This window comes from Hippichthys cyanospilos, chromosome 5 (assembly GCF_059441005.1).
Source record: "Hippichthys cyanospilos isolate Australia breed blue-spotted pipefish chromosome 5, RoL_Hcya_1.0, whole genome shotgun sequence".
Lineage (NCBI taxonomy): Eukaryota > Metazoa > Chordata > Actinopteri > Syngnathiformes > Syngnathidae > Hippichthys > Hippichthys cyanospilos.
Genome location: NC_142373.1, coordinates 9,261,228 through 9,331,869, shown reverse-complemented (window position 1 = coordinate 9,331,869; position 70,642 = coordinate 9,261,228). Strand labels below are relative to the sequence as shown.

At 40.1% G+C, this 70,642-nt stretch overlaps 4 protein-coding genes across 15 annotated transcripts in view; 3 read left to right on the top strand and 1 right to left on the bottom strand.

Moving 5' to 3' along the window:
* The window catches only part of scn1laa (sodium channel, voltage-gated, type I-like, alpha), a 20,439-nt gene extending 8,404 nt beyond the window's left edge, over nt 1–12,035 (bottom strand). The window contains exons 1-15 of the mRNA XM_088414662.1: nt 11,772–12,035; nt 11,488–11,606; nt 11,302–11,391; nt 11,092–11,220; nt 9,737–9,828; nt 9,083–9,310; nt 8,913–8,994; nt 8,673–8,814; nt 7,218–7,424; nt 6,368–6,616; nt 3,661–3,778; nt 3,335–3,573; nt 2,610–2,783; nt 2,175–2,531; nt 1,559–2,041 (exon numbers count right to left, since the gene is read on the bottom strand). Coding sequence (XP_088270788.1) covers nt 1,559–2,041; nt 2,175–2,531; nt 2,610–2,783; nt 3,335–3,573; nt 3,661–3,778; nt 6,368–6,616; nt 7,218–7,424; nt 8,673–8,814; nt 8,913–8,994; nt 9,083–9,310; nt 9,737–9,828; nt 11,092–11,220; nt 11,302–11,391; nt 11,488–11,606; nt 11,772–12,035 — 2,973 coding nt within the window. The remainder of the gene's footprint in view (nt 1–1,558; nt 2,042–2,174; nt 2,532–2,609; nt 2,784–3,334; nt 3,574–3,660; nt 3,779–6,367; nt 6,617–7,217; nt 7,425–8,672; nt 8,815–8,912; nt 8,995–9,082; nt 9,311–9,736; nt 9,829–11,091; nt 11,221–11,301; nt 11,392–11,487; nt 11,607–11,771) is intronic.
* A 6,885-nt stretch (nt 12,036–18,920) lies between these two features.
* slc38a11 (solute carrier family 38 member 11) lies at nt 18,921–26,511 on the top strand. Its single transcript, XM_088414687.1, has 11 exons — nt 18,921–20,787; nt 21,301–21,375; nt 21,462–21,596; nt 22,305–22,370; nt 22,441–22,547; nt 22,616–22,695; nt 22,758–22,828; nt 24,090–24,251; nt 24,317–24,429; nt 24,939–25,070; nt 25,164–26,511. Exons 1-11 carry the CDS (start codon nt 20,508–20,510, stop codon nt 25,401–25,403), a joined length of 1,461 nt encoding a protein of 486 aa, XP_088270813.1. The 5' UTR covers nt 18,921–20,507; the 3' UTR covers nt 25,404–26,511.
* Nucleotides 26,512–26,650: 139 nt separating this feature from the next.
* On the top strand, nt 26,651–49,326 carry cobll1b (cordon-bleu WH2 repeat protein-like 1b). 6 transcript variants are annotated; one of them, XM_088414678.1, is made up of 14 exons: nt 26,651–27,065; nt 28,232–28,312; nt 40,295–40,483; nt 41,643–41,847; nt 41,922–42,147; nt 42,274–42,318; nt 42,399–42,493; nt 43,813–44,040; nt 44,398–44,527; nt 46,060–46,222; nt 46,312–46,394; nt 46,869–48,058; nt 48,675–48,797; nt 48,873–49,326. In XM_088414678.1, exons 1-13 carry the CDS (start codon nt 27,025–27,027, stop codon nt 48,789–48,791), a joined length of 2,793 nt encoding a protein of 930 aa, XP_088270804.1. In that variant the 5' UTR covers nt 26,651–27,024; the 3' UTR covers nt 48,792–48,797; nt 48,873–49,326. The 6 variants fall into 6 exon arrangements, with proteins under 6 accessions (XP_088270804.1, XP_088270800.1, XP_088270801.1 ...); XM_088414674.1 differs by having other exon boundaries at nt 48,672–48,797; XM_088414675.1 differs by having other exon boundaries at nt 42,271–42,318.
* Nucleotides 49,327–49,396: 70 nt separating this feature from the next.
* Nucleotides 49,397–67,555, top strand: grb14 (growth factor receptor-bound protein 14). 7 transcript variants are annotated; one of them, XM_088414681.1, is made up of 15 exons: nt 49,397–49,526; nt 52,309–52,452; nt 53,314–53,425; nt 59,247–59,403; nt 60,005–60,126; nt 60,208–60,282; nt 61,454–61,591; nt 64,064–64,174; nt 64,294–64,389; nt 64,759–64,821; nt 65,345–65,494; nt 65,586–65,652; nt 65,739–65,826; nt 65,939–66,032; nt 66,648–67,554. In XM_088414681.1, the coding sequence occupies exons 2-15, from the start codon at nt 52,340–52,342 to the stop codon at nt 66,792–66,794; spliced, it is 1,533 nt and encodes a 510-aa protein (XP_088270807.1). In that variant the 5' UTR covers nt 49,397–49,526; nt 52,309–52,339; the 3' UTR covers nt 66,795–67,554. The 7 variants fall into 7 exon arrangements, with proteins under 7 accessions (XP_088270807.1, XP_088270808.1, XP_088270805.1 ...); XM_088414682.1 differs by having other exon boundaries at nt 49,477–49,578; nt 65,378–65,494; nt 66,648–67,555; XM_088414679.1 differs by having other exon boundaries at nt 49,477–49,578.
* Nucleotides 67,556–70,642: the final 3,087 nt, after the last annotated feature.

Genomic DNA, 70,642 nt, shown 5'->3' with positions numbered 1-70,642 from the left:
ATACACACTACATGTTGAGGATAATTTGTTGCGGAAAGACCGCCGACTGTTTTTACGATTTCACATTTCCTGATTTTTCAGCGAGGGTGTGGCTAAAACCGAGCACGGTGACGCCCATTCGTGAGTGGGCCCCTCCCCTCAGCTAGGGTTGTCAAACTTAAGACCCGGGGGCTAGATCTGGCCTGCCACATCATTTTATGCGGCCCATTTAAGCGTATTATGACTTTTTTGCTAAACTACCAAAATTGTAAAATGTCTTCACTTTTTAAGATAGAGATATTGCTAGTTTCATTAAATGTAGCTAATATTTGAAACGTTTTACTGGCCATTGATTCCAAAACTCATTTTTCATCAATTACATATATTTAATATGAAGTGATCATCTATTTATTTTGGTCCACAATGCGCTTATATTTTTTTTCTAGCACGATACAGATTCCTCTTACCCTGTCCGCAAAAAGATGTGCAGTAAAAACTGGCTAGCGCTTCTCCGAGGGAGAACAAATTACCCAATGACAGGACATTATTTCATCGAGGTGGGCTGGCGCCGATTGTGGGGGAGCTTCTCATGCGGCCGGGTCATACGTCTGAGCTCAACTGAAAGATCATTCATGCTAATGCTAATAGATACTAAAACCATCCTAAAATGAGAACAAAAATGAGCGCCAAACAACGACCCCTGTTGCTTTTTTGAGAGCCGGAACAAAATAGATGCTCACCTGACTACCCTCTTGGTTTTTAGTCAACCATGATCTTGTTTGCATTTGCCAGGCATTGTGTGCGGCTGTGTTAGCTGCATCTATGTAAATATTGCCAGGAGTGCACAATGTAACCTGCTAATGAATTCCAAAATGAAGCGGAATATCGTCATTATCTGGAGACAACAAACAAAAATGACTAGTAATTCTGTTGGCATGGAGACCTCCATGGTGTTTTAATTTTCTTTTCTTTTTTTTTTTGGAAGACTTGTAAACAGGCATACAAGTAGACGGCCTAGCACATTGGTTCGCAACCAAAGCATTTTGGGGTTAAAATAAGACAAACACGCCATCAGTGTCTAATTTATTACACTTTAAGACCCTTTCAAACTTAATTTGTATGATCCACAAAAAAAAATCAACCTAAAGTGTCCTTTTTTGGATCATAGAAGAAATGTGGTCTCAAAAACAAATAACTTGATTATTAATAAATATTGTTCCAATAAAAAATAATCAATGTCTGACCTGTTCTCAAAAAGAAATAAGGATGAATAAATATTTGTCCACAGAAAAATATTAAATATAAGCATGCCTGTTAAGGGGTTACTGTCGGTACATGTTCATAAGAATAAATAATTCACTTAATTATTAATTAATATTTGTCCGCAACGATTGGTCCACGTACTGCACAATGGTTGAAGTAAGAATCATTCTCAGATGTCAGTCAAAAGTCTTTTTTTTTTTATTCTGTCGCTTTTCAAAATTGAGATATCAGGAAGTGCATCTGCTCTGAACGTCTTTCTGAAAAAAAAAAAAAAAAAAAATATATATATATAGAGACAGGGAAAGAGCGTCCTTACCACACGGCATCCCGCCGCGTCAGACGAGACACTGCTGAAGTCCTCTGTGTTGAGATTTTCAAAGTCGGACTCCCCCACGGCAATGGGGACGTTGACGGTCAAACTGGGGTTGTTGATGAAAGACATTATGGAATCATCGGTCTTGCTGCATACAATGTACCTGTCCCCACTTTTATCCACTCCGGTCACATCCCCGTTTCCGTTCCTCGGTAACTCTTTGATCGTGTGGTTAGGGACACCGTTGGGTCCTGAAGCTTTGTGGAAATCCTCCAGGGATGATTTGTCCTCTCCCTGGTTTTGAGCGTTATTCCTCAGGCAAACGCTGTTACAGGAGCTCTGAAGCAGGGATTTGACAAAGGCGATGCCATTGTGGATCCGCGCGATGGCGATCTGCAAATTGTTTGTGTCGCTGTCGTCCTCGGTGGCCGCCAGGTTGTCCGCGCTGAATGAGCTCAGTAGCAAAGCCAAAAACAGGTTCAGCACCTGGCAGACGAGATCAATGTTTGAATATTGCACGACAATTTCTCGACAGTACATTCCGTTAGACCGATCGATCATCTGCGTCTTTTGAGGTGACTCGGACTCATGAATTGAGCACAAGAGATGAAAAATGTACCACGAGGTTTCCGATAACCATGACCATCATGTAGACGATGATGCACATGGTCGGGCCAGCCACCTCCATGCAGTCCCACATGGTCTCTATCCACTCTCCGCAAAGCACTCGGAACACAATGAGGAATGAATGGAAAAAGTCGCTCATGTGCCAGCGGGGCAGGGTGCAGTCTTTGGAGATTTTACACACGCAATCCTTGTAGCTTTTTCCAAAAAGCTGCATGCCCACTACAGCAAAGATGAAGACGATAATGGCCAGCACCAGTGTCAGGTTTCCCAAAGCCCCCACCGAGTTACCGATGATTTTGATAAGGGTGTTGAGGGTAGGCCACGACTTGGCCAACTTGAACACTCGCAGCTGTCAAAAGAAGGAGACCGGGATTGAAAAAGACGACGGCGTCGTCTTCCACGGGATGCTTCGCGTGTTGAGGCTTACCAATCTGAAGGATCTCAAGACAGACATTCCGACAACATTGGACAGACCCAGCTCCATTAGGCTCAAACTGACGATAATCCCATCGAAAATGTTCCATCCTTCCTGGAAGTAATAGTACGGATCCATGGCGATGAGTTTGAAAACCATTTCGGCTGTGAAGATGCCGGTGAATACCTTGAAGAAAAAGAAATAACGCTCTTTTCAGATACATAGATGCCAATTTGCGGAGGAACAAATTACTCATCGCTGAACTCTAAAAACGTTTTTGGCGCACATGCGTTAGCTGCGTTATTGCGTATTGATGTTTAAAATGGAAAATAACATTTTTATCATTTACTACGTCAATAAAATTTTATATTAAACGTTAAAGTGTTATGTTATAGGCCGATAGAAGGGGACCGCTTGGTGATATTTTAGATTTTTTTTTGGGTGTAAATAGAGGAACATGCGCCAAAAACCTGAGGTAAAAATCTTGATTTTTGTATTCTTTTTTTTATTATTTATTTGAACTCAATAACTCCAGGAAACCCCATCTTGGGTAACCAAAACAATGTTCAACTTGGCAGTCTAATATTCAGTTTTATTCTATTTCAAAACATTGAATTTTGTAGAAAATAGCATGGAAAATGAACCAACAGGCAGTCGACAAAATTATTGTACGCGTATCAACCGGTCTATGACAAAAAAAAATGGGGCACCACTTTTCTCCAGGGTCTTGAACTCACCATGTTGCCCACACTCAAGGTCCTGGAGAAATCCTTGGTCATAGGGTAATGCTCCATGGCCATGAATAAGGTGTTGAGCACAATACAAATAGTGATTGTTAAATCCGTAAATGGATCCATCACTATGAGTTTGACCACCTTTTTGATCTTCAACCAGATGGGACAACACTCCCAGATGAGGAACGTGTTTGCAAAACTGTACCAACAGGAAGGACACTTTTGTCTGGATTCCTCAAGCTCTGTTGCAAACACAAGACAGGATTGTCTCTCGGTCAACGTCTGAGAAACGAAACGCGGAGGCAGATAATGTGGCATCCGGAACCTACCTTCCATCGTGCTGGTTATGACACTGGCCACGCTAAAAGTTCTGTCCCTGGCCGCCGGGTCCACGGGAAAGTCCGCACATTCCTGGTTGGTTCCCCCGTCCGTATCTGTAGTGTCACCCTGGAGGGGGAAAAAAACTTTTGTCAATGCCGAGCGGGTCGAGAATCATCACCAGTCAGGCCGACAAGCAAAGAATTACTAGTTGCGACGAGACGGGACGACCCTTTCTTACTTTGTCTCTATTGGAGGTCATATCTACTGTCAGTTTAGGACGAAAGAGCCCCATAGGTGATAACGGGATTGAATCAACGCCCATTAAGGACACTACTCCATTGCAGTCTACAGTGCTCTGCTTCATCCTGCAGGGTGAAAGCAGCGGATGTGGAAAGAAGCTGGACTGGCTGATACTGCTGCTGTGGCGGTCACACCCCCGGGTAAAAAACAAAGAGGTTCTTCGACTGCGGTTGTCCTCAAAAATGCTGTTCTCATCATCCGCAAACTCATTTTCCGAGCCGGCGTCTCGAGATTGGCTTTGGAAACTGAAAACGCTGGTCCTGCTGTTCCGTCTGGATGAGAATGGGGGTCCGTGAATACTCAGAAAGGACTAAGAGAGAAAGATATTCTTCAGTAGCAAGGACGAATACACGGGGAATGTGAAGAAGAAAAAACTTTCGGGCGGTCGTATGAAGCCATGGCATTAAAGGGGCTTGCTTCGTTGGGGAGATGGAAGAGTGGCATGGATGATGATGATGACCAATGCGCAGCATTGAAAACAAAGCAAATTAAAAGCCATATTTGCCATGACTCAAAACCGCGATGATGAGGAGGAACAGGAAGGAAGTAACTGGTAATGATGGTGGCCGTAATGGTGGAAAGCATTTCAAGGAAAGCCAAACAAAAAAGCATCTCGGTGACATCATCAACAATTGCAAGAGTTGGAAAGAAGTTTTGGATTTTGATGATGATGTGCCACGAGCACATGGAGAAGCTTACTTTTCAACCTTGATTCGAGTCAAACTAAACAGCATGTTTTATTGACTGAAGATGGCACAATGCCAGCATGGACATGCGATGCATTGAAAAAGAAAATCTGTGAAAATTGCACCGTAGTGTTTTCATTACATTCGTACGCCTTTAGTTATTTAGAAATCAAGATGTCTCATCCAGTGTCATTCTCCGATTTTTAATGCGGTTTTTGATATAACTTGTATATTTGATCTAATGAGCGCAATGCACCTCATGAACACAGAAGCTTTGCTTCCATTTTTATTTACTTATCGTATGCCACAACTCTATTTATTTGCAAGATACAGTGGAACCACGATAACCAATGGTCCAACAAAATTTCCTACTTGAAATAATAAAAACATATTACTAAAACGATTTGAACCAATGTACATCTGTCGGAATTACTGGTCATGCTGGTTCAAACTCAACATTTCATTCAGCTATCGGGGCATATTTCACCTTGTGTCAAAATCAGTGATTGGCACAACCAGATGAGCTCCTGTTGTGGGTGCGAGGGTAAAGTCAGAAGCAAAAGAAGAAAACGTGAAAACAAAAGATCATGTGAGAGTTGTTGGTCCGAGGAATGGTAAATTTAACTTTAAAAAGCATCCTGATGGCCCTTTTGAGGAAGGTAGAGTGATAAGTACAAAACACACACTGCAGTTTAGGCTATCACATCAATGCAAAGCACCCAGTTGTGATTGTAGCCACAGGTGACGATAGCAACAATACCAGTACTGTATTTAGATTAAATTTTAGATTAAATTAACAATAAGTTAATTAGACCAATTAATTAAAACATGTAACTAATGGAAAGGCTTCAGAGGTTCCACTGTATTTGACATGGCTTGATTTCATTGAATGATGATCTTGAGCTTTTCATATTTTTTTTTTGTCTTTTACTGTTGAATGTTGTCGGCAAGAATGAACAATATGTAGCAATGTATAACCGTGGAAACTCAGATCGACCAACTGGTGTGAATTACCAGCTTTTTAAAATCCAAATATTTTGGGCCTGGTTTACTAAGATAACAAAAATTGGGCACTCAGTTGCATGTTCACGTTAACAGAGTGTGCCTGCTGTGTGTGGCTGAGTTAGCAAACGTGGTGGAGACCATATTTAACTCATTCGCTACCAATGATGGCGACATAGGTTCGTCGTAATGTTTGTCATGACCTCTTTCGATTCACGCAGAGGTTGTAAGTCAAATTAATAATGGAAGAGTTTTGAAACAATCTTTCTTGGGCTCCATATTTTAATATCACAAAAATCTTATATTTGAACAGAGGTGGGACGCAGCAGCGCTCTGGAGTACTTTGGATCCTACCCTTTGTATTAGCCTTGGTTTATCTTAGACCTCTTCTGACCTACTGTTTTACGGTGTTCCACAAGGTTCGATTTCGGGGCCCCTGCTGTTTTCCTTGTATTTGGAGTACAACATACAATACTTTCTATGAAACAATGTTTTTTTTTGTTGTTTTTTATGCTGTATAAATAGTTGGGTAATTTGGCCTGTTGGACACAATTGCGGGTGTGATTGCTCAGTTAATCAGCTTGCACATCTGTTTGCATGCGTGATCAAGTTCGCGCCCATTTTTGCATGCCCAAACCTTGAGTAAATCAGGCCCTTAGAGCGACACTACGTTGCAAGACAAGACACGGAACACCATGGACAGATCAATTTCCAAATTATACTGAACCTGGTGAGCTGAGGAGCACTTCATGTCATAGTTGAGCACATTGGGCTCCACAGTGAAGCGACATCGGGCCTTTTTCATACTCTCCTGAGACTCGGACTTTGGGACCTTCCCCTCGTCTTTTCTTTTCCTTCGCCTGTTGCATCGCTCTTTGGCGCTTTTGGAGCTCAGCTTGGAGGTTTCTGAGGAGCTCTCCATGCCATCAGGGTGGTCACTGACCTCACCGTGCTCTGCGGACGCCACTGCTGCGGCCTGGAGAGCGGAGAGGAAAATGTCAGATGTAGAAACAGGGCATTTGGCATCAATTTGGAAAAGCAATCTCATCTCTCCTAACACAATAACGCATTTCTGTTATTGGATTATACTTCATGACATTTAACATGAATAGATCGATGGCCTTGAACAAGACGACACCCAAAACGCAACACGGTACAAATGGTCGTAGATTTAAAAAGCTTGATACCTTGTTTTTTTGAATGGAGTGCGAACAAATGATTGTGACGCGCTCAAAAAATGATGCCGACGTGTTGGACCGGACGGCTCTTTATTTGAGAAGTAAATTCCAAATGGTATTTTTCGTCAAGTAGGGGCTGCCGTCTTTATAGCTTTTATGTCCTTATTTCTCTGAGTGATGCCCATTCCTAGGATTTTGATGTGCTTCCATACACAATTTTTCTCACTTAGGTGTGCATCTGAAGTGAGCTGGGAAGTCAAATGTTGACTCAAAATCAAAAAGTGTTGGCTCCAAACTTGAAAAACTCAAAGCGGGGCAATCCTCAGTAAGGCACGACTGTCATTTTCAAAGTCCTTTCTTCCAACAGTGGTGGTAGTAATGTACAATTTGCTGACCAACCTGAGAATCTTCTTGCTGTCTTTTGAGTTGGTCCATCATGGCCTGAAACTCCTCCTCCTTCTCCTGAGCCTCCTTGATGGTGGCTTGGCTTTGCTCCTCATACGCCATTGCAACCACGGCCAGGATCAGGTTGATTAAGTAAAAGGAACCGAGGAATATGACCAGCACAAAGAACACCATGTAGGGCTTTCCAGAGGCTCGTAGTGTCTGTTAGGAACAAAGAAATGACCAGATCATATTTTAAAGGCCGGAGGTGCTCAATGTGTCAATCGGGGTAGTGTTGGTCGACCGTATGATGTATGGCACTACATGGGGGGAAAAAGTCTGCTGAAAAACTAACATAATTCGAAAAACCAACATGAAAATAACAGCTGTGTTGTTGAATCGGGAGGTGCTCTGTGGGAGCAAAATATTATCAACTAAAACGTTGTTATGCCCGTTCTTCCGGGAGGAACTTCAAAATAAAAGCATGCCAAGGAGCTCATGTCATACATTCCTTGTTTTGGTACAGTTTATTTTGGAGCATGGACTGGCCTTCTCACAGTGTTTGGCTGTTTTACTATATTAGAGAAGATTGACAGGCGGCGCATTCTCACCCTTTCTATTTCATGGCACTTCTGGCCCAACAAGCTAAAAAAAACAAAACAAAAAACAGATCTCGTCCCATCCCTACTAGTTACTCCCAAAATCTATGAAACATGAAAATGAAATTGTTGTATTCATTTATTGTGGTTATTTTATTAACGACACGATTTTTAAATTATATCAGCTAATTCTTCAATTGTCCGAGTTTATTCGGCCATATATCAGAATCGGCAGTTAGGCCCTAGTATCTCCAGCACCGTCTATCAATTGCTACTTCATGATGACAGAGCGGACATGTTAAACGACGTTAACAAGGTTAAGCAGCAGCGTGTGCATGACTTATCCGGCACGCAGGACCGTGTTTGTCCGAGTCACGTTGCGACCCGTCTGTTCGTTCCGCAGAAGGCACACCTGCGCATCATGCCGAGCTTTGTTTGAGCGACATTTTCAAAATATTGTAATGCGAGACGGTTTTGACAAAGGCCAACCCGTGCTGTTCTTGTATTTAGACAAACAGACAGAACAAATACTTCTCATCCATTAACCTATGAACCACGAACATTAATAGTGAAGCAATATGTTCTTCATTGGAGCAATCAATCACTGTAAAAGGCTTTGGAATACATTGCCAACTGAAATTAAATTATTTTAGTTATAAAATCCTTCACCAAAAAGGTTAAGTGTTTGCTTGGATCACGTAAGAGCTGCACTGAAAAAGCCTAGGCATAATTTGTATGAGTATATTTTATTTATTTTCCCGATTTATTTTTTTTTCTGCAGTTGCACCAGTTAAATATTAAGTTGCATTGCTCCAACCAAAATGAGATTGAATCAAATGTTTTGGTGGCATTGTTAGACACTACGGTTTACCTGCTGGTACAGGTTTTCCCAAAAATCCTGAGTCATGAGTCTGAAGAGAGAAAGGAAGGCCCATCCAAATGAGTCAAAACTGGTGTAACCGTAGTCTGGGTTCTTTCCCACTTTGATGCAGGAAAACCCTTCTGGACACTGCCTGCATCAAAAAGACAAGAACAGTTGTCACCCTTTGCATCTTGCACCAAAATACAACAACTTAGCAAACAAAATTTCTGACTTTTGATATCAACGTACCCAGCCTCGCTACCATTTCCACAAAGCAACGGATCCCGTTTGTCCGGTAGGAAATAGTAATTTTCTGGGAAGACGGTAAAGTAGAGTGATTACAGCGCCAGAAAAGAAGTGAACGGGTAGCCTCAAATACTCACTTATATCAAGCGAGTACTCGGTCCAGTTAAAAGCCTCCTCTTGGCCACTCCGGTCCGTTCCGTTTACATACGTCCCATTGGGAAATGTGCCATTGATGGCGGAATTATTGTGCACAGGCATGAACACACACTTTTGCTTTAAATGGCCCATAAAGAGTTGTAACCCTATGAGGGCAAAGACGCTCAAGCAGAAGACAGTGAGGATCATCACATCAGAAAGCTTCTTTACTGACTGGAACAGCGCACCGACGATGGTCTTCAAACCTAGTAAACACGGTGATATTCTTAGGGCCGTGTCGTTAAAGGTAGCAATAAATGTCAACAGTGCATGAAGTCGACTTGCGTTTGGGCAAGCGAAAAAATTCGGTTTCGAGGTTGTATTATAGTTTGGTGAACCACAAAAACATGGTGCGACTGTCAAGGTAACCGGATTGTCGCAGTGAGCAAATCGGTGATGATAGAAGAAAGAATCGATCACAAGATTTTATTTTGGCGGTCTCGATGCCACTCTAAGATGAACGTTTTTCAAACGGGTCTTTGTTTCGGCCGCGTTGCTCGGTGTGCGGGAATCATAAACAAGCGGCTGGCAAAATGAGTATTTCAGGGTAAACAGTAAAAGCAAACACTTCACGCAGACTTTGTCAGGTAATCTTCTGTTAGTCATGCATGTGTATTTTGTGTACGGCTTACCTGGGATCACCGAAATAGCTTTTAAAGCTCTCAGCACTCTGAATGTGCGAAGAGCTGAGAAACTGCCAAGGTTGACAAATTCGGTGACATACCTGCAGGGAAACTTCAAATTAAAAACTGAGAAGAACACACCCCGTCATTTTTCATTCCAAATGATTTAATTGATGATGCTTTCTGTTTAAATCTATAGATATGCAAAGAATCGTATCGCTCTACTCCAGTCTACTTTGTAGGACAGAATGACAAATTGGAAACTAAAAGGGTGTCTGTTTTTTTTTTTAATTTGTTAAGTGTATTTAGATGTCCTTACATTTAGTAAGGAAAGGGACTTTTCCCCATAAAACAGGGTGTGGACCACGACTACTCTTCGTTATTTTGATTCATTGACATACCAACCACTAAAATTGAAGCCGAAGGACGTGTCATTTAGTTAAGTATTATAAACATTAGTGACTTGATGGAACATTTATTCTAATTAAATAAAGTATCAAAGTAATTTCTCCATAGTCATTCTTCTTGCTATATATCAGGATTTATAAATTGATAGGAAGCTCCGCATGATTTGTACATTTGCAATTATTAACATTTAATGCATTGACAGACTTTTTCTGTCCGAGTTTGAAATGTTCGACTGTATTAGAATGCACCACATGCATTTTTTTTTTTGTTACACCTTTTGCAGGTGTGATGTGAGGACAAAAAAAACATCTTCTATTGTATTCATCGTGGTCTTAAAACAGTCTTATGTCTTGAATTTGGCTTGTTAAAATCTGCAAAGACCCTGTTCATGGTCCATTATGAGGTCTAGCATTTTTGGAATGTAGGCTTCGCTAACTATCTTACCTGCACAGCCCATGTGAAAGTTTTGAAATGAACTCATTCAGTGCCATGGACGAGAATTCTCATCTTTTAAAATAGTAATGAGAATAATGAATAGTCAAATTCTGGTCAATTTCTTTTTTTTTCTTTTATCTAAGGTAGCTGACACCCTTGACTAATGCTTACCTAAGATGAGCTGATTGAGCACTGCATTGCTAACTGTAACCATTTGATGTCTGTGTTTTCACACTTATAACACAACTATTACCAACATCAACTCTAACTGAAGAATGGAAGTCAATCTTTCATGTGACAGCACTCATATTTACATAGACAGAGCACACAATATTCTGTTGGCCTTAAAAGGTGAGTGAAAATGCTAAATATACTGGCCCTTTAGAGGTTTCCTTTTACAATAACGCTTGGCACTGAAAGAGTTATGACAAGCAAGGTTGTTTGAATTGATAAGAGTTCCAGGAAGAAAAAAAAATCCACTTTGGCATACTGTAACTACGTTTTGGTGTGAAAATACTCACGCCATGACGATGACAGAGAAATCCAGCCAGTTCCACGGATCTCTGAGAAAAGTGAACTTGCCTATGCAGAACCCTCGGGCTAAAATTTTAACGAGGGATTCAAACGTGTAGATGGCGGTAAATGTGTATCTGTTGGAAATAAAGAAGGTTTAATCTTAAATCGGCACGCTGTGTCATTAGATTCAACGTGTGAGCAGAGAAACAACATACTCCACATTCTTTGCCCAGTCAGGCGGTCGACTCAGTGTCATAAATACACAGTTGGTGATGATAGTGCACATGATCACCAAGCTGAACAATGTGCGCACAGGTGTCAAGGAAAAACATGTCATCCAATCAACAGCGGATGTTTGGCTCCACTAAGATACAGGCAAAGAAGCGTTCCGAAAAGGATATGAATGCACCAAAATCCAAATCGATATTCTTCTAAGGGGGTTGAAGGGGCTCAGGAGGTACAAGGCGGGAGCAGCGTTGAACCGGAAGATGAAATTTCCTCTGTTTATCACTATGAAGGTCTAGATACAAAAAACAGACGACCAATCGTATCAACACTAATTTACGAGCGCGGTTCGCTGAACGGGCTCAACTAATCGCGTTTCGTAGACTGCTGAATCACGTCTCGTATTTTCTGTCTTCTTGTCAAGACGATACCAAGATATGATATATGGGATCAGACGTACTTTCTGATTACTGTAGAAGGGATCCAGGTCTTCCACCGGTGTGGAGACCAATCCTTTGGGGACCTCCCCGTACACCAGGGGGACGGACTTTCCCGCCTCCCAGTCGCTACTGGGTTTGGGTTCATCCTCTTCGCTGCGCTTTCTCTTCTCTCCCTTTGGCTTTTTGGCGTTCTCCTCGGCGATCCGCTTCTCGATGGCCGCCAGGGAATCGCGACTAAAGCGGCGGAAGCTGTCTGGTCCTGGCGGTACAAGCAGCTGCGCCATCTTTTCATCCTGCACCTTCAGGGTGCACAGCTAGCTTCCCGCATCAAAAAGGCCTGGACAGACAACATTGTAAAAGAACAATTCTACAATTCATTCCTTTTTGCCCAGCTCCATCAAGTGGATGCATACCACAACCACTACTGTAGCTTCTATTCTATGCGCCTTATCATGTGGTGTGCCCTATATATGAAAACGGTTATAAAATAGGCCATTCATTGAAGGTACGCCTAACAGTGCGGAAAATGCGGTAACATCAGTTGATCTAAACTGAAGAAAAACAAAAAAACATGCAAATTATTAACTCTTCAAGTTGCTGTATAAACAGAAATCACAGGTGCAATTATGGAATAATTATGAGATATAAATGAAATGGTGTGTCTTGCTGTGTTTAAGATGTTCAAAAATATAATGTTACAAAGATTTTTCAATCATAAATCTGAGAAAATGCTCAAAGCCTTCATGGTGCATCTTTTAAAGGCAGATGATTGTTTTTATTTGGGCTCTACACAATGCAAATACCTCACTTCTACTTGACATCATAATTTTAATAATTTGGGAACAAGGGGTGGGACTAGATATGTTTTGTCCTTCCATCTCCTCTTGAATGTTTAGAGTGTACTGAACTGATTTGTATTGATATTTTCTTTTGATGATAATTTGATGTTTATGTTCAAGAATCAATGAAAATAGAACATTTTTCTGATTGATTGGATATGGCTAAAAAGGAGCCCGCTCCCACATGACGTATAAAACGTGTGCGGCCTCGTTTGCCTCACAGCTTCTTCCCATTACTAGACCCAAGTTTGTGAGCTTCGCAAGCTAGCTTGCAGCTAGCGCCGTCACCACCAGATATGATATTTTCCAGTCACCAGACACCCTAATAAATAAATAAGATGGCCAGTTATATGGAGCCCTTCTCTCATAATAAAATCCCCAAACCTCAAATCAAGATTCCAGAAGATATAATCATTCGGCAGATGTTTTGCTTCACCCGTAAGTTCACCTGGCAGACAAACAGACGGCGGCATGGCAACTTTTTTAGGCAAAACGTTGATAACGGAAAAGCCGCCGCGCGCCGGCCGGTCTGTTGATTACGAACTGCTGGCTTCCGTCCTCTTTTTGTGACACAGACCATCGGCGAAAGCCAACACCCTACCGCATGAGTAAAAACGGAGAGCAATCAGCTAAAGTGGTCACACCTCTCACAGCCAGCCCGGCCGCCACTACTCTCATGAGTCCGCCTCACACCTCTCTCTCCCCTGTAGCCCATGGCAAATCATGCCCAACTCCAGACATTGTCATATAAATCACCAAAATATAAATCCCCATATTTAACTGCGGCTATAAAACTTGAAATCACTCTCCCGCAAGGTGGCATATATACACTAGCGTGAGCGCACACTGGCTCTCGGGAGCGCAAATTAAGAATCGTCTTGCCTTTAGGACAGTATTTTTTCTGTGCCAAAACAAAAATCCAATTGTTGCTGAGTGAGAACCGACAAGGGTGGCTCAAATTAAAGGGCAGCTGGGATGAACCATCCACGATCTTTAGTGAGCTCGCAAGCTTCCACTGGTTTGTCGTGATGCTTTTTGTGTGTTTGAATAGATCATTTTGATTGCTAGCATCATCCCTAATGCATTTCTGTGCAAGCTATTGCAAATGTAGATTTGGGAGGGACAACTATTTACCAGCATATATTGAGTAAAAGGTTTGATTCAATGAAAGAAAATCCTGTGAAAAAAATACAGATAAAAATGATGAACTCTGATTTAAAATCTGTTTGAATGTAAACAACATTAATAGCTTATGCATATTTCTTAAACGGAAAGTCCGTCTATTTTGCCCATTTTTATCAATGAGAAGTTTATTTTGTCTATGATTATATTGCTAACTTAATTTTGATCTGACTCAATTATTAGAACCATGTACAATTAATACTTTTAAAAATCTATGAAAAACGAAGTATGAATAAGTGCCTGGGTTTTAAATTCATTTCTCTTTAAAACATAAAATGACGTCTTTGAGATCGAACGAGTTAATATGAGTTGGGGTTCAGGGCGCGATAAAAATGTTTGCGTTTACACCCCAAAGCAACCAGGTGAATAAAGCAATGACCGTGGAATCCTGCTATGCTAACAGCTCACCAGCCCTGATAGACATATGCCGTTTTAGCTAAAGTACGCCGAGTCGTCAACTATTAATCACGTGAAACAATCTGTTTTATATTCCTTATCTTCGCACAGTTTGATGGTGAGAAATTGTGCGGCGTGTGGAGTTATTTTGATTGCATCCACCGTTTCCTTATATCCTGTCAGCATTATATCCCTCATTTGAGCAGATCTGAGGAGACCCCATACTTTCTAAAACAGCTGTTTTAGAAACAAATCTTCAAACTATTCCAAAAAATCTGACAGATTAGGAATGTGATTATCAAAAGAATCCGAATGAAGTCCCCCTCGAGAGTAAAAACTGCTCAAGCCATGATTCGGAGAGGGCACGTCCAAATTCCTACCAAGAGGTAAAATTAGACCTAATTATACCCCCCCCCCCCCCCTCCCCCTCGGTGGATAAAATTTAGATTTGACATGACTATGATGGATGGCAGGTGAGACTTCCCTCCCTTAGCAGCATGAAAAGATTCATCCTCCTAATAGGCTTGACTGCTGTGATGTGTGAGGGAGCCCATTGCTCTATTAAATATGAATGCACTTCAGGCTGCAGCGCTCTGCCACTGAGAGCTTTTGCCTTGGCTTTAATAGTGTAATAGTATACTTCCACACTTTGCATTGCCAAGCAAGAAATCAATCACAAACAAAGCTGGTCAATCAAGTGCCCACAGCACTGCGCTGCACATGTGTGACATAATCGCAGCGGCGGAGTGAGAGTAGGGAACTTTCAATATGTAGTTGCAGTGTTTTTCAAAATGGAGAACTCAATATCCAGATGCAACTTGTAATACTCTTATTATTTTACCTAGTCTGTCCTCGCTAACTGGAATGAATGAACTAATACTGTATTTAATAACCTGTTTTGATTGGTTGTCCCGTGCATTCTTTTATATAGTTTTTCGTGGACCCCATAAACAACCATTATAGCAACAGTGTTTTGCATTGGAGCTCTGCTCATTCTATGTATGTCATAGGTCTCCAAATATTGTCAGTTTCACCCTCTTGTTATGGTTGCTTGCTTGCAAGAAAATGCAATAATTTCCCTGGGTCAATTTGACCCAGAAGTGTGTTTAATTCGGTAGTGTTAGAAACTCTTTTTGTGTGTGTTTTTGTGTGTGGGAACCATTCGCAAAGAAAGCAAAAGCAATGCAGTACTTAATATATACCTGCGTATTAAGTTTATTTCTATGGAATAATAACATGCTGGGTCAGTTTGATCAACCTGCTAACTAACAAATCTTATGATCCCTTTCCCCCCTCGGAAACAGAAATAATATTCTTGGGTCAGTTTGACCCGTGGTCATGTGTAATTATTCAAAAGTTTCAGAATTTTCCCTTAGTTTGTGTATTGTAACTCATTTGTCAGCGTAACTAACAAATCTTGTGATTCATTTTTTCCCCTCGGAAAGAGAAATAATATTATCGGGTCATTTTGACCCGGGTTTTGCTTACTTATCAAGAAAGTCTCAAAATAAATTTTAATGAAGTACAAAAATCACTAAATGTATTCTACAAAAACACAATTTCTAATCTGTATGTTGATTATACATATTCCAAACAATCTAGTACTGAAAAACTGCATTCTAGATGTTTCAGATGGGCCGGTTTGACCCACAACATAACATGCGGGTTAAAGTTTTTTTGTTATGAAGTTTTAGAGATTTTTGTCCAACCAAAGCTGTGCTTCCAAAGTACAAAAAACAACAAAAAAAGTGAGAATACTGCTTCGGCAACTTAATAGTGAGCAAAGTGTCAACTGAATCTGCCTGATGACTTTTCCAAAGAGAAAAAGCGGGGTTAACCTTGACGGTATGTTCGACCCGGTGAGGTCGCCTCGCGCGCCGTTCGTCCGCTAGCAACTCATTACACTCCACTTGAGATACGCACTGACGCTTTGAAGCTTCAAATAGAGCCACTCCACTTTATCGGCAACCTGTCGGCATCCGCGACTTGACCGACCATCACCGTACGTGTGTGTATGTATATACAGTTCATGTATGTGTGATTGTGTGTGTGTGTGTGTGTGTATATATGTATGTATATATTGTATAGCCATGTACCCTATCTCTTTTTGTTAACAATTTCCCTTAGTCTGCTAAAATATAAAACATTTAGGCCAAGTGATGAATATTTAAAACGAATCACTCATTTTACTAGCAAATTGGCCCATAAAATAGATGAGTAGAAGTATTTTGGAGACTGTAGTGAGTAGAAGTGAGAGTAATGTGAGTTACTAGTGACCGTCATGACTGCCTGTGTCAACACTGGCAAATTATGTTGACAAGGAACACACATCTATTTAATAACATGAAATTAAAATTGATGTTAGAGCTCTTAACAGGGATTCTTATAAGCAGAATAGAATATAACCGTATTCTGATTAACAAACTCTGTGATTGTCATTGCTGGTAGAAAAAATTCTGTGCGCTAGTACAGACTAGAATATGCGCTCCATGAAAAGATGTCAGTTCTATTTACTAGTACGCTTTTTGGCCTCTTTAAAAAGACAATTTAGCGCACAACAAGAAAAATAGGGGCACAAATAAAATGAATGTGTCTTACCAGTTATGTTTTTTTTTCTCTGCACGTGTCGTTTTTTGCCTACGTGTCACTTTTTCCCTACTAGTACAAACTTCACTAAGAAACTACAATGCTGCTCTAGTACAGTTGCTCTTAAATAGAGGACTGCGAAAGTACTTCAGGGGTACGTGAAAGTTAAACAGGGTTCCAGCAATTCCAGTTAAATGCTTTTCAATGTCGTGACAGGAACTGTGTAGCTCTCTTTTCAAATGAAAAGCAAATTTATTGGAACATGAAGCAACTCATAGCTTAATTGTGCTATGTGCCTATATTCTTAAATTTGACATTTCCTTTCATTCGCATTTTCCAACAGCATTCCAGCTCAGATAGCTTTGTTGAAACAATGGAACATCTGAGTGCATTTGAATGCTCCATGCGTTTCTCATTCACGTTAGCTGCTAGCGTACAGTGACAGCTTGAGTTTGTTGGTGTTGCTAGCTATGTAATTTGATGGCCATAATTCGGGATAAAAGTGTCAAGTGGACACAAGCTAATCGCTGAATAACTTCAAAATAAAATCCCGCTGAAACTATTGTGTTGCGTCCCAAGTATTATTTTGTGTGTTCATTTTGAAGTTGAGCTACGTAGCGCGTTGTTAGCATTTCTCAGACTCATTGATCAACTTGTGCACAATTTTGCCTCACTAGTGGAATTTAGTTGTTTACTTGTATGCCATAGCTTGCCTATGACTTTATTTTATCTCCACATTAAGGTCCATGTACTAGTGCACACTTTGTTCCGAATAATAAATCACTTCAGTGCACAAGTAAAATGTTTGTCTTACTACATATAAGCAAAACACTAGTTGACACATGCATGCTATTTATACTATTTGCGATATATAATTCTACTCGTCAATATCTACTGCTTCAATAGGACTAGCATACAGTGCAGTTGTTATGCAGAAATAGATTACAGTAGTGCGAAAAAAGGGTAAAAGGAAGTCTATAGTGGACGGAATTGTCTCACTCGTCTTCGGGTGGTGGTCGAGTGAGCGTTTATCTCTAAAACTCAGATTTTTTGGTTTTATTATGACAAAGCCCGCACGGGCTGATCGCCGTATTGGATCTGTAACCTCCTGTGGGACTTCTCTTAAGTGCTCCCCACCAATGCATTGCCTCTTTGCAGACAACACGATTAAGATGTGGCTCATTTAGGGCGTTGGCGACCGCTCGGAACCGCCGACACACACTTCCCCCTACGCATAGATGTTTGACGTGCCAGCTTCCATAGGCAACGGCGCGCACGCATGTCTACAGTTTGGCAAGAAAGCAAACAGGACAGGCCGTAATTGACGGCAATCTAATAAGGCTGTTGACAGCCATGCAAACAGGAAGCGCTCCGAGCTGGAGTGTGGCCTCACAACCGCTGCCGTGCCCATTAACCACTGACTGAATGCACTATAGCTCATGCTTGACCAAGGATCCGAGAATCCGTTCGCAGGACAGACGGGATCAGCAAAGAGTAACAACAACTGCAAAAAGATCATTTCAATAATGTGGAAAGTCTTAAGACGTTTGTCGTCCCCAACTGATTTATTATGTGCTGATTATATAATGTAATAAACAAAATAATACAATGAAATACAAAGCCTAGATAGATACATCAATAGATAGACAGATGGATAAATAGCATGAAATGAATTGTACTTACCATTAGTTTTCCATCATTTCCAGTTGACCAACAGTCCAAAAAATGTCCTAGTTCTAACTTCAGAGCCACCCCTTCTAAACAAAAAGAAAAGGAAGAAAAAGTAGATTTCAAGAGAAAGCAATAGGTCCGGTCGGTGGTAGGCAGCACGTTTGCGTCCAATGATTTCCAAGAGGAAAGAGCCTATAAAAATAAATAAATAAAAATGAGAGAGCTCGCCAGAGAGAGAGCCTCTCATCCGCCCTCCGTGCGTCTGTCTGACTGCTGGTGGACCTCTCAGCTTCCTGGGTACCAAAAGAGGGCAGACACACCAGCACGGCTCCTCACGTTCGAGTCCGTTAGAGTGCTGAGTGGAACTGCTGGTTGTATTTGCCCATTTATGGATACATTACAAAAGATAAACATGAGCAAGAGAACATTTGATATCATTTTGATCTTTTTTAAAGATCGGAATTTCATGTAAACTGTAGGAGTAAGGAGTAAGTCGTATATTTTACTGAATGTTGACCAGCTGAAGGAGCAGGAGGCAAAAAAGTGTCTCAAAACAAGTTTTGACATTTGTTGCTCACCGGGCGCTTTTGCGGAGCTTTTATAATTTGAAGAGGCTCCTCTTCGGGACGTCATCGATGGTTTTGTCGCCATCTGGTGGTTGTAGCTGGTTATAATACGCCTCTAAAAAAAGAGCGCCGACATTTTCGCAAGTAACGCAAGAAAAAAAATAGGTTGCCTTCCAAGTACAACCATAATGACCAATATTAAATTGCAATTGCGGGAGACACATCTTCATAAAAAATGTCTGAAATATTATTCACTAATAGTAAGCACAGTTGGAACAATAAACTGTACGACCGTTGAAATGGATTGCATATAAGTGAAAAAAAGAAATATCTAATTGAATATTCATAAATTTCTGAAAAAATAAATGCAAATGTGAATCGCTGAACGTTAAATACAAATGTAATGTAATCCGCATTTTTTTTAAAGTTGAAATCATTACACAACATAATTATTTACTTGAAAATGGTTTATTCTCGTAATAATACATCTTAGAGATAAAGTTTTTAAGTAAATATTACCAGCTTATTTAAAGGAAGACACAGCTGTTAGGAATGACTGACTTTCAGGTTGGGAGGTGACCACTCAACCACCCGAGCAACTTTTTTTTGAATAAACATGTAAAAGAACGTACTCAAATTTTTCAGATTTGCATAGAATTTTTGAGTGGGAAAAAAACGTTACTAGTTTTTTTCAAGGAAATATTACGCCCCGATTTCCTTGTACTTTGCAGTTTGTTGTGTCATTAATTCTTTTGAAGACCACTAGAGGGAACCCACGTACTATTTCTATATGTTCAAAACGCATTACTTGTATCAATTTGCTCGAGTCTTTCCCAATCTTTGTTGAAATAAGGCATTACATTTTACATTAAAAAATAACACTGTACATCGCTAAACAAAAAAAAAATAGATTTTAGCGCATTAAACGTGCTGAGTTCCCTTTCTTTGAAATGTATACTTTAACAACTGTGATTGCTTCAAATCTTAAGAGCCACCTCCTGAAAAACACGTTAAAGAAGCTAATTATTCTGCTTGAAGCCACCACGAAACATATTTTGACTTGGGAGTCTGAAATAAATAATCCCCTGACTAATTGCTTCCTTCTAGCGAATTATTAGTAACACCATGACATCACTGTAACAGCAGTGCTCCTTATAACCATAAGCTCATGGTTATAGATCGTGAGATGGAGCAGAATTTATGTCAGCGTGCATGCTTGAGCCTCTCAGCATTCACATCATAATTCTCCCAGCGAGAAAACACTTGCCCTTTGTCCCATTAGCCCTCACATTGATCCAATTATTTCCCTTTTCTGAGCGGAAACAAGCGGTAGTCAAAATTACAATACAATTGAATTATTAATCATTTAATGCCAGATTTCCTTGCGTGCGCTAAAAGGTTATAGAATCGCGGCCTCGATCGACAGTTTGACTCCACTTGCCACCTGCTGGGGGCACTGTGGACGCATTTCGGAAATCTTGAGTGGCGTTAAAAGGGAACTTTTCCCAGCGTGAGTATGACATTTTCTCAGTGGAGGGACCCAGACAAGCAACAAAAGCAGCATCAGCAAGCAGCAGGGTCTCCCAATGGCTCAGCAGGTAAGCCCAAATACAACATCAAAACTCAAGATCGCTTCATGCCTTCTAACCACGACTTTTGTTTTCTTACTTTGCAGTTAAGCAATGAACAAGGCTTCCAATTAATTTCCTCACAAAAAGCCACGAGGGAAGCAAGATATTCCATGATATCAGCATGCTTTAATTTTGTCAATTCTATTATAGGATCTGGGGTCATAGGTAAGCTTAACTATTCCAATTCTTATCCTGTAAAATGAATTGTTTCAGCAGTCTTTAAGTTACTTCTATTTTCGTCTTCTTTTTTTTTAATTCATTATATTCATTTTGTGTGTAAATAACCTTGCACAACAGTAAGGCCGTGCAGCGGTAAAAGCTCTTGATCATATGACCGCCGCCTGTTTGGGCCCCCTTTAACTCTTTCAGCCCCCTGCAGCCAATATGTGCAGAATTAGTGCTGAGTCACGCAATCTCCGTAACCCCGGTTGAGGACGAATCGCAACAGCGCTGATATTTGCAGTGTGCGTTCAATATTGTAACATGACTTCTTCAACTTTGGAAATTGTGCAACAGAAATTGCATTTCTAAAAACAGCACACTTCAAAAGGAAATCAATCAACACTAGAAGCTACTACAGAGGCTTGTTTGTGCATTTTTAGTCACATTGAAATCCGTTACTCATCTTCCCCGTAAATACATTCATATTTGTAACGAATATATTTGAATCCGAACCAGGTTTACCGTATGCACTGAACCAAGCTGGGCTCCCGTTTGGCTTTTTACTTCTAATCTTTGTTGCGTTCATCACAGGTGAGCAATCACATCATTTGCCCCCTTAAAATCTTCATTTTTGATGCATCAGTGCAGTGACGGTTTGCTTGTGTGTATCCTGGCAGACTATACTATCATCCTACTCATTAAAGGAGGCAACCTGTCAGGGACAAACAGCTACCAGTCGCTGGTCCAAAGCACATTTGGCTTTCCGGGATTCCTCATTTTATCAGCGCTGCAGTTCCTGTATCCGTTTATTGGTGAGTCATTTCAAGATTAACGTTTTCCTCAGACTGTAACCAATGCAAATGCGTCGGAGGCAGTACTTTATCTAGGGAATTATCTAGGGAATTACAATAGTAATTCAAAGCATAAATATAGCCTGCCTGAGTTTGAAATGTCCAACTGCAATTGAATTCATCTCATGTCTCGTCTACAACGTAATAAACTTGTGGTTGGTGTTTTTTAAAACTTTTTTTGTCATACCGAAATTACCATAAGAGTCGCACGAGTATCACAAAGTGAAAAAGAGTTGACGAGATGGATTCATGTAAAGTTTTGGTCTGTTGTAGAAATTCCCGGTATGCTTAAGGCTAAAATTGAAAAGAATTGCGTAGCGACCCACTGAAAGCAGTGAATTAGGGTAAAAATGTAAAAAAAAAAAAAAAAAAGCTCAGAAACATTAAGTATGCAATTCCCAAAAGAAGAAGAGCGAAAAACAACCAAAAACGACTAAAAGCCGCAAACACTGAGTTTTTGTCAAATAAACCGCAATTTTACACCCCCAGCCACTCTTGCAGCTTCTATTCTATGCGCCTTATAATGCGGTGCGACCTTTGTATGAAAACTGTTTTAAAACAGGCCATTCATTGACGGCACGCCTTATAATCCAAAATATGGTAATAAGAGATGTTATGGCTTGATTTCCCCTTCAATACTGCAACTAACATTCTGCTTTCTTACCCCAGCTATGATCAGCTACAACATAACAACAGGGGACACACTGACCAAAGTATTTCAGAGAATTCCTGGAGGTACCCAGCCAGTATTCCTCTTTATCCGATTCAGACTCAAAAAGTGCATAAAATGAGGTTTTGCCCGCAGTTGGACCAGATCACATCATGGCCGACCGCCATTTTGTCATCGTAATGACGACCATCTTATGCACGCTGCCGCTTTCGCTTTATCGGAATATCGAGAGACTCGGCAAGGTGGGCGTCTTCATAACACAATTCGTATATGAAACGGATTCCGGTCAAACATCCGCGTCTGTCACCAGGTGTCTTTCGTATCCATGATCCTGACGGTAATCATCCTCATCATTGTAATCATCAGAGCAGCCACTTTGGGAGCGCAAATGTAAGTTTACGTTTCCCGGTGTGAGAATATGATGACTGAACTCAATTCGGCTTCTTTTCTAGTACACCGACGGAGGACGCCTGGCTTTTTGCAAAGTGGAATGCCATTCAGGCAGTCGGCGTCATGTCTTTTGGTGAGTTGCCTTGCCAATATTTTTTTCTTCATTTATTTATTTATTTGGGTCGATGTTTTGGAAAAAATAAGCACATATTCCTCACTCACAATGCTCTCCAAGTGTTGTGACATTTTCTTGAAAAATGTTAATTATATATGTTAGATACTGTGATACTGCTTGGTTGGTATTCATCGTTAGTCGATTATCAGTTAATTGCTGGAATAAGCTAAAGAATTTGAGAATAAATATTCAGTTTGCTGCAGCCCTAATTACAGCACTTTTTTTTTAATTGAGAATTTATGAGTATTGTTAATAGAATAGAATAGAATGCCTTTATTGTCATTGTCTTGCTGGTATGAAACGAAATTGTGAAGCCTGCTCTGGTTGGTGCGTACTAAATAAATTAGAACAATAATGAGAATAAATATTATACAATGAAAAACATAGGTTCAATTGTTATTTTCGGTGTGGTCATGTTTTGTTGTTATTGCCCATTTATGGATATGATTAAATGTTGTTGACAAAAAGCATTTTATTCTCTTATAGCGTGTTTACAAGAATAAGAATAAAAACATGTTCAGATTTCTTTTCCCCTGGGCATTCTTTCCCATAGGCACATTGCCCTTCTAAGGGTAAAAAAAAAAATTATAACCACTTATAAATGATTGTATACCAACGGTACATTGCAATCAATCAAATTTGAGACAAAATAAAAACGGTTTATTCCCTCACAGAGCGTTTCATTCACGATTGTTTTCCCATTGCAAATTCCGCTATCGTCACTTGAGCCTCAGGGAGAATAATCACCATGAAACAAATGCATTGATGCTCGAACATTAAGTGTGGATTTCCTAGCAGTAAGGCGAAAACAAAACAAACAAACAAAAACACATTTCCGTGAAGAGAACAGAGGCAGGGATGGTTCTCTTCGTCCTCAAGTTGACAATGGCTACCCTAGGGATGAAAAAAAAAAATCTTTGTAAGATCGCGATATAAATGTCAACAATGCAGATAAAATCAAAAACATGTGCAAAGATCCCCTGAAGGCACCACTGATTTGCAACGTGAACATAAATGACTAATTTTGGGACTTATAAAATCATGCATCCCTCCTCCTAATATTTTGTTGGGCGTGGTTGCTTTGGAGTGCCTCATTGTCTGCCACGAGTGTGTGCGCATGTGAATTTTTTTTTTCTCTTTGATAGCCAGCGTATGTTGAGCCAGAGCATTTGGTTGACCTTTATTTTTGTATTTGAATTCTCCTGATGTTTCTCCTCAGCCTTCATATGTCACCACAACAGTTTTCTGATCTACGGCTCTCTGGAACAGCCCACGCTAACCAACTGGATTCGGGTCACTCACATTTCGGTTGGCTCGGCGCTAATAATCAGCGCCGCGTTTGCCTTGGCGGGTTACGTCACCTTTACGGGATACACGCAAGGTAGGTACGAATTTAACGTGTGCATTTTTTCCACGCTGAATATCTGTTCTCCTTCGTTTGGTTAGGGGACATATTTGAAAACTACTGCAGAAATGATAACTTGGCAACGTTCGGTCGCTTCTGTTTTGGTCTCAGCATCATCACAACCTTTCCGTTGGAGTGTTTTGTGACCCGAGAGGTAAGTTCTCCAACATTTGACTTCCGACAGAGTTGCCTGCAAGTCAGATTTGTGTATTTAGCATCTTTTCTGTGATACCTTTGTTGGATCAAATTCTTGACCCGACATGTCTGGTTAATTCCAGTCCTTTTAACCAAGCGTTATCGGAAAAGGCAACCCCTCGCGCGCCAGCTGATTGTGGGCATTTTCACTCATCTTTCAAGGCCATCTTTCAATATTTTCTGCTATGTTTATGTAAAGGAGGGTGGTATCAAATGAAATATTGATTTGCGTTCCTTAATTAGAATTACAAGTATGTAGTGTATGTGTAGTATGTATGGCTTTCTTCTCCAACATGTGCAACACTGCCATCCAATGGTCACAGTTCATCACTACAGTGCGGCCCGCGGCATGAACTCAAAGTATATTTGGCACCGCCCGCAATGCTTTTTAAATAGCAAGAAAAAGGTTTGATGTAGACATCTTCAGAAAAAAATGCTAATTCACCTCATCTTCACCATTCTCCTCAGGTGATTTCAAATTCGATTTGTGGTCGAGAGCTTTCCAAAGTGGAACACATGTCCGTAACTGTGATCATAGTCACAGTTTGTACGGCGATCTCTTTGGCCTACGACTGTCTGGGGATTGTTTTGGAGTTGAATGTGAGTCCTCGCTCCCAGTTGCACGAAGAAACTCGAGTTTGCTTTTGTTAGATTTGATGGAACTTATTTTTGGTGTTCTGCTGTACCAACCAGGGCGCTCTGAGCGCCACGCCGCTGATCTTCATCATCCCCTCGGCTTGCTACCTCAAACTCTCCCCCGGACGCTGGTATCACAGTGAAAACCTGATGCCCTCCATTTTGATTGCTCTTGGAGTGTTTGTCATGATAACCGGCTTGACGATGACGGGCCTCAACCCTCAGGACTGTTCACACGGCGTGGAGATGTTCTACTGCGCCGATGCCAATGTTTCCGCCACCCTAGCGCCGGTATGACTGCAACTTATGAGGACGCTTATCACACCGAAATGTATTTTTGGACTGTGTGTCACTTTCCAAGAAAATGTTCAACGAGATGGCAGAAGGTACAATTAACCTAAAAATACAGTAATAGTTTTTTTTTGTTCAAGTCCAAATTTCAGATTTCCTCACATGTATAGTATTTTTGCTAAAATTGCTTTGGTGCTATATTTCCTGTACTGTAATGCATACAGTACTTACATACAGTATAGTTAAGGTTTTTTTTTTTTTTATTTTGGGTATAATAACAATGCTTCAGTACTTTTGCACAATTTGCTGCTCGCCAACAAGGAGCCGAACAGCAAAGTTGACATCTTTTTCTTTTTTCTGGTGCATTCTCCAAGTGTCACTAGCAATTTCCAATGTGATTTTTTTTTTTTTTTTATTGAGCTCAGTATATTTCCCAAGTACAAGTTTAGTCAGTCAGATGTAATCTTGTAAATGTTGTTTTCAAATAACATGTTTAAGCTTTGCTTTTTTTTTGTTAGACCATTTGGACCCACTGTTTTGTTTTTTTGTTTTAATTTATTTCGATCTTAAAGGTGAAGTTAATCCTCAAATTGTTTTTACAATATGTTTTATGTGCCTCCTACTAGTCCTTATATTGGATTCTTGATATGGTGTTTGTGAAAGCGAAATCCACCCTTTTTTTATCGATCTCACCTTTCAAAAATGAAAATGACATCACAGTTGCTTAGAGCTCAGGTAACAACCAATCACAGCTCAGCTTGTGAAAGTCACTTGACCAAACTCAGACTAAAGATGAGCCAAGATTGGTCATTATTTGAGCCCTTGATGTCATTTTCAGTCAACAACAAGTTACAAAAAATGCAAAGTGAGATGGGAAAAACACTTGGATTTTGCTGCTTATTTTTTTTTTCCACTAAAAAATATCAATCAAAACACTGTGTTCAGACTAGAGGGCTTGCATTTGACATGAAATGAATTAATGTGGGTTGACCTCTCTTTAGGGTGGTACTAAGGTATTTTCAAGGCGGTATTTTTTTTCCAAAGTTTCTCCACGAAATGTGAATTCTAGCTCTGTGAACTCGCACTTTTTTCAATAAAAACTGTGAAACCGTAACCTGACGTTGCCTGGTAATTTCCACTATTCCCCACAAGGGGCCGCTGTTGACTCACTAACGCGTTCATAAAAAGGACACCAGCAAAGAAGAATCCTTGTTCGTGTGTTTGTTGAGCTTTTTCCTCCCAAGTTTACTTTTTGGGGCTTTCGCGTGAACAACTCCAAGTTTGCGCGGAGCTTACCTTAAAAAATAATTGAAACGCCCTGTCAGGATGGACGCAAACCGCTAGAAGGGACGCCCCACTCCTTGTTTTACAACTTAAACATTGCGGTGTGGCAGCAGCAGGCAAGCGTTTTCTGGAGCGTGTAAGTTTCTACACAAAAAAACTCGCCAGAGTCCAGTACAGTACTGCTTGAATTTTCCAATGTAAGACTTCACTCTGAGAAAAACGAAGAGGGATGGGTTGTTTGAAAAGGCGAAAAACGCCGAATTGGGACGAATGAGGCTTAATTTCCCTCCCCAAATCGATGTTGGTGGCGGGTGACAGCAAACTCGCATCCTTGTGACGACTCATGGATGTGGAAAAACACCACGAAAAACAACTGTATTTATGGTAAGTTTTTTCAACCTATCTATCTATCTATCTATCTATCTATCTATCTATCTATCTATCTATCTATCTATCTATCTATCTATCTAAAAATGTCTCTCGAATCATCTTACTCTCTTGCTTATAATTCTCATCGCTCTCTCTATTGTCACGTTTTCTCTACCCATCTGTAAATCTCTCACGTCATCACCCCCCTTGTTACTTTTCTATATCAGTTTCCTTCTCTCTTTACCTCTATCTCTTGTTTTCTATCTCTCCGTTTATGTGATCAGTCCAGTCCAAAGTTTGAAAACGTTTTCAATTGTTTTATTTTTAGCCTATATTGTGAAATGATTTTAAAGTCGTCCTAACTATGCAGCAGCGTGTGAGGATTAATTTAAGTCGAAAATGCAATTATAATCAAACTATAGTTTAAACACAGTGTTCCCTCGCCACATTGCTTTTCGGTTATTGCGGATTCCAAGTTTTCCTTTTTAAGTCAGAGCAGTTAATAAATAGCAAGTTTCTACGACATGGATTTTAATTTATGATCATATTTATTGCATTTATATCGTGATAATGGACTTGATATTTTTCCTCACAATTAAGACTAGGAAAAAAAATAGCAATTTCATTCATTACGGGATACGTGGATTTTCATTTATGAGCATTTATGCAGGTTTACCTTCATATTTTTCTTGATATTTTTCCTCCAAGTCAGACCAGTCAAAATTGAATAAAATCAACCTCTTCTACATGGATTTGTATTTATCGTATGATCACATCAGTTGCAGGGTTACCTCGATATATCTTTTATCTTTCCTCATAAGTCAGACAAGACAAAAAAATAACTTATGTATTTTTTGAAATAAAAGAAACAAGCTTGATAAAAGTTCAATCTCATTCGCATACAGTAGCTTCATGATATGGAGACGCATTTTGACCTGCATTATTTTTAGTCAACTGCAGTGCTTTTGAAAAGTTTTAACCTTGTGTTTTGAGACCGTTTGAATTTGAAGGCGTTTCCGAACTTTAGACAGATTCTGACATCTGATATGGATATGACCATATCCATCTGTCTTTCCTACTATCCATCACTCATTATTTCTTACAATCATTTTTATCATGAAAAAAGTGTGTCTCATTGCAACATTCAAGCTTCTAATAAAGCATGACTTCTCCTTTTTCAGTCCGGTAAATTTTGTCAAGCCGATGAGCTTAGTCATGGATGATCATTTATCGGAACCTCATCTACGCAGCTCTGCTAAAAGGTAAGCAGCAACGAGCATTTGTCATTCCGCTCACGGGCTTTTTATTTATGACCAAGTGAGAACGGCATAGGTGTGTCCGAGCAAACCCCTACTGAGGCATCCTCGGCGGCGTGCGTCTTCACAATGCAACCTTTGTCTGTAAAAGGTCATTGACACGACTCGCATTCCTCCCTCGGAGCGCATCTCGGTGAAATCACAGTTGTTGTAGATGTTTTCAACAATCTTTGAACAAGCTCTTCCCTTGCGCCGCCACCACCCCCCATTTCCTGCTCTCCCAGTTTTAGTGAGAATTCGCCTTGACCATATGTTGAGGTCATGGGAAATATTTAGCAGGCACGACACTCTTGCCTCCTCTGTCACCGCCGTAAACCGGATGATCTTTTTTTTCTTCCCCTCCTCTCTGCTTGTATAAATTATATGCTTACTGATTTGTATATCCCTAAACAAAATCCTAAATTGTCACATGCAATAGTTTTAGCAGAGGACTAGATGGAATTTCCCATTAGTTCTGGTTCAGGGAGATGATGTCAGCCAGTCGCCTGTATTCCAGCGGTTGAAATCATTAAAAAAGGAGGAGTGAGTTTCCAGAGCTTGTTACTTGCTCTTTTGGCAAGTTTGAGATACAGCAACCTTTTCTTTTTTGGTGTTTAAATTGAAGGTGAGAGGAAGAGTAGGAGGTTTTGACTGATGCAAACTTTCCGTTCCTAATAATACAGGAGGATCTTGCATTCACATTCTGTATCCCTTGTATACCTCAAAGAAACCCAATCCAGGATAGTCCACAACTAATTCTTTTGGATTTAAAAGTGCGTAATTAGTTCCAGGGCAGCTGTCGCCATTACTTTGGGGCAATTTTTGAAGTATTAGTCAAGTGGCTGTCATTGAAACACCCAAAAAAAAAAACATCCGCCATGCTGAGGTTTTGCTTGACGCCATGTCAGCGATTTTTTTCTTAAAAGAGCAAAACACTCCCAGAAGAAATAATCCTTTTGGGGTGTTCCTAACAGTCTCTTGACATCAAGAGCAATCCCCCCCCAAAAAAAAGAAAATGTCATCTAAAACTTTTACAGTTTACCAAAATCATGTCTCCGTTTGATTTTCTTTTCACATTTCTGTTAGCACAGTCAGTTGAGATCAATGGCAGGGACCCAAAATCTGCGGTTTATTTAGAGAAGTTAGCCACCCTTTTCTATAAACGGGATGGCACATGTTCTGTGGTCTCCAAAGCCAATATTTTGCGGATGGCTATCAAGTTAAGACTGCGCGCATCCTTCCAAGTTGTTCTTCGTTTATTGTCCAAATAGTGATCCTGACCCGAGCCACCGGCTTGGCTCAGCTCCAGGCCGCATTCGTTGCTAGCACGTTCACGCTTGTTCATGTTATGTAAGAGGGGCAACGGCGGGACACGGATTTGATGGTTGGGCCCTCGGCGGGGACTTAATCTGACTTAATGCGCCAACTTTCAAATTGCAGTTGTAGAAACTGTCAAATAATTATTTTCGACGATTGCGTTTGCTCTCTACTTTTTCTAGTACTTATAAAAATGCTTCAATACTGCGACGCCGATGCCACATCACTAGCCTGGCAGATAGCGTGGCTTCTGGACGGGAGCCATGTTCCTTTTAGACGACTACGATTAATGCTTTACTCGGGTGGCGATAAAGGCGGTCATCCTGACATCGTCTTGAGCGCTTATCCTCACGAAGGTTGTCAAACTCATTCCGCAATTTTACATCGAAGCCCTCAGCCTCGATGCTCAATTTCGACCAAAATTCTTTTCTCTAGTTTCAAGATTTGGAAGTCTTATTTGATGCTCATGCTACTTATTAAGCGTGGTAGTATAAGTCATCGAGGGACATAATGTAACAAGTCGGTCCAAATGTCTCACTGTAGACTGCTTGGCACGGTCTAATTGGACACACCTTAAAACTAAAGCATGATCTCACATACTCGCGCCGGCTTTCCTCAGGGCAAAATGTGGGATTAGTTAAGGTATTGCGAATCCCCACAGCTGTTTCTGGACATGCGGGCGGTCCAATCACACAAGCTGCCCACATGACTTGCGGTATGCCAGAGATGGGCGAAGCTTGTGGGCATATCGAGGTAAGAGACAAGCGTCATGCTTGTTTTGGGAGATGGCAAGATTGTTCAGGCGGATTAGACCACAAACATAATCCTAGGGTAAATTTAAGTGGAAGTAGAGCCCAGGTTCCCCGTAAGTGTCATTTTGCTTGGAAGATGATTTCTTTATTTGCCACAGTCGGTAATTAGGTCTTCCTGTGTCTGTTTTGCACTCCTTGCTATGATTAGTTTCACTTGGTCTTGTCACGTGCCGATAATCAGTTCCTTACCTGCCCTCGTGTTCGACCGGCTGTGTCTTGTCTGTACTCGAACCTCTACTTATGCCACGTTTATTGCTAAGTGTCTGTTCTCACTGCATTGATTTACGTATGTGTAGGTAGAATTTTGTTTTTTCTGTGTTTCATCCTCTGTGTGCTGCCCATGGCCTTAACAATAATATTTCCACTAAACACAATAGTAACTGTCATTTCACAACTGTAATCTGAACATTTATTGTTTACTGATAATTTTCTTATTTCGTTCCATTGACTTTTTAATTTGTTCCTATTTAAAAAATCAAAAATATCATCAGGATTGATGGAAATTGAAAATCAATCCCACACTCTTAAAAACGGATTTTAAAAAAACAAAAAAGGACTGACCCAATATTTGGGTTATTTCGACCCAACTTTCTGGTTTGCTTTGCACAGAAATTCCCAAAAGTAAATCATTTTTATACAAAACAACCCCTCAATCGGGTTGTTTATACAAAACAACACAGAAAGTCAAATCAATTTGACTTGGGTAGTTTTTCAGGCTTCATATGGACCCATAGTTGGGTTATTTTTAACCCAAATTTAGAGTGCGTGGTCAAGCAATTCAAGAAACCATATTTACAATGATGCTGAGAACATTTAATGTATAAAACCAAGGCAACCAAGGTCTATTTTAATGACAAATGGAAAAGAACATGGCACATCTTATTATTTTCTAGGGCTGAGCATCAAGTATCGATGTCAGGCCGATACTTGGCCTTATTTAGCTCTTGGAGCAGTTTCATGATTATGAAACTAGAAATTTCAAATTAAAATAATAGAAAATTGCAGTAGGTAGGGCTTTCTCTGAAATTATCTTTTTTTTTTTTTTCAATTCATGTATCAAAAGTGCTGATGGTATTGATACTTTGTGTTACACACTACTCAATGTGTACTTGTACTTGTAAAACTACTATTGGATGTCCCTAGTATTTTCTGCCAGCTTCAGGATGCGGAATAACTCTCAGTGATTAAAAATGAATATCTTGATTTTCTGATCTTGACTCCTAATACATAAGAGGCCACCGGAATTTGTAGATATTTTGACCGGTACAACATACGGTACGTTGAGCACAACAGCGACTGTGTGGTTATTCTAATGCGTAGCAACGTTTGCACAAGCCTTGTACAAACAATTGAACAGTAACCTTGACGTTAGCGGTAACACGCATGAGAGCTATGCAATATTGCACACCGTTAAAAGTAGCTTACCCAAAGTTGCCATGGCAATATTGTCTTTTTTTCATATAAGGCAATCGACCGTTGAAAATATTGTTGCGGCTGTTAAAGCCATTGTTCCTAAAAGGCGCATTAAGCTTTCAGAGTACAATAAGCCAAAAGAGGGATGTTTGATCTCAGGGGTGCTTTCTGCCTCACAGGACTTAAACAGACAAAGGGGCAATGAGCCAAAGGGACTGGGAAGAATGGGTCGCCTTTGTCACCGCGCTGAAGCCAACGCATTGACCGTGAATACTACATTACACCGCCTGATGGTATTACACCATCAGGCGCTATCAAGACAGCTGTTTTTCCAATCAAAAGATGATTCTTTTTCTCCAAATACGCACAATCGTGTAGTCATCACAATTGCCCGTGATCCTTTGGACCCGCTGCGCGGATCGATGTTGAGCGCTGGCACAAGTCCTACTTCTGGAACAAATCTCTTCCAGGACACGACAGTCAAATTCCTCCCACTCTCGGCCTGTGAAAAATGCGGCATGAATTAGCCCTTTGTGTGCCGCTAATAGAAACGTTCACTTATCTGCAATAACATTCCAGCATTTTACACAACATATTTATCAGAATTTATTTGACCTTCATTATCAGTGTTTAGGCGAGCTATTTCTGCAGAGAAACGCGTCATTCATGGCAGACGCGCCTGCTTTGAGTTCCTCAACGTGTTTTACTCTCGTTGCCTTGACCTAAAGCAGGTTGCCAAAAGAGGGAAATGCACAAGTCTGCCACTGAATCCAATATCATTTTTTTTCCCCCACAGTGTTCTTTGCTTAACGGATCTGTTGGGTGCACTTGCTTTTTGTAGACACTTTTGGTAATGAAGGTTGCCTTTTGGGTTGAGGTTCAAACACTGATCCCCTGTTTATTTATTTGCAAGGCTTTCCTTTCACACAAGTCAATTTATTCAATCCCAAAGACATATCTTAATGTTTTTTTAAGAATCCAGGCAACAAATCCCAGATACCTTTTTATATACAGTATATTTTTTGAATTTGTTCATATGTTTGGTTAAATTTGTGTATAAGAACGGCTGGTACTAAATGAATCAACTGCTAAAGTAATAAATAACCTTTGGTAATTAAGAACTAAAGTTATCAATGACTTTACGCACTTTATGCATACATAAAGTAATCGCATATTTTAGCTACTTTAGTCATTAAGTAGTCATGTAATTGATTACTTTTACTCATTCAATGCCAGGGACGTATTTTCACGTTAAATCCCAGATACTTAAATATTAAATCAATACTTAAGTACATTAAGGGCATTCATTTACAGATACAATTACTGTTTATGAACCAATTACTGTTTGTTCGAGGAAAAAAAACACAGCTAAACAACAAGCAATACCACACGAGAAAGATTTTCACCAAACTTTTTGATTTGATTACTCTTTTAGTCATTGTTTTCAAAAGTAAAAGCAATACTTGCACATGTCTTATTTGTATTTATCAATTATCAATTGGTTTGATAATCGATTAATTTAAAATCCTATAGTCGTTCAACTGTCTCTCTCGTTCCAGGGGTCATTGCTCATATTGTTTGTTTGTTTGTTTTTTTTTTTTTTTCAGTTTTGTTCATTCGTCTGGGAAGAAAAAGATTGTCTGAGCAAAAAACAAAACAGTGGAATCATTAAACAATTGACGCAGGAAGTCGCAAGTTCGTCCAGAGTTCCTTGGTCCCTTTCGCCCCTGCCTCCACTATCTCCTTCCGTCCTACACAATTTACCAAGTAATGGCTTCTCCGGGCCTCTTTGGAAAGGGTTGTGTTTACTGTTTGTGACCTCTCACCAAATTAGCAGCTGCAGCTCATGGCCCCGCTGTGTTGTGTCTTTCCTCGGGGATGGACCACCCTTCTGCCACTCAGTGTTTGTGTGTTAGTGGCTTTTAAGCTCCGCCCCTTTGACCCAATCCCACACTCAAGCGTACCCTCGCAACACTTCCTTTCATTTGATGGCACTTGGTAAAAGTATTCTGAGAAGGCCCTCAACTCAAATTTGAAAATGGGTTTTTAAAAAAAAAAAATCATTGCACATGCGAGTCACAAGGAAGTCTCTAGTCATAAAAAAAAAAAAAAAAAAATCTTGCTTTCCAAGGATCAAACAAAATCTCCTCAAGTGATACTCACTCGGAATGATCCAGCCCAGGTCATCTAGCTGACTTTGATTTCCTCTTTAAAATAAGTCTGTCGCAATAAAGACCCCACAGTCCTCTTAGTACATAAAAGTTTGCATACCAATGTCCTCCTCGTGCTGTGCTCACGGACAACTTAATCCATCTTTAATCCAAATTGAATTATCTTAACCCCACTCTGTTGCGCCTCACGCGTTGCCCCCCCCCAGGCCCCGATTCCTAGAACACACATACTCGGTCATCTGTCAGAAGTCCGTCCTCAAGTCATGATTATCGAGATTAAATCCGCACTCGGCCTCATTTGGCTTTTGTAAGTAAGCATTTGGTTCAAGCAAATATCCTGTTAACGGCATAATTTTATTCAACACCGGGAAAATTGATCCATCGGCCACATAATCCGAGTTTTGATGCACAGATGAGCATTTTTACTTACAATAATTACAGTAACTGGACTATCTGGAGGCCGGATGTCAGCTGGCTGTTAGCAGCCAGTGCCTGGCGCAGCTAACAGCAGTCCGTGTTAGCTGAGGTTGTTACGGCTTTATTTTCAGTGAAAGAAGCGAGCAGACAGAACCGACGTCAGAGTCTATCCTTGTTCGCGCACAGTAATAATACTCAAACGAAGAGGATGATGTAAAGATTATGAGGGTCTCCACCTAATTCAATGAAGGGTGGTAAGAAATCGAGCTTTTGGACATTTGAAAATGGATATTAGAAAATATTGGTGCTGCTCTTATTTCTTAATGTGAAGGTATCTTTATTTGTGTTGCTGCTGCTCTTGTTTTGGTGGAATAATGTTGCTTTAAGCAGGCAGTTTTAATTTGTATCATTTTTTTACTTTTGTTAATGTTAAAAAGGTTACAGTGTTCGGTGTACCAATGAAATTTTATGTAGTAGGGGAGCGCAAAAGGTTTTCTCTTTCCCGGGGGGCTTTTCAAAAAATAATTGAGAAGGACTGGTGTATTTAGATGGTAATTTGCACCTGTGTGGTTGTTTTCCTTGCAGTCTTCGCTCAACAGACAAACCCTTGACATGATTTAGGAGTGAGTCACTGTTGGGAGGTAAGGTGTGGCTCCAAAAAAATGGTCGTTTCTCAATGAAAACAACTTCTAAAGAGAGCCTGATTTAATTATATTTGAGAGTGGGGATGTTTCCAAGTTTTTTTCGTGTGATTTTTGTTTCTTTTTCCAAAACTCCCATCCCCTTCGGTCTGTTAAAGCAATCATCTGTATCCTGATTAGGTCAGTAGTGATTAGAAAAGAGTGGTCAAATTAACATTGTATTTACCCAGGGCCACGTGCTTGGAATGTACAGCGCTCCTGTTGCTCCCGTGGCCCCGCCCACAGGTTCATGTCTGCACAAAGCTGCTTACACCTTTTCTTGTCGTGACCGCGGGGGAGTGCTATCAACATACATGCGCCGTGGCTTTTCCCAAGCCCGCAGAGCAGGATTTACCTGGAGGAGACGCGTTTGTGATACTTGCAGCTCAGGCGTGGCATTAAGGTGGGCCCTTTGAGGCTCGCGTCCGTAGAATCCAGTCCATCTGACAGCTCGCCGGAGCTAAGCGACATCATGGAGGTTATCCCAGCACAGGCGGCGTGAGGTAAGGCTGGAATGAAATGTTGGCAAAGTCAAAGGGGAAGAGGCTCTGTCACACCTGCTCTCCACATTTTTTGCGTGCTATGTCTAAAATGCTGAGGATTGGCAGTCGGGCGACTCAGAGGAGGTTGAATTTTGTTTTGGCTTCCAACTATGGAGCGTATGGACAGCGGCATGTTGGAGCCTGTGCTGTGCCGTTTAACACCTCTGGAAAACTGAATTATTCTCCTTTGGGGAAACAAACTGCTGTCTAAAGGTGTGACTGATAGGGGGTTGACAGGTTTAATTCTTGATTATATCTCAATCTTTCGTTGTTGTTTCATTTTTTTTAAATGAGGTAACTCCCGTACTGGATAAGATCCTGCCAGCTGGAACCAAATGTGTGGAATGTGAGGACTTGAGATGATGAGCCTTTTCCGCCCTCCGAAACCTCTTCATTACATAACCCCTTCACCATATGATATTTATAAACAATCTAAAATGTCAGCACTAATTAACTTCACTTAAGTGATATGAACGTAGGGTGAATATGGATGTATTGATTTATTTTTAGGCTAAAGCTGATTTTTGGTTGGAAAATAAAAAAAGAATTCCTGATAACAGGATGACTAAATTATGAGTAAAGTAGTGACATCCTGGTCACTTCTTTGCACAACTTCCTTGCGTTGCTCACCTAATCATTGCTTGTAAAAAATTTAGATTGGCTTTGTTTTGAATGACCGACCCGCAGAATGAGCTTATTAACTCATGTCATGATATATTATTTAAAACCACAATGTTATAACATGGATTTATTTGTAATCAAAACTGGCCCCAGTGTAACTGGTATTCAACTGCTGTAAATGTTTAGAGTGCATAGGTAAAAAGTTTGGCCGATTATTTTTGGCCGATGTTTGAAGGGCCATAATCTGAGAAGTGAGCAATATTTTTTCTGTAGCAGCATATTTCTTCTCCGACTTGTATTCTTTGGTGTGGTTGAGGCAAGTGTTTGTTTTTATCTTGTTTGCACTACTGAAGCGCAGCAGATCCTTGCATGATGAAAGCAGCAGGGCTGTACAATGACAGGAGGCGTGCTACTTCCTGGTCTGGAGTCAAGTACGCTCCGTGCTTGTGAGCAGACTTGCTTACGCGCTTGTCAAAGAGGCATTGGTGCAGTCAAGCTGTGACATGTCCTGTTCGCACATGAGCATGAGACTGCTCACACCCTCGTCGGCGCAGCTGTCACCTGCTTAAGGTGTCACTGAAACGTCACTATTCAATTAGCAGCCAACCAATCGCAGGGTAAAGACAATATTTAAAGTCGGGAATTAATCTAACATGCATGTTGTGGCTAAAGAACGCACAAACTTGCTGCACGTTAGCCGTTCAGAGCTTGGATTCAAACCCCCAACCGTAGAACTGAGGGGCAAAAAGTGCCAGCAACTCAATAAAGGAAAAAAAAAAAAAAGCAAAGTCAATGGCAAACAACCAGGGCCTTGAAATCGGGACTTTGCACTAGACTGATGTTTTTAGTCCAGAAATATTTGGTTTGTTTTGCTACTGTCTCCTCTTTTTTCAATTTCCTGTCATTCGTTTTGATATTTAGCGATTCCTCAGCAACAGCTTTTGACGCTCCCACAACCTCTCCTCAATTTTCTGGACATTCCGTTTTTTATTTTTATTAGCAAGTGGAAACATAACTGTTATTAATGAAGTTGAGCCACTACATCAAAATAGTTTCATACTCATTTGCTGGATGTATCCTAAAGGGACTTTTTTTTTTTTTTTGAAGACTATTCTAAGAAAGGACAACATTGATGTAAATCCTTGGTAATGGTAATTGTATGCTGTCTCAAGTGTTAAAAAAAATCAGTAGTACAGTAATACATAAACCTTATTAATTTCAATTTCATAGTTTTGACAAACTCTTCTTTCAACTACTCTTGTTTATTTCAACTGTTCGTTTGGATTAAGACAATGTCACAAAAAAGCCCAAGAATATCTATTACCCAGTGAAGTGAAACGTCGTAAAGTCTTGAGCAATAATGTCGACATTCTCGCGTGATGTGATGCATGAAAATGTCTCGGTTGCATTAGTTGAATTGACTTACACAGAAATGCTGATGCCATATATATTTTTTAAAAGCTTCTTGCGTGAGCTGTTTTTGAGCACCACAAGCTGTATATTTAGTTTTTATTGGTATACTGTAATTAAGTTGAATTCTGCACTGGCATTTTTCATCTCTTCCATTTTATCATTCATACAATGAAGAAGCTATGGGGCGCTTTGCCGTTTTGCCATTTGAAATAATTAAACTTAATCCTTTAACGACACACTCACAGAGACTATTGTACTCCAGGATATTTGCTTGACATGTCAAACTTATGATGAAGAAACCTCAAGCTACAGTGTGTATTTGCACAAAGCCCAGTTTTCCTACTTCACACCTGTTAAAATTGCTGCCAATAACTTTGTATGCTAACAGCTTGTATTGTTAATTTTGGCGCTGAGCTAGCATTGTTACTTGGTGTACTCATGACTAGCTAGCCTTTTTCATCTGTATTGTTTAGTCAGGAACACAATAAACAGCTGTGGAGCACTTTGCTGTTTTGTTATTTGAAATAATTTAAATTAATCTTTTAATTAAATGCTCAGAGACTATTGTACTCTAGGATATTTGTGCTCACTGGTGATATTTGTGCTCACTCGTGATGTTACTTCTTGTGCGAACACCAAGCTTTTGTTGTTACTCTGTGTGCAAACAGCTAGCTAGTGATCTTACGTTTTGTGCTAACACAAAGATAGTATCGTTACGTCGTGTGTTAACAGCTGGCTAGTTTTGTTCCATGTGTGCTAACAGCTAGTTTAGCGCAGGTTAGCACTAGTTTAGCTAACAGCCAGCTAGTATTGTTACATGTTGTGCTAAGAGTTAGCTAGTATTGTTACTCTGTGTGCAAACAGCAAGATAGTGTTGTTGCTTTGTGTGCTAACAGCTATTTCGTGATCTTACTTTTTGTACTAACACCAGCCTAGTATTGGTACATTGTGTGATAAAAGATAGCTAGTTATTTTACTTTGTGAGATAACAGCTTGCTAGTATTTCTACTTTGTGTGTTAACAGCGAGCTAGTATTGTTACTTTGTTTGCTCACGGCTAGCTAGTATTGTTTCTACAGTTGTGAGAGGCACATGCTTCACCCAAATCTTTCTGTCGCCCCGAAGCAACGTGAAAGACTTTCTTTCAGTGTGCTCGAAAACATTGTTTTTATTAGTGCGCCTTTGTAAATCCCCCAAAGCATCACATTATTTCCCCAGCTGCACGGGGATACCCTAGATTCATTTAATTTAGGTTAATTAAAAAAAAAAAAAAACATAGGAAGAGCAAGCTATTGAATCATACGTAATGGTCTTAAAACATTTTCAATGAAACAAAAGAGGTTGGTTCTCACACTGGCATATGCACATCCGTTAGTGATTGAGCTCACTTGGTAATTTCATGTACTAGATGATAGTGTTTAAGGACTGTTGACCCCCATAGAAAAGCTAATAATCCTTCGCTAGACATGCCTGTGACCTCACATTGCTCAGATTCCTCCATACCCCCACATGAGACTTGAGCAGACTATAATACAGGGCAAAAGGTCTCCTTCATCTGTGGCTGGACTGACCACATGCTCGGCTTGCCCACGTCTCCACCGCGTTGGCCATCAAAGCATACTGCATAATAAATATGTTTTATTAAGCCATGTCAACCATGAGAGGTTGGAACATGTTTTCAATATTTGCCTTTGGGTCTCAATTATTTTGCATCAGACCTAATTTTATTAAGTTTATGTAAATGATAGGAAAACTAAACCAGACAAAGACATTTGTGCAAAGCTATAATTTTTGTCAATTGCATCCACTAGATGGAGCTGCACTTAAGGGAATGTCAACTAAACAATCAGCTAATTCAGTCAAACATTGTGCTATCTGAAGAACGGGGAAAAATACCTCTTGATTACATTAAAAGACTGTTTTGATCAATACCACATGAATCAAGAGTTTAAAAGAGAAAACTGCAAGCCTTTTAGGTGTGCCTTATAATGTGGAAACACAGTACTTGAGTAAAAATTTAAATGAGTACCTGGGATTTAATGTCTGCACACTGATAAATGTAAAATATTGATACTTTCAATATTTTCCATAATATTTTTTACATGAATCAAACTTTTTGAATAAATGTTTGTTAGTTTTGTTTCTTCTATTAAAATTGTAAAACTGTAATGGTCCAGAATGATCAAAGAAAATCAAGATTTCATTTTTCGCCCTTATCGCCCAGGTCGAGGTGTCTAATATGTCTCTATTATCAGTCGCGTGCAGCCATTTGCAGACATGTCTTGGGGACTAATGTGCAAATACAAATATGTGTCTCCTCTTGATATCTTGTGACTGCTTTGCAGCGTTAACCTCAATCTTGTGATGGAGCTATGGCCTCAAGGAGAACCAATGCTATCCTGTTCAATCTGATTGGTATCTCAGATTTGGGAGAAAAAAAAGATAATTTCCCCCCCAAATATGTTGTTGTGTTATCTGCCTTGAAGCAATTACCAGAATACTTCCTAAGTTTTAGAATCAAACTGAATCACAATGCTTTTTTGTTTTGTTTTGTTCAACAACAGGGTGTCAACCAAAAGCAAAGCCCCTTCCCCGCCGGGACCAAAGAATTTGGATTCCTCTAATTTCTCGCAGCGGTATCCAGGAAACGCTCCTTTCACCATGGACCACAAGGAGAAGCTCGTCGATAAAGATCTCTCTTTAATAGTTGTTTTGCCGGATGGCGCGGAAAAGATGACCACGGTGCATGGGAGGTAAATTGCGCCCAAACACATCTACAAACATTACGAACTTAGCTCAACTAACTTCGGCCAAAGTTTCTCCTGACAATTTAAGATTGAGTATTGTTCAATACATCTTGAATCTTCCAGAGATGTCTCCACCCTGACTTTCCACCCACAGTTTGACTCCCTCACTTTGTTTAGAAACCTTTCACTTGCTTTCGGCTTCTTGGGAAACTTCACAGCTATCCCGATAGAAAGGATTACCCATCAAATTCTTTGCCTTCTTTTCTCCATCTAAGAGCTGATCTTAACAGCCTCACAGCAGTTTAGGGGATTTATTTAACGGATTACGTTCAAAGGCATTGTGTTCCGGTGCGATGCAACAGTTAAGAAAAAGCCTTGCGTAAACTGTGGACACCTGGGTGGTGGGAGGACCATCTTCAAGAATTTTAGTCAGCATTTTTGTCCATCCAGCTATAAGAAATGCACTGCTGTACGTTTTGTTGTGCTCTGCCGCAGTGTCATGTTGGAACAGGTAAAGGTCATCTGAAAGCTGTTTCGGCAAAGATGGAAGCATACGTTTGTCCAATTAAGCTGTCTTGTTAAGATTGTGGAAAAACCATGTCTCCTTTTATATGGTGCAAGCTTAACCAACAATTTTAGACCAGTGATTTATGACTGGAAAAAAAAATCACTGCAAAGGTAAAAACTCATAGAAGAATCAAGACTCTAAAGCATTTTTTGGTTTGAATGACGTTTTTACCTTTTATAAATTATTCTTCACTTAACTGCAGAGTTTGGTTGACTTCGGTTTTCATTCACAATTAAACTTGTCATAAAAATAGAACATTTCATTTGAAGGCATTTAATTCATGATGAGTACTATATCCAATGGTATTGATCAGTGACCTCATATACTGACTGTACGCTCGTGTGATTGAGACTCTCCACGCTTGGCTTTCCAGCTACAGGTAGACAGTAAAATTTGACCTCACGCTGTGTGACATTTCGATTGGGTTTTACTGCCTCACCCTATGTGTGGTTGGCCTTCGGAGTGGAAACTTTGTCACAGAACACACCGCGCATTTTATTCGGTCACGCAACTTTGCATGTTATAACTGGAACGAGAGGTTCCGCCACTTCTCTTTCTGATCCACCATGGAAATGGCGTCTTGTGTGTGTCTTTCAGCAAGCCTCTAATGGATCTGCTGGTGACTCTCTGCGCGAGGTACCACCTCAACCCGTCTAGTTACACCTTGGAATTGGTCACGGCCGGCCGCCACAACGTCAAACTCAAGCCCAGCGCTCTCATCGGAACTTTGGATGCCGAGAAGATCTTAATCAAACCTAAAGGGGACGATAAAAATAAAAAGACGTGTCCTCAAAAGCCTGAGGTACCGCACCTATTATTTATTGAATTATTTTGGTGTTGCATAAATCCATTTTTCAAATATTCTCTGTACTTCAGGCCACTGTTCGAATGGTGATAAACTACAAGAAGACCCAGAAAGCTATTTTAAGAGTTAATCCTCAGATTCCCTTGACTGAACTCCTACCCGCTATCTGTGAGAAATGTGAATTTGCAGAGGAGACGACAGTTCTGTTGAGGGATGTGCAATCACTGGCCCCTTTGGACTTGTCCTGCTCCCTAAACGATTATGCAATCAGGGAGGTTTACGCAAGAGATACAAGAGGTAAACTAGCAAAGTTTACCACATATTTTGACATGACTTTTGGGCGATTCGCCATACATTACGCCATCTTGTTTTGTGATGCCCTCTTTTTTTCTTTTTTTTTTTAATCAATCTATTCACTAGCAGGCCACATTGACTCTCCTGTGTGTCCAGCCTCGCCCACACATGCAGGTAGGGGGGAAATCTGTTTTAATAATTTTGTCAATCCCCCCGCTTTGAAGCTCCTCCTCATCACAAATGTCTTCTTCCAGTTCCAGTGACGCCGGGAAAAGATAAAAATCAGAAAGAAAAAGAAAACAAGGGCCTTTTCAGCAAGTTTAGAAAAAGCAGGAAAACATCTGAGCAGGTATGTTTTCCAATCTTGGTCAGTCTTTCCAAAAAGGGGAAGTCAACCCAGAATGTTCCTTACAATTAATAGCTTTCATGTACCTTCATTAGTCTTAAGTATACACTGTTTAAGTGGAATATGAATTAAGCAGCAAAATCTACGTTTTCTTCCATCCATTTTGTCACTTTCTGTCAATTGAAAAGCAGTTGCTCAGGGCTCAGGTCATAACCAATTACATTTGACGGGTCATGTGACTTTTGCAGGCATTTGTTTGGTTGTTATTGAGCACTAAGCAACTGCGATGTCATTTTCAGTAGATAGCAAGTAGCAAAATGACCGCTCCCTGAGATGGATTAAAAATGAGATTCTTTCATATTCCACCAACCCGCTATTGATCAAAATGATGATTTTAGACGAGTGGGGGCACAAAATATATTATTGTTAAAAAAAAAGTGTTGACTTTCCCTTTCAACTCTTTCAGTGCCAGCCATTTTCTAACCTTTTATCCTGATTTGGGGGAAAAAAAAAAAAAAATCCCTGGAATTGAATGCCTAAAGAGAGAAACGTATGTACGTGTTTGGAATTCAATGATTTATCTTATTAGTAATTTTATACGCTTAATATTTTTCCACACATAATTAATTGCTGTACCTATAAAACTGTTTTTTTTTTTATCCATTTGTTGTCCACTGAAATTGACTTCACATTCACACAACTCAGGTAACAACCTATCATGGCTCAATTTGCAGACGTCACATGACCAAACCCAGAAAACAGCTGAGCTGTGATTCTTCCTTAGCTGAGCCCTAAGCACATGCAATGGCATTTTCAGCTGACAGCAACTCACAAAATGCTTTCCTAAAGGTACTAATTGTATATGAAAAATAACACTTATCAAATTAATACATAAAGGCTTGAAAAATATCCCTTCAGAAAGCATTCTTTTCACGCTTCTCTCTTCTTAGCGACACTGAAACATTTCTATGTTCAGTACGATAGCTTTCCAATTTTAAGGGCAGTATTACGCCATCTTAATTTACCTATTCAGTACCACCGTAGTTAAACTACATCTTTGACTTGAATAGCTGTTCAAGGCATTTCATGAGTTGACCAACATGTCCCCTTTTTAGTTTTCAGTTAAGTTCGCGCTCTTTTGGGTTCGGTGTGATTGTCAAGTGCACATACATGCTAGCAGTGGCTTGCAATTCCACTGTATGAATATGTAAACATTGAGAGGGAGGTTTGTTGACTGAGCTTTTCCATTGGGTAAGCACGTGGCGTCTACTTGTGAAACAGAGGTCTTATCATGTCCCGATTTGGATATTTGCTCTTTAAAGTCCACCACGGTGAGCGCCCCGGCCTCCCCAGTGCTTGTGAGCAAGCCTCGACCGCTGAGCATGGCCTTGCCCGGCTCCTGCTCGCCACCGCTTACGTCGCCGCTCGGCGACGCGCCCAAGAAGAGACGGGCCCCACAGCCGCCCGTCGTCGTGTCTCAAAGCTGCCGCGCGGACCTCGGCACTCGACAGAGGCTCTACTCTGAACCTATTGCGACAGCGGATTGTGAGGTTGGTCAACCGAGATGAGAAATTTTAACGCCGTTAGGATTTATTTAAGCCATACCGGTCTGGTAGAATTTTGTGAGGTTGTCGTAGTAACGCTTAAAAGACAACTCAAATTGTTTGGTGTTAGGAATTCAGATTGAACCAGAAAAAAATGTCATTAATTCATAGTTTGTTTGCCCTTGTTACCGTACGTAAACAGATAATTTTTCAAAATTGCTTGATCCTTCGTAGTAGCCGCTTCCATCAAAATTGTATTTGTGAATCAGCAAAACATGGTTAGCCTGCAAGCTAAAGTTAGCATTACAAGACATTTTTAGTCGTAATGACTTTTTTTTTTTTTCTCTTCAACATGTGTTGTAGGTTTCTGGTTTAAGTCGCGGCTCATCAGCCGAGTCTTCACTGAAGAGGACCAAGCGCAAGGCTCCTCCTCCCCCGATATCCACAAGCAGTGCTTCCCTAGAAACGGTCCCTCTTCAGGAAAATGTGCAAGGTTTGTCCTTTCTTGCGTCAATGGAAGAACCAGTAACTTTCAGTTTATTTTATTGTGTACCCATCCAGTCAAGTTTCCCTCGGTCTCGGTTACTTAAGTTTCTTTTACGGAATTCTTGTGCCCTCTGGTGGACAATTTTCATCACTTCAACGTGTTAATCGTTTGACCTTTGATTTTGATTTCATGAGTGAATTAATTAAGTCTTCAATTAGGCCACTGAATGAGAATTCGATCAAAGGTTCTATTCTAAAAAGGCTGATGGAATTTCTGGAAAACAGTTTTTGTCCTTGAATTTCAAAGGACAGTGTGTTTTCAAACGCTGCATTTTTTTTCTGCGTTGATACGGAATGAGCCGCCTTTGGAGTTTCTTTCCGGTAATTGTCCGCGCACATTTTACCATTATTGTATAGTCCTGTGAGGGAAGTCCCACCCGGGACTCAACACAAAGCATTTTAAGAAAACAATAAGACTATTTAACGTTTCAACCCAAGTTTTTAAAAACAAACTTGGTGTGTTTACATCAAGAGAAATAGAAATGTGTCGCTATCTCGAATTTACCGTGAGGAAGTTTGACCTGAGTACTGAATTTAACATTCCTCACCTTGTCCTCATGTCTCCTCCTCTGATGCTTATGAGCTACTTAAGTCTTGCGCTGCATAGCAACATCACATGCGAGTTTTCCTGAAAACATTTCTTTATCTGTGATTTTATCACTTTCATCATGAGATTATTTCAGAGCTGCACATTAACTCATTTAATCTCATATTTTCATGTTTTTTTTTTTTTTTTTTTTTTTTTTTAAAGAATCCAAACATTCAATTCCAGGTACTGTACTTATTTGGGTATGTTTGTCCCTTTTTTTTCAAGTGTTTGGCTCAAGGAGGGTCTAAAAATTGCTTGTACTCAACTAATTAAGCCTTGAAGTACTCAATAACTTTACAAGTACTTACGGTAAATACATACTAAAATTAGTTGGGTTAGAAATATGCCAATTACTGGATGTGTAGGACCCCATTTTCTGGGTTTGTAATCCACATAGTAACCTAAAAAAAATTGGTCGTTTGGAACTAAAAACCATTAAAAAAAAAAATCGAGTTGATCCTTTTTCGACCCATAATTGGGTTACTTTTGCCCCAACTGAATTTAGTGTGTAACTACAAAGGTAATCAAGTATTTTATATAAACAAATACTAAGGTAATCCATGTCTTTATGTATTGAAGTGATAAAGTGATTCATTAGTTCCTAAAGTAATCAATTACTTTAGCACTTCGTTCATTAGGTGACAGCCTTTTTAGATTCTCCTTTAACCAAATACTTGAGAAAAAAAAATTGACAAAAAAAACAATCATAAATAAGTGCCTGGGGTTGAATGTTTGGACTCTTTCAAAAAAAAAAACTTAAAAATCCATCTTTGGGGTGTCATGAGAACTAAATGGAAGAATGGTTGTGTTGACCCTACACAATTTCAAGAAAGTCAGTCGCAAGTTGGCCTAACCGTCACAACTGTTGCGGTTTTGTGCATTCAATACAGAATGCAGTCTTCCAGACTCAGCAGGAGCTACATCACTGGAGGAGATCATCGAGGAGACGCCAACAGCGGCGAGTGAGATCCAGAGACAAGAGCCCAGTGGCAGCACCGTCTCTGACAATGGCCGTGGGGAAGATCCGTCTTGTGATCTATCCTCAGATGGCAAGTACGAACTCTAAGATTTTTCAAAGCAGCATTGTTTTCAATCATTCAAAGAAATACTTTTAATTCCTAAAATTTCCTTGAATCTGGCAGTCAATCACAGAACACCACGAATGATTTGGCTGTTCAGACCGATGAGAGGACGCCCGGTGACCCAAATTCTTCTCCACCGGCGGGTATGGCTTCATTGAACAGTTCTTTGTATGTGGAGTAGTGTGAGTTTTTGGGGAATTTAAGGAGTTGAATGTAATTGTAGGTTACCATATACTAATGTTTCACTGTGCTCGAATACTAGTTGAACAAATAAGTGTTGCAATTTCCACATAAAAACAGTTTACTATCGGAAAAAAAATCATTGTACGCTATTTCGACAAAAGAATTGCTCAAATTGATTTAATGTTTTGAACAAGCAAAAATATTACCAGAAAAATATTGCTTGATAATATGAATTCTAAACATGTCAGCATTCAAACAATAAATGAATAAGATGAACTTTCTTAGATGATGATGTGCATGTTGCAACTTATGCAAGAGAACCAGGAGCAAACCTGCAAACTTGAATCAATTAAAAAACGGAAAAAAAAATCACAACAGATCTGCTCGTATGTTTTTACGAGTTGTCTAACATGCCGGATGCTTCTTTTTTGCAGAGTGCGTCTCGTGTCAAGTTGAAAGCGATCTCCACCAGTCCACGAGCGAGACTATCAAAGTCGACCCCGGAGATGCGTCGAGTGACCTCCGGGCGCCAATGATGGATACCGGGAATTGCCAGGCGGCTTCTGTTCAGGAACTGTCGACCAACTCCGAGAAGATCGGCGCTTCCCATTCTTTTGGCGAGGACGCTCAGGTGCAAACGGATTTCCCAGCACTTCCCGAGCCTCGTCGACATCAGGAAAGCGCAGATCACGTTGCGTCCAGTTTGGAATCTTCGGACAACAAGACGAAAGATACCGCCGCTTCAACGGATGATCCCTTAGTCGCTGAGCTTAAACATAGCCAAGGGACGTCACCGTGCCAAACATCAACACCGCCCGTTGCCCCGAAAGCGACGCCCGAAGGCGCCTCGCCCCCCGAGCCCAAACCCAAACCATCTAACGAGTTAACCCGGGACTACATCCCCAAAGTGGGGATGACGACATACACCATCGTGCCTCCCAAATCCGGCGAGAAGCTTCGCTATTTCGAAGTGGCGCTGACACTGGAGACGCCCCCCGTTGCCACGGGGGACGTCGGCGATCACCCGGACACGGCCGGGGACCCCGTTCTGCGCCGCACTACGACTACTACCGCAAACACTGTCAATGGATGCCTCGCTGAAGCCACTCACACCTCATCGCCAAGCGGCCCGCCCAAAGCGGAAGACAATCCGCGCTCCAATCCGGCGAAAATTCCGCCCGCGACTCGACCCAAGCCGGGATCTTTCCGCTTGTCCAAGCACAAAAAGACACCTGGGTATTACGTAACGTCGGCCGCGGAAAAAAGCCCAGTCGCCACTTCCCCGCCCGGCCACACGGGGGATCAAGTAGACCGGCCAATGTTGCCGCCTCCTCCCGCTCCGCCCGACACCGCAGCGAACGCCGTCCGATTGACGAGGCAGGGCGGCCTGCCGGCCAAAGAGCCCGGCTTCGGCTTGAGCTTGGAAAAGCTGAGGAGCTTCGCCGCCCCCAAGCCTTATACGCCCTCCACGCCGTCACGCTTCGCCCAGGCCGTGTCCTCGGCCGTCAAGCGGAGCCGCTCGCTGTCCCGCGGCCCCCAATCGACCAGCTCTCCGACGTCGCCCCGTTCTCCTGCTGCCGATCGCTACTCGGCAATTGAGCAAAGCGCAGTGATAAAGTTTAAGGTCGGTCGCGATAACGTCGTATTACATTTAAACATTCTCAATTTATGAGGTGCATCGAACCCTTCGAAACAGGATATATACACACACTTTAGAGCAATATATTTGGACCAATAGTCTGACAAGTGTCAGGAATATGTTCTTTATTCTCTGCAAAGAATGACTAATAACAAAAAAAAAAAACATGGTTTGAGTAGAACGTGGTCACCAAAACTGATCTCAAGCCACCACCACCTAGCTTCAACAGGTCAAAACATGTACTTTGTCGCCATCTTGTGGCATTTTGGTGCCAAGTAACTACAAAAGATTGAAGCGAATCGAGGAATGGGCTCTGCTGCCATCTTGTGGCAAATATATTTAAACCCTTTTGGGGGTGCTCAGTTGCTCTTTTCCAAATTGAAGTACATCATCTTAATAATAATACGTTTTGTATTATCTTTTATTTTGGTTTTAGGTTGTATTGGCATACTGCACTTAATCATGCTGAGAAAATGACAAAGATTTAGTTCTTAAGTAACGAAAAGCCTTACTACTGTAGTTTCATGATGAGATTAAAGTCTGCTTTTTAAAGACTGATTATATACATTTTCCACTAATTCTACCCCCCCTCCCAAAGCAGTCCGATGAGGCAGCGAATGGAAAAGGAGTGGAAGGGCAACCGAGGTCACCAAGTGAGCCGGTGCAGATCGATGGAAGGACAGAGTCCCACATAGCAGTGCCTTATGACGAAATATGATCTACTGTAAGCAATTTCACATGCGATTTTCTGTCATTGTTTGCAGATCACATTCCTAAAGTGCAATTCTTTTTCTTTCAGGAGGGGGACATCCTGTTTTTTTTTTTTTTTTCCCTCAGAAACCTTTCAGCACAAGAGCCAAGCATTTTTTGTTTTGTTTTACCTCTTAATTGGCAGTGTACATAGTTTTAATGTATTTTGGGAAAGAATAATTGCTGTATTTTTATTTGTTCACATTTCAATAACAACCTCGGTTGACTTGCGTAATTTAATATATCTTATTTTGTGCAACGTGCTGTCTTGCATCAAATGCAATACTGTTTTGCCTGGACCAGGATGAGAAATGAGAGCGATTCTATAAATTATAAAAAGTCAAATAGTGTCATTTTATTTCCAATAGTATCTACATTTTCGTTTTTTTTGGGGGGGAAAGATCAGATTTGACTTGTGGTACTAAATGCCCCTGGTTTGTATTTAAAATGTATGAGTTGACTTTCCGTACGTTGTTATTGAATAAACGTGAACTCGACACGTTGCTGTAGTCAAACAGTGTTGTAAGCAATAAAGCTTTTATCGTTTCAACAGCTCCCATGTACGACGTGACAGGTTTTTCCTGCACCAATGGCTGAAATCGGACACTGCAAACAATCCAGTGTACACTCAGCAAGGCGTGTGACACATTTCGCGGCGCATCGACGGCAACCGACCGCTCTCTCGCTGGCCGCCGCCAAAGAGGTGATATGAACGCTCCGACTCGCGCGGGAAACGCCGCTTAAAAAGGAACAAGGTACCTAACCTTTAGTCTTGAGAGATGGGGGGGAAGGGATGTGGATGTGCGACTGGACCAGAAATGAAAATCCGACTGCAGTGTTGTGCTTTAACTGAGTAAGTGTGCTATTGTTGTAGATATACAAGAATAGATTTTGTTGAACCTCAAATTCTTAACCATTTTCCTCAATGGAAGCATACAGAATAATATTAAAAAGAAAACATTCAATTTTATTTTGAAAAAGCAAAAATTCAACATTTTTGCCTTCTCTCATGCCATGTCAGTGATCTCGGAAAACGGGTCAGCCTGTGAAATGAGCGATGTGAGCCCGAGGGAAGTTTGACGTCAGTTTTGGTCCACACCAGAGGGCGATGTAGGCTGACATTTTAGATGAATGGGAAAGATTGGATGAATGAAATTGAGAATACTCTGTTTATCTATATACATATGTACATATGTGTACAGTACACACAAAACACATAATTTGTATATGTGCGCATATTTGCGTGTGTAATATATGTAGGTTTGTGTGTGTGTGTATATACATATATGTTTATGTGTTTTATAATTGTGTTGTTTAAAAATGTATGTGTTTGTATGAATGCATTGAATATAATAATGCATACGTGCTTATACATTTGTGAGTAAATACACTATGTGTATGCATATGTATATAAAGAAAAAAAATAGGCGTTATCGGGTTCGTGAAAGGTTGTTGGTCTCTGTGTGGCGAGCAACCGGTTCAGGGTGCCCCCCGCCTACTGCCCGAATTCATCTGAGATAGGCACCAGCAAGCCTGCAGCTCCAGAAAATGGATGGATGGAGAAAAATGTGTTTTCGGAGTTGAACTTGGAGGTCGACCCCGGATTGAGTCATCTGCATGTTTTAGCAAATTCCCACTGGGCCATCAGCCCTTCTTCCATTAGATTTTTCTGTCACGAGGATCCGGCAAATATATTTTGTCTGCCACACTTCAATCTGAATATGTGAATAAGAAGACCACTTAATAACATTGTTTATTTGATTTTTGATCAAATATGATACGAATATCATTAGAGGAAAATATAAGCTATTTTAAAATAATACATATAACAATGTACAAATTGGAGATATACGACACCATCTTTTTTTCTGACGATACCAGTATGAGTACTCTCTTAACTCTTAAGTAAACACTGATACCGAGCCTAAATACCAACACAAGTAGTACTTTTGATACACACATTTTCCTCCCATAAATCAATGAGAGATCATTTTAAAGAAACACCCACTTCTTCCAATATACCATTTCATATCAAAATTAATTTTCCGTTAGCGTTTTCCCTCCACGCGAGTAACGAGTAACGTCGCTTGCAGCTGCTGGCCCGTCCTGTTAAACATTAGCTTTCGGAACCATGTCCTAATGCCGCAGAGGTCCCGCCCCCCGCAGCACGCAGCCCGCAGAGCTGCTTATTTTTCTATTGCAGTACCTCATCACTCGAACCATGTGCAAAGTCCGGTACAGAAAGGTGGACAGTACAGCAGCTTGCATCATACTGAGAGTTTCTGTCACTTTAAAAAAAAAAAAAAAAAAATCTACACACCCCTGTTCAAATGCCTGTGGTAAATCATTTGAGGGATCTTCCACCATTAATATGACCCATAACCTCTACAACAAAACTCAATGAATTCATGTAGTTGCACAAGTGTGCACACACTCCAACTAATAACTGAGGAGCAATTTCATGTTAAGCACACATCTGCCCACTTTTAAAATGTCTTATAGGGACCCCAAATTAAGTTTGGATCTTATCGTATGCTTTTCTGATGTTTTTTTTTTGCTGTCTAGCAGAAAGCTGGTTTTGTTTTAACATTGTAACAATTCACTGTTTCTAATTCCCACCTCCTTTGACTACAATTAATTTCCAGCTGAAGTATGCTGAATGCTTCTTTCTGAGGACGGCCGCATCCCATTTAGAAGGCGTGCACACTTGTGTAACCATTTTTTTGTCTGTTGTTTTTACTCCCACTCAGTCACCTATCCAGGTATTAGTTGCATTAATGCTGTTGTTTTTTGTTTTGTTTTTTGTTAAAGAAAACAATGGAAAAAAATGACTTTTTCATGCATGACTGATGAACAAATATAGTGTTTTATTTAAAGTTAAAAAAGGTATAATTTCCCTTGACAATGCTTCGACAATTCCGTCGTCAATATAACAATGAAAAACAACAAAAACATACAGACATTCCAGATAGTAAGTATAACACCAACATGATGTAAAAATAACATTGTAGCACCAAAAAAGTATAGAATCAAGTGACAGACTTCACTAAAATGATTTAAGTAGTTGATTATCTTACTATTATTACTTTAGTGCTGCCGTTCTTAGACACTCCTTTAGCCAAACACTTTAAGGGAAAAAAAACAAAACAAAAAGCAAATAACCCCTGGGACTGAATACCAGGACTTTTAGAAAACGTACCTATTTTGGATTGAATGCGTTAATCAGAATGCCATATTTCGACTCGTCGTGTTGCATGGAATATATTCATTTGACTTAAATTTTATATTTGTATATCTGTATCGCGACGGTTGGATCCCGTTTGGCGGGAGGGGTGGGCTCGCCGCATGACTCACGTATACAGTATGCGCCAGTGAAGCGGTACCCGCACTACACAACGCTCAGTCACTCCGCTTCCCAGCTGCGGCTCTCGTCAGACCCTCCCGCCTGACCCCGCCCCCCTCCTCCCCCCTCCCCCCTACTATAGATGATGACGCTTTGGATTTAAGAGCGGTGATATGAATAACACGGCGGATGACTTATCTGGAAGCCTTGGAGCCGAAGCGGAGAGTAACGGTGGAGAACATCTACTGACGCCGGATGTCACCACAACACCCTGCGAATGCAACAGGTATGACATCACGGCGTCATGTTGGCTTGGTTTGTTTTTTTTTTTTGTTTCGATGTGTCACCTTTGCAAAAAACAAACAACTATAATGCATTAGGCGTTGAAGAGTTATTTCAACGTGTAACGTCAGAATCAAAGCTGTTGGTTTGCGGGAGATGAAGAGTTACTCAGTAACCGCGCTGTTTGCAGAGCGAAGTCAAAAGAAGAGTTTATTGTATTGAGAAGAAAAAAAAGGAAAATTAAAGACTGTTCTGAGGTACTTTGTTTATTTTGTTTCCCCAAACTTTTTCCTCTGAAGGCAACTTACAGAAAGAGAAGTTTCATCAAATCAATCAAATTTGATTTGTATAGCCCTATATCACCCAAGTCTCAAATAAATAAGTGTTGTTTTGAGTTTACGTGTTTTCTTAGCATATTTAGACAAGCTCGGTAATATGCAAAAATCATTTCTTCGTCATTTTAAGGTACGTCGCGGGCCGCTTAGAATGGATGGCGGGCTCCCAAATGGCCCCCGGGCCACAGTATACAAACAAAGTTTATTCATAGATGAGGTAAAAAAAGTAGAACCATTTTTTTTTTCCATTTACTCAATAACATTAAAACAACTTTTTCATGCATGCTTTAACAAACAAGCAAAAATATTAATATTACAGAAGACATATATATATATATATATGCCTGCATTCAATTGGTTTTTAATGTCCATAAAACTTTCTCTTTCAATGACAACCTCACAAAATTGTACCAAACAAAAGAAATGAGTAATCAGATTACAAAAATAATGCTATAAATGTGTGGCTTTATCACATCCATTTTTCACGTTTCATGAAATATGTGACCGCATCCGTCGGTTCCGTTCACCAGGTTACAAAGAGGAAGCCGAGAAGTATCACCTGGTCACGATCGGCCCGTTCCCGCTTTGTCTCTTTCCGCCCCTGACCCAATTTTACCTTGGACCAAGACGGGTGCAACTCAGGTAAACTCTCTCACCAATGTGCGATACTAATGGGAAATATTTTTGCGTTTTCTTTGGTGGAATTTTCATGTTTGAAAAAATCTCATTTTCACAATGATTTTGAGCGAATTCTCATCAAATCCAAATCCAAAAGCGGCTTTGAAATGGACCTTTATGTTGGCGGCGCAAAGATACTGTCATTTCCTAAATTCACCACTAGAGGGGGCAGTTACACTCATAATTACCTCCACCTGAGTGCGTCACTGTTCATTTTGGTACATTATGGTCATTTACATTATGGTCAGTAATAATGAAGCACTAATAAATGAATAGATTCACATTCTGAACATTTTATGAAGTAAATGGAGGAAACTGTATTCATATGAGGATGGTAGTGCAAAATATCATGTAGTGTTAAATATGATTTATTTAACAGCTTTCCTGCACTGTGCAGGATTTCTAAGTTGCATGTGTGCATGAATGTGAGTGTTACCCCTGAAGTACATGAAGGCATTTGAGAGAGTAGGTGAGATTTTAGGCGAGGTGCTTTGGTGTGTTTTCTACAGATGCGCATTGTTATTGAGTGACTTATGATGTCACGGACGAACTGAGTCTTTTGAATGTCTCTGGGAGGAAAAAATGTGGACACCTCCGTAGTGCATAAACATCCCATTCCGCAGTACTTTCTAACTGCCAGCTTCAATTGTAGTTGAACTATTTTTAGAAGACTATTCATAGTAAAGTGCAATCCATGTGACTGCAAACATCTCAGACTAGCGGCGGAAGGTTTTTCGTACGCTTGAATTAAATGCGTACAACATGTCAAGTGGCAATTTTGTTGCTTTACATCCCTTTATCCATTTACGCTTTTGCTAATTGACCCCGCTCGGGGATCGCGATTGGATCAAGGCCGGTCAAGGACAAAAACGTCTGGAGCCGCCTCTGTTATGAGAGTAGCGGAGACGTTGTTATCAACTGGACTCCATTAATTCCAATTCATTTTCGCTGGGTGATAAGTGGCAGCGTCTGACTGTCTGGAGTCTCGCCAGTCCCGCTACTGTGTTGGGAGATAAAGTCAACTCTGTTATGGGAAGCCTGCTTCTTTTACTTCCTTCTTCTGCTGCTGCTTACCAGTCAAGCTGGACCGCGATTGGGCGGCCAATGTCCGTGTTTGCCGCTCCACGGTTAAATATATGGCATGTGCTATATTTGCGTGCCGTTCGGGGACGGTTGTGTGATAAAAAGTGCCATGAAAATGAAAAAGGTTTCCACTTATTGGACAATTATTTGACCCATCTCAAGCTTTTACATGTCTTGAATGTACTGTATGATTCCAAAGGAAAAGCGTACGAAAAATGTAGAAAATACACAACGGTATTTTCCACACCTAAAAGCCTTAATTTTTTTTAAAAAGCTGGTGCTGCGCCTTATATATGGATCGATATACCGGAAGCACCTTTTGAATTCCTGCATTAAAAAACAACAATCAAACAGAGCACATAACACAACTCACAGGCATATATTCTTTATCCTCCCTCGACATTTTATCACAGCTAAAACAAACTCCGTTTTGTCTGCGAAACTTTGCGCCGTTATCTTTTTGCTTTGGACAAACTTGTCAAAACATTACAAGTTATGTTGTGAGTTAGTGTATTTTATTTTTTTTTTATGTCCGGACGATTTAATAAAGGGCCGGAAAAAGGTCGTTGAGAGTTTAGCCGTGTGTATTTTTACTTATCATGGATACGGTCGGCTTGCTCTGATATGATCTAATTTTTTTGTAGCTTTGAGACGTTCTCATCTTTTGGAGCTTTTGCGTACCTAATGAAAAGGCCGCCGATGAGATAGTTACCATCCGTTTTGCAAGCTCGTGACTCCAGTGCACGATCCTCAAATTTCACTTGCACTCTGCGGCCTTGTATGTTAAAATAAAATGAAAATAAAAACATGTTTGCTGCAGGCTTTAAAAAAAAAAAAAAATGGGGGGGGGGGACTGGGAAGCTTCTGCTTTCCAAGGGCAAAGGAGGAGTTTGCGTTTTGGGGAGGAAACATGACTTGTTTCTCACACTTATATCGCAACAGATCTCGCTGCCGTTTTAATGCGGGGACACTTACTGTGAGTCGGCATATATGATTTGAAAAGCTTACCCTGCACTTATTCGGGAATAAATAACATCTAAAATAGTGACTATGTTTGGATGTTTTGTCGGATTGTCCTTGAAGTGTGCAGCATGAACTTCCGAGCAAGAAGAGTAACCTTGCCTGCCATCACACCTCTTTGTCTGCAAAAGCGGGTAGGAAGCTTCTTTTTTTTTTTCAAACAAGTAATCTAGAGCTCCACAAAAATCCGACTCGTGATCAGATCAGGACGTCATGAATTGGTTTCAATTCAATTTGATTTTGTTGTAAACCTTGCGTGTTCTTAAATGACGTTGTTGGAAATAAAAGGAAAGTTTGAAAGTTCCCTTGTTATATCATAATTAGGGCAATAACTTTTTAGAGCGGCGCAAAAGAAAAAAATACTGTAACCCAGTTAACTATTAACTTTTTGCGGCGGTTGAACTCTGCCTCTAAATTTGAGCCAAACTGGCGCAATGACAGAGAAAGATCAATGCTTACATAGTTTTACTTTAAAAAATAAAATAAATAAAAAAATGCTGGACGGTTCATAATAAAATTCTGCACTCTTTGCAAAACCAAGTTCCAAAGCCGTGTCAGGTGTAAATCTTTGGCAAAGGAAAAGCTGGAAAAATAATTGAATCAAAAATCTATTACAACGGTAGAAATGAACGTTTTTGATTATTAGATGTTAATTCTAAGGTTTTACTAAATCTTGGTTCTCTAAGCTTTGTAGAAAATAATAGTTAAAATGTGATTACTTTGAGAGTAATTATGAAAAATGTTGCTTTTAATGATTCAAAAGTCTTCAATTGCCTGACAGCATCATGCAGTTTTTGTGATGAATTATGACAATTCCTGCAATGAATTAGTCACAAAAAATTCATCCCTTGGTGATTCTAATCATCATATTTTGGGGATTCCGATTACAGTTTCACTTGTATTTCCTTGTGACTATTTTTAATCCACTGTAGTAATGTAAAAAAAAAATCATAAAAATCTATCAGTGTACTAATAATATAACTCCCGCAAAAGTGTCTATTTGTTTGGATCTTGAACGATTGTAGATTAGGAAAATATTGAAATAATCATTTCTTGGCTCACGCTGTGACAATCGTAAAAGTTTATTATTTTACCGCAAATGGTGGCGCAACACATTTAGAGGGCATCTCACAATATGCGCAATCATATCCATTGGAAAAGTAATATTGTTGCCTTATTGAGTCACTAAGACTGGTTATGTTTGCTTGTAAAAGTGTAGCTTGCTCTTGGCCTATCAGAAGGAGCAGCACCATCATTTGAATTGCAGTATTAAAACTCTTCAATTCTTTATTTTCCTGTTTAAGGCCCAATATTATAGCAGTCTTTTACTCATCAAATTCACATTAGAACACGTGTTTATTTTCTTGTGTGTGTGGGTGGCGTGCAATGAATTGTACCCGCTTCCCAGCACAGCCACTGTATGCATGTTCCTGTGTAATTCACTTGAATGTCAGGTGTGTGACTTAGCGGCGGTTGACTGATGGCGCCAATAAAAAAAAAAAGGAGGCATTAAAGTGAAAAGGGGCAGTTAAGCAAAAGGTTATTTGCTTTCCCGGCGTCTTTGCGGCGACTCAGCGCCAGTTGCTTGTGCGGCTAGACAAAGCTGGAGGCCACCTCCTCGCCATCGCTCAGATAGAGCTGCAGCTGTGGGGGTGCGGTTCAAGGTTAAAGCAGACGAGTCTAATTGGCCAAGTGGCTCACACTGTCCCATCCTTGAGATAAGGTCAACAAGACCATTCAGCCGTGCGCGCTGGCAATGTGGAGATTTACGCTTTGCTTGCCGCGCTCGCTCTCTTCATCCGGTCCGTACTCTTGCCGTTTCAAAAATTCCCATTGTATTTTTTAAATCCGTTCGAGTCCAAATTAATCAAATGAGCCAAATGGCCAACACATTGGGTTGGGGATTTGACCCGGCAAAAAGAGTTTTTTTTTGTTTTTTTTAAATCAAACAAGGGCTTTCTCATGTCACACGTAAACATAAAGCTTTTTCGAATCAGTTTGGGGTAAAGATAACAAAATCTGCCCAAAATACGCAACTATAAGCCTTCATATTGTAAAGAAGCTGAAATCCAATCGGACGCATAAAAAAAAAAATGAACACAATTGTCGGTGAAAGTAACTAAATTTGCTCAAAATCCATGTCTATATTTTTTCCTATTGCTGTAATGACGACCTTGTCCAACCTTAAATTCAACCCAATTTCCCGCACTATAAGGCGCACCTAAATTCTTTTAAAAAGCTGATGGTGCGCCTTATAATCAGGCGCGCCTTATATATGGATCAATATTGAGATTGGGATGGGTAGATGGGGAATAAGTAAGCTTTACCTCTTTCTTTTGTGAGTTTACAGTTGAACAAGGTTGCTCATATCGACATCGAGTTATGCTATTGAGCGTTTAGAGTTATTATTTGAGTTATTATTGTTATTACTTTGAGTATTACTATATTTTGTGTTTGAAATATGTCATTAACGTGTAAGGACCCTCAAAAGACACTTAATCCGTCAAAAATCAAATAATGAATGCAGGTACAGTGATGGAAGCTCTCCATTTTGTTCTTTTGAAATATTTTCTTCTGGACATTACTCAGTTGTGTCGGTCGAGCGTGAAGAAAAATCTACTTGAAAAGCTCTTTCGCCTCAAGCGAGACTACTTTTGTTCTGGAATTGTCAATTTTCTCTTTAAAATCCATTCCAGCACAATGCCAGCTTTACAAATGCCATGCCTCCTATGGGGGGGGGGGGGGGGGGGGGGGGCGTCTACGGGAGGAGCGGTGGTTCAAGTGGCCCATCCACTGGAACTACTAATTAGCTGCCTATTAACGCCAAGGCCACCACTGGAGGATATCCGTGGCGAGTTTTCATTTTGCAACTTTTTGCCTCGCCTCAAGTGTCTTTCCATCAAAAATATTTGTTAAACTTCACTTTCACGTGCGTCTACCACTACTTGTCCTTGCCTCTTTTTTTTTTTCTTTTAATTTGTAGTGCTAATCATGTCTGCTGTCCCTCAGTCCGACTACAAAGCTGTTTGCATAACTTCAGGAGGTTTTTAGTGCGCGGAGCCTCAAGAGTCTCACAGCAATGCAGCAAGTTGATTAGATTTGGAATATAGCATTAGGAAATTGTTCAAATAATCACTTCTTGGGTCATGCTGTGGCCATCGTAAACTTTCCATTTTATCTTTAAAGGTTTTATCATTTTAGCTCAAGTAGTGGTGCAACACAAGTAGACAGACAATATTGCAATAGAATTTGGAATTTTTGTTTTGAAAATAATGAAATTGAATTACCAACTGAACATAAAATCTATATTTATAAAACTTATATTTTCCTAAAGGAATTCAATCATTATTTTTAAAGGATTTTTGCATGTTTGTTTGTTTTTTTGTTTTATTTAAGTTTTATATATATATATATATATATATATATATATATATATATATATATATATATATATATATATATAAATAAATTTTAAATAAAACAAAAAAAATATTACATATTTAATTTAATTATATATATATATATATATATATATATATATATATATATATATATATATATATATATATATACTTTTTTTTTTTCTTTGACCAAGCAGTTTTAAGTGTGTACAAACCCTTCATTCATTCATTACAAGAACTGTGTCAAGAAGAGTTCCTTCAAATAATATTTGTTTTTGCAGGTAATTAAGATTTATAATGAAGATAACACCAGCAGGGCGCTGGAGGTCCCAAGTGACATCGTCGCCCGCGACATATGTCAGCTGTTCGCCTTGAAGAGCCACTGCATCGACGAACACAGCTTGACTCTTTACGAGCATCTCTCCCATCTGGGAATTGGTACGGCTTCAAATTACATCATCTGGACCTTGCTTGAAAGTGGCTCCGGATCTTCACCCAGCCTAGCGCCAAGTCATTGTCAGGGACGTTTGTTTTTTGCGACAAAAAGTAAATGTTGGCTTTATCCATTGAACTAATGAATGCTATTCAAATTTTTGTTTTGTTTTTTAGGCCGCTGCAGTTCAATTGAATACATTTGAATGAAACCCCGTCACATATTCAAAGCTATTTTACAAAAGAAGGATACATTCATTAATAAAATATGTGAGCGGGGTATAATAGGACCCCACGTTAATGTGATGTTAGACACCATAGTTGCTTACAACATGCATGTGTGAACATTAAAAAAAAAAGCAACTCTTAAATGTTTTGAATAGATGAATCATAAAATAATTACTCATGCAGAGTTACTTGACTCAAGGGTGAGGGCTTTCTATGGAAATTACACAAAGCCTATTAAAAAAAAAAAAAGCTATTCATCCACCACAATTATTAGTTGGAAGTCTCGGCAAAGCTTTTCAGTTATTTGACTTGAACATATGTAGATTTTGCTTGTATTCATCTGACAATACATATATTTTATCCATCATTTCCCGACTAGAAAGAACCATTGAGGACCATGAGTCTGTCATGGACGTGATCTCCAGTTGGGGAATGGAGGAAGACAACCGGCTTAATTTCAGGAAGAATTTTGCAAAGTATGAATTTTTCCGCAAACCCTTGGTGAGATTGACATTTTCCACATGCCATTTTAACCATGCTGCGTCTCAGATATTAAGGCATCAATTCTTCAAATTCTTGCAGGACTTCTTCCCTGACCACATGGTGTCCATATCCAGTGAAAACAACGGCGGGGTGGATTACTCTCAACTTGTGGAGGTATTGGCTCTTATTCTATCGTTTGTATGATTTTTATTAATTCGCTGCCCTTTGGCTTGTTTTTGTCCATTTTATTGCTGTCAAATGAAGTCGCGCCGGCTTCAAATTGTGTTTCGCTTTTCATTTTACCGCCGTAGCTGTCATACTTTTGGTATTCGGATATCCGACAGAAAATCTGAATTGAATATCAAGTATTCAGATAAACACCGCATAACCGGTTAAACCGGTCGCGTCGTTTATATTTTCAAGTTCATTTGGTACACTGAAACAAAACAGCTTTCTGGTGATGAGGCAAATACTTGGGAAATTTTGTGTTGGACGCAACTACTTTAGTGGACACCTCCTCATAAAGAGACAAATTCCTGTTGGTGTATTTTCCACACTATAAGTCGCACATAAAAGCCTTGAATTTTCTCAAAAGATGATAGTGCGCTTTATATTTCAGTACACCTATACAGCGCATAAACCGCAAGTTTTCATTTTTAAGGTTTGAATAACTTGATCGCAATGTAAATTCCTCAATTTTTACCTCTGCATTTGTTATAAATGATTTTTTTTTACCCTATTTGAAATTTGATATGCTATATATGCTCCAATTCTGCAGCAATTTTAAGGATCAAAACCCACATTTTTTAAAAAGAAAGCGCAATTTTATAGAATAAAATAAACAATCTATTGTAACGTTCTTCTTTGCAATTTGATGAGAAAATGTATGTTTAATATTTAATTGAATCATAATTATATTCATCTTGGCACCCATCCAAACAGTCTTAATGTAATCAAGATATTTTTCCCCATTGTTCAGATAGTACGTTCCACAAATCATCTTTCTTCTTAATGTCTGATTGAAAAGTTTGGCTGAATATTCTGATTGTTTTGTTGTCATTGTCTTTAGCGCAGCTCCATCTAGTGGATGCATAGCACAACCCCAGCCACTACTGTAGCTTCTATTCTATGTGCCTTATATTGTGGTATGCCCTATAAATGAAACGGTTTTAAAATAGGACATCCATTGGAGGTCCACCTTATAATTCAATGTGCCTTATAGTGCGGTAATTTATGCTCGATGCAGCTATAACAGAGCCTGAGAGCAGTTCAGGCGACTTTTGTCAACTCTGTGTTTTAGCCCTACTTCATTCATGACCAAATATATTTATTTCCACACCGACAGATCTTTCTCAGCTCCAGCACCTGCCCAGAGATTCACGGACATCTCCACGCCAAGGAGCCCAGCAAAAAGTCCTGGAAGAAGTTGTACTTTATCTTGCGGAGGTCAGGCTTTTATGTCTCCAGTAAAGGAACTTCTAAGGTCAGTGAGCCAAAGTGAACGGAGATAACGTTGTCTTCATTATGTTCATTGCAGCGGTTGCGGTGGAAGCATTATCCCTGGAGCTGTTTCTAATATTTTGGTTCATTCCCGTTGCGCCGATGAACAGCGAAATGCTTCCCAGCATAACGTAGTATTTTTTTTTTTTTTTAATGAAAGCCCCTCACAACCGAGCATCATTTTTACTCAAGCGCTTGTAGGGAAGAGATTTCACATTAGCGGCTGCTCATAGACCAAACATTGGGACAGGAATAGAAAAAGAAAATCTTCCTTTTATCTGGGTGGATTTGTTCTAGTTGTTCTAGTTTGTCGACACAAAAGGTCAGCAGTTCATCTGGTGTTCTATCTCGGTCATGTTTCAAGGGAGTAGAGGAACGGGCTGAACTTGATTTGCCTTGCAGCAGCCTAAAGGCATTAAGAATAGACGGAATGCCGCTGATGACTTCTTGACAGGCTTTTTTTTTTTTTTTTATGGTTGTGGTAACACGGAAAATAAGTCCAAGATCGCAAAGCTGCGATTTTTAGCTCGAAAATAAAAATATGCAGTTACATACATGGGGTTTAAATGATATAATTTGTGTACGTTTCATTATTTTGTGAAGGCCTCGTGCTATTCCTATTTTTTATATTCCGCACTTTTTTGACATGCATCTCCTTCCGCATAATTCGTTTGATTTGAATCATTCGAATTTCAGCATATTCCAAAAATTCACGCCATGGAGGCTATTACTTTTCTCATTCCAAATAGTCCCGGTTTTTCCAAAAATCAACATTTTTCACCCAAAACGTCCCCATTCATTCCCATTTAGGCAGAGTATCCCTTGGAAAGTTGATTATCATTCATTTCAATAAGACATCCATTTAAATTGTTGTCATTTGAAAATCAAATGATTCAAATCATTCAGTTCACCTTGGGAATGATTTTCAAATCTCGCCAAATTCAAACATTCAACATTTCCACCATCATAATACGTACCCACAAAAAAAAAAAAAAAACTCCCCATTTAATGACACTGTTATTTTACCGTTCAAAACTCAACATTTTCATCTCATTCAGTTTGAGAATAATTTTCAATTTCAATATGGAGCAAAGCTGCAGGATATTATCCCAAACACTGTTTCTTATATTTTCCCCATTTTTGTTTAACCAAAATATTCAAAGCTTATTTCCGCGCAGGCAAAGTTGTTGTTCCAAGCTTTGCATCGCTTCGTTATTTGATTGCACGGTTCTGCTTATGTGTAGTCATTTGACCGCAGAGGCCTCGTAAAATGCATTGACATTAAGAATTTCACAGCGGGTCATGATAAGGTCATTAAAAAAATGCCTACAAATCTTTTAACCTGCTACAGTGGACCTTTGTTGTCAGTGCCAGTTTATCGCTCTTGTGTGTGCGCAAACACTAAAATGCTGCGCTATTACTTTAAAAGGGAGGGAGGAGAAACACATGAATGTGTCACATGAAAGCTGAACAATGGTAGTCTTTGTGTGTGTGCGCGCGTGTGTGTGTGTGTGTGTTTCCCTGTACAGATTCATCTTTGGAACTGCTGGTCAGTGATGAGTCTGTCTCAATTTAGTACTGAAGTGCAGTATGCTTTAAAATTTATTGTTATTTTTTTACAGAGGACTGGTGGGTCAAACTGACCCATTTGAAAGTTAGAGTAAACTTTTGAATAATTACACATGTCCCCGGGTCAAATTGACCCAGGATGTTCTTACTATTCCATGGGTATCAATTTTATATTGCCCTTTTGTTACTTTGAGTGGGTTTGCAATCAAAAATAACATTTGGACATTTTTATATAATTTACACACCTCCGGGTCATATTGACCCAGGGACATTATTGCTGTTCTTGAAAAACAAGCATAAATAAATGGTTAAAAGTGACTCTGACATGACAGGGTTAAAAAATGGCTACATAGGCACACGAATAAATAAAAGCAATGTATATATAAAGAACAATAGGAATAAGATTTTTTTTTTTTTTTTTTTGCATATTTGGCTCCTTGGCGCTAATGAATGCACAGCCCAATGCGCTGAAGGACAATAAAACACACCACCAAACATGGTGAGAAAGCCAGGCAACACTTCAAAATAAAGCTTACAGTACCAAATAATGTATAGACCCAAATGCCTTGGAACACTTTTATTTTAATGTCCATCCCAGAAAAGCACGTCGCAAAAACAATGACAACTCTTTCTCCCTCTCAGAATGAGCCCCGTTACAACTTCTTACTGTATGTAAACAACGCAAAGCTGTACGGAAAGTGTGTTCAGTCTCTAATTTAGCGAAAAGTGGAAAGTTTTTATTGAAAATCGTTTAATTTTATTACAGATTTTGGACTCAATCTCATGAGACATCTTGTCTGAGTTTTTATCTCGTTTCGTCCATAATAAGATATTGTGATTATGCACTTGTCTTCAGATATAAATGTATGTCAAATGGTAATTCCAGGAACCGTGGCATCTTCAGTTCATCGCTGACTTAACCGACTCGAATGTCTACACGCTGTCGGCAGCCAAAAAAGCGCACGGCGCTCCCACTGACTTTGGCTTCTGTGTCAAGGTATTGATTTTCTTTATATTAGCCCATTTGCTTTCTTTGTTTCCAAAATGATCTGCTATCATTGAATTATTTCTATTTGATTTTTTGTTTTGTCTTTTTTTGTGAAATTGCCTGTCCAGTCCACAAAGTGCACGTCAGCCCGCGATATGAAGTTGCTGTGTGCCGACGATGAGCAGACCAGGACGTGTTGGATCACAGCCGTTCGATTATTCAAGGTTTTTATAAACTAATTATGAAAACAGATATGTTGTGGATATACAAGTCTGTATTTGTACTCGAATATGGACAATACTCAGTGACGGATACCACTTTATCTGCCTGGCGTATATTTCCTCAACACTTTACTGATATTATTTCTTTAACAGTGCCCCCTAGTGTTGAGACAGTGATACCATTCAACTAAATGAACATGACGTTCTGAACATTATAATGTTTACACTGCTTTGTATTAGCGTGTATGTAAATATAAGATGGGAGCTTTAAAAAAAAAAAATTAGCATGCCTAATTTTTTTGAGACACTCAAAATAGAAATGGCTTATGGGTATGCAAACATATTTTTCAGGAATGCTCTTTTCTGTTTTAGTACGGGATGCAACTGTACCAAAACTTCATGCAGCCACACCAGAAACAAAAAGCTTCTCCAATGGTAAGCTGCTGATCTATCTGTCTAGCTAGCTAGCTAGCTAGCTATATATTCTGCTACCACTCTCGCTCGCTCGTTTTCTCTCTCTCTCTCTCTATCTATCTATCTGTCTATCTATCTGTCTATCTAGCTAGCTAGCTAGCTAGCTAATTATATGTTCTGCTATCTCTCTCGCTCTCTCCCTCTCGCTCTCTCTATCTAGCTATTTAGCTATCTAGCTAATTACATATTCTGCTCTCTTTCTCTCTCTCTCTCTCTCTCTCTCTCTCTATATATATATATATATATATATATATATATATATATATATATATATATATATATATATATATAATATATATATATTTGTGTATTGTGTGTATGTATGTATCTCTGTGTGTGTTTGTCGTTTTGCATTCATCGCACTAGCTCATCATAATAGAAAACAACGTCATGACCCTCCATGGCCGCAGGGGTAAAAAAGAAAAAGTGAATAACTATAAAGCCCCTGATGTAACATTCAGCGTACTTGTTTCTATGTCGCAAGCGCGTTGAACTGAAACCTGAAGAGTCGTTTCAGCGGAGCATCTCCGAGAACTCGCTCGTGGCCATGGACTTCTCGGGCCAGAAGAGTCGGGTTATCGAAAACCCGTCGGAGGTTCTTTCCGTGGCTGTGCAGGAAGGCCTGGCGTGGAGGGTGAGTTAAAAAAAAAACAAACAAACAAAAAACATTCCAAATATGTAAAAAAAAAGTGTGGTTGTCTGAAGGTTTGTTTTTTTTTTTTAAGAGGAAAAGCTGCCACCGACTGAGTGCCCATGGAAGCCCCTCCGCATCCCAGAGCTCGCTAAATATCGGTTGGATTTGCTTCATTTTTGGGTGACAAAAACGATTGGTTGAAAAGTTGACGCACCAACCGGCGTTATTGCTTCCCGCACTTCAGCTCTCCATTCAGCTCAGCCCTGGTTCCACGGCAAGCTGTCGCGGGATGAAGCTCAGCGCCTGATCGCTCAGCAGGGCCCCATCGACGGGTAAGAAGCTCTCTCGACGAGCGACTTTATCGCTAGCTGTCACAACGAGCGGGCCAATACAAGAACTGTTTGAAAAAAAAAAAAAAAGAAAGAAAAATCATTTTGTTTCCAGGTTATTTCTTCTGAGGGACAGTCAAAGCAACCCCAAGACATTCGTGCTGTCACTGTGCCACATGCAAAAAGTCAAACACTTCCAAATCCTACCCGTGAGTACCGTGGACCGTCTTTTATGATGCTCGTTCACGTTGAACTCTCGGGTTCAAAAAATATCCGCTTGGGTGTGTTTGATAACTTTAGCGGCATACACATGAAGTGGAGTATACTTATTTCACCATTTTCACCTTTATCTTTTGACTGATTGGAGCAAGCTTACTAAATCCAAGTGCGATCATTCGAGGACATCCCGGCCTATCCGGTGACGTATGAAACGTTGGGCCGCATTTAACTTGTCTTGCTGAGACAAAAGGGACACGAGTGGACGCAAAGCAATAGGCCGGCTCTCATTAGATGTAATATCATGCTGCGGATGCACTTTTCAGATATTTATAAAAAGTAGGGTGAGCGCACACGCAAAAGCTGTTGTCAACCACTGCTCACACTCATGCGGCGGTTTGTCTACATCTTACGGCAGTTTTTTTTTTTAAATTCTTTTAATAAATGTTATTTCATAAATATTATCCAAAGCTGTTTTAATCCTGACTTAGATGTGACGGTATGCATCCCATCCCATTCATCCTTCATTTCATTATTGTGACTTTTCAAATGACTCACCACAAAACGCTCCTTGTGGCTTTTCATACTCCCGCCCCCCTCCCCGCCAGGTGGACGACGCGGGGGAGTTATCCTACAGCCTCGACGACGGTCACACGCGCTTCTCTGACTTGATTCAGCTGGTGGAGTTTCACCACCTCAACCGTGGCGTGCTGCCCTGCAAACTCAAACAACATTGTAGCGGGAGCACCCTGTGACAAGCGTCAAAACCTCACATCGGTCCCCACAGTGCGTGCGCGGATGCAAACATTTGCAAAGGCTGGACGGGCTTGCAAGGTGCGTCATCCACTGGCTGAATCAGTCACCGCTTACGGACTGTCTCCTCCCGCTGTATTATACCAAATCATTATATATTTTATAATAAGAAATTCATCTATGCGTTTTATATTAAAGTCTATGGAGAGAAAAAAATTATATATATATATATATATATAATGTTCTACATTTTTCCTCGCTTGTATTTTCAGTGAACCTCCTCAACTGTTAAAAATGTTTGTAATAAATATATATCTATCTTTTGATATGTGGTCACAAGTGCAAAGTAGCTACCTTCAATCAGCTGATATTAAAGAAATACAAACAAATCAAGTTAAAATGCAGTGAAATGTTATACAGATGGCTCCTTATATTTAAAGATGAATTGTATGGGAATTCTTGTGGTTTTGAATACAATATGAATACAAAATAACAGTATAAAAATATACACTAACAAGTACATGTTATTGAATCAGAACGCTTGAAATTCATTCCCCACATAGATATTTATTTTTTATATAATTAACTTGCTAACTAACAAAACCTCAAAATTCCATCATTTTAAAGTACTACATACCAAGCCAGCAGATGAATTATAATATCGAAAGTAGGTAGGAATAGAAAAGGATCAATACACCTCTGTAATATGAATTTCACACAGTGATTTGATTAAATATCACATTTCCAATTCAAATTGTTTGCAGAAAGTTCTCAAGTTAAAAAGACCAAGAATCATCATCCAATAAATCATGTATAACCCGATTTTATTTTGAAGTGGACATAATAAATTCAGTCTTTCTCTGGTGCCTTGAACTGCATTATAAATTTTCCCTAACTAGAATTAGAGTATCGTTAGCTTCACCTGACACACTTGGCTTGCGCCTGTGTTCACTTATTTATAGTGAAAATACTTTATTATTTAATGGTGCGCCCTTATATTTATATTTAGTCGCTCCATATTGCATGTGAATATTACCTCTTTAACCCAGTATGCCAAATGTGATTTAGTATATTCTATATGCATCGTTCATGTTTATGCTGCATCCAGGGTGCAGTTCGGATTACGTCCGCTAGATGGTAGTAAAATCATTTTGTTGGCTTTCTTCCAGTTGGACGTTCCAATTCAACTAATCGATTGAAGTTGACGAAAGTTGCGGCAATTATCATTGGCGAAGACTGCCGACGTCATAAGACTTATGACGAGAATATTTGATCGGGTTTTTGCAGCGGGCCTCGCGAGAATTCCCTTTCTCAGCGGATGCGGACAATTATTACAAGTGCAAGTAATGACTCATCTTTTCACTTAAGTCAGATGTTTCCAACCGCTGTGAGTAACTCCCGCAAATGATCCCACCCCCCTGCTCCAAAAAAAAAAAAAAAAAAAAAAGTCTGGTCTGGAAGCGCCCGCGTGTTAAACAAGCTTTCTTTGTTGTGATATAAATGCATTGCCCCGACGCCTCTCCTCCTCCACTTCAATCGCAGCTTTCCTTTCCTTTTCTTTTCTCTTTTTTTTTTGGAAAGGGAGCGCTCGCATCCAGGGGAGACGTGCACACACACATAAGTCTTAAATGTAGCCCTGCTTCTTAGGTCTTGTGCTAAATGTTGTTTTGGATGTATTCCTGCCATTGATCGGCGCCTGGCTGCAGGGGGAGAGATGGCAGCTGGGAGAGAATGCGCTTCCTTTAATGAATTCATCCAGCACCGACGGCCTGTGGACTCTGCGTTTCTTCCAGCTAAGAAAGCCCTCTCGCTCTCGCTCTCTCTTTTTTTTTCCTTTTTCTTGGCCCTGACGGACAACCGGCAGCACTTCGAATCCACTTACACGCCTTGGTGCACCCTCACACAGGTGGCAACTTAACCAGTGGCTTTTAGAAGAACTGACGGTGATTAGCCGCCAGTGGATATTTTCTGGAAATTTGAGGAGGCTTGAATTAGGGAATCGGATATAAGGCGTTTGCACACACTTTGCTAACTATCCACATTGCATTCATTTATTTATTTTTCTGAGATTTTGGAAAATGATTGAATTTTGTTTTTCCTTCCACCAAATTATTCAGTGCGTCATTTCTATCCGCACATATGTAGGTTAGGTAAACACCCAGAAAAAAAATTTCAAAAATAGTATGGTTTGTCTTTGTATCCTGTGAAGTGACGATGACGTGTTAAGCCGTGTCTACCGCCACCTACTGTCTTGAGGGGAAACACAAGTCAACAAAGAATTTTCTGTTTGCTCACATAGTTTGTTTTCATGCATGATAATGCCATCCAGTGGACATGATTGTTAAATGCACTCTCGTCCCCTGTATTAGACATGATGGTGCGTTATAGCCTAGAGTTAAACTCCTTAGCCGCTTTTGTTTTCGTGTTACACTTATATCACTGTGTTACGTTTCAATTGCAGTGTGATTGTAGAGCCACAGACATGGTGTTAACTTTAAGTGAAAAAAGAATGAGTACGCGTGCAGACAGATGTAGACCGGCGCCTGATGAATTACGGACCAGAAAAAAAAAAGTCAAATGTTGCCCTTTTACACCGATGGACTGACGGACCGCCGATTACAATTTAGTCTGGTTGTAAAACACGACGGACCGCTGATGAAGGAAAGGGGGCCAAAATTCTCCGAGGTTTCAGGTTGCAAGGAAAATGCACATTTAACGGCATCGATCGGATTATTACTACTATTACTACTACTGCCAATACAGTGCTCTAAAAGTGCTTTTTATTTGCCAATTACGAGCGTTTGGCGCTTTATAGATATCGGCTAAACAATCATGTTGCTTAAAGACATTATTGCCGCGGTCACGATGAGGTCATGCAAGCGTCTTAACCGCGTCCTCCGCTGTCACTCTTTAATGAATGAATACTGAGGGATATATTGGTGACGCGCAATCCTTAAGTCACCATCGTTTAGTTTTTTTGTAGCCGATTCCTTAAATTGCATATCGAGGAAGTGTTCTTGGTCAGTTTGAATTTTCCGGGTCGGACGCGCTTTTAAACGTTCAGGGTTTCACCTAATGTTTCTCATAAACACTTAGGAGGTGCGCGAGGGCTCTCACGCCGTGAGCCGGGCAGATTTATTATGTCTCCGATAATTGCCCAGACAGTTCTTGCTCTATAAAGCGGCCGTCTTAAGACCCTGATATATTTTTTGCCAGAGTCCTCTCAATTGGCGTAATGAGTACGCACGCAGCCGGCATTGTTAATGACGCCAACAGCACTTCCGCCCGTCAAATAATGGATGCGTCTTTGCCATTTCTGGTTTTTGATAATCAATCACAGGCATTCAACTCTCTGGAGTCATGCAGGATTTGGTTTTGCCCCCCCCCCCTTTTTTTTTAAATCCAGGGCCCGGTTTTGCTAATACATAAGGGAACCGAGTCTGAGCGGATCCCTTGCATTTTGATGCCTTATTAGAATGTAAAGTGGCTCAATTAGGGCTAGACAGTGCGCCTTGTGAAATAAGTGTTTGAGACAGAGAGTGATGAATGCTCATATTCCATGCGGATGGTGTGAGGGAGTCAGACAAACAAAAACCACGACGTTAACGGCATAACAGCAGATCGTCTTTTTGTTCCGCCGTGCCTTTTATCAATCAATCAACATATTTATCATTATAAGACTTTCGTGTCAGCATAAGATATGTAAATATTTGCCTTTAACAATGATTTCACATTTTTACAGCCTAACCAGAGCAAAATAAATGCTAATAATTTGTAGTGATATTGTGTAATGCCCGCTGGGCGACTGCGTCACTAATATCAATGCAAAACTGTATCAAACCAATCAAAA

Excerpts from the sequence above, each read along its gene's own strand:
- cobll1b (XM_088414673.1), top strand. The coding sequence starts at position 27,025 with ATGGATGTGGAAAAACACCACGAAAAACAACTGTATTTATG. Across the intron at positions 46,223-46,311 it reads GATCTATCCTCAGATGGCAA|TCAATCACAGAACACCACGA; the intron begins GTACGAACTCTA and ends TGAATCTGGCAG. Across the intron at positions 46,395-46,868 it reads AAATTCTTCTCCACCGGCGG|AGTGCGTCTCGTGTCAAGTT; the intron begins GTATGGCTTCAT and ends TCTTTTTTGCAG.
- slc38a11 (XM_088414687.1), top strand. The coding sequence starts at position 20,508 with ATGACATTTTCTCAGTGGAGGGACCCAGACAAGCAACAAAAGCAGCAT. Across the intron at positions 21,376-21,461 it reads CTTTGTTGCGTTCATCACAG|ACTATACTATCATCCTACTC; the intron begins GTGAGCAATCAC and ends GTATCCTGGCAG. Across the intron at positions 22,371-22,440 it reads ATTTCAGAGAATTCCTGGAG|TTGGACCAGATCACATCATG; the intron begins GTACCCAGCCAG and ends TTTTGCCCGCAG.
- grb14 (XM_088414681.1), top strand. The coding sequence starts at position 52,340 with ATGAATAACACGGCGGATGACTTATCTGGAAGCCTTGGAGCCGAAGCG. Across the intron at positions 64,822-65,344 it reads AACAAAAAGCTTCTCCAATG|CGCGTTGAACTGAAACCTGA; the intron begins GTAAGCTGCTGA and ends CTATGTCGCAAG. Across the intron at positions 65,827-65,938 it reads CAGCAGGGCCCCATCGACGG|GTTATTTCTTCTGAGGGACA; the intron begins GTAAGAAGCTCT and ends TTTTGTTTCCAG.